Raw genomic sequence first — 72,089 nt, 5'->3', positions numbered from 1 at the left:
CATGTGATTGTTTTTCTCTTATTGATGTGTCAGAGTTTGAGTTTCTCATAAAGTTAAACCCACTCTATGACCCAACTCTTTTCCTTCTAGAAATTAACTCAAAAGAAATAAAAACATGTTTATAAAATGAGTCCACAAATTTCATAGCAGCATTACTCATAATAATCGAACATTGGAAAAAACCTAACTGTTTAATAATAGGAGAATGGATAAACAAGGTATATTCATAAAGCACAATACTATTTAGTAATAAAAAGGAATGGACTACTGATAACATACAACAATATAAATGAATTTCTAAAACATGCTAGCATGATTCCATTTATATGAACTTCTAGAACAGATAAAGCCAATTCACTATGACAGACATCATAAAAGTTGTTTCTGGTCCTGGATGGCAGGGCTCAATGAGTTGAATGCCAGCTTGCAAACCAATTCAATCCCCAGTCAGGGCACATCCTGGGTTGCAGGCCAGATCCCCAGTACGGAGCATGTGAGAGGCAACCACACATTGATGTTTTTCTCCCTCTCTTTCTCCCTCCCTGCCCCTCTCTCTAAAAATAAATAAATAAAATAAAATCTTTAAAAAGATTTTTTTAAAAAGAAGTTTCTGGGGAGGAAAGGATTGATTAAAAGGTGGCTTTATGGGGTTTCTGGGTGTGGTTTGTGTTTGTCAAAACTAATCAAAATATATACTTCATATTTGTGAATTTTATTGTGTGATAATTATATCTCAGAAAGTAGTATAAAACATTTCTTATGTATTTTATGAACCTTATTTACATAACCCCAAAAGTTAAAATATGAATTAAATCAACTAGGATACAAAAGTGGATTTTTTAAAGATTTTATTTATTTTTATAGAGGGGGGCAAGGAGGGAGATAAACATCAATGTGTGGTTGCCTCTCATATGCCCCTTATGGGAACCTGGCCTGCAACCCAGGCATGTGCCCTGACTGGGAATTGAACCAGCAACTCTTTGGTTTACAGGCCCACATTGTGCTCAATCCACTGAGCTACACCAGCCAGGGCCAAAAGTGGGTTTTTAGAGAGAAGAAATTCTAACATTTTAACAGCATGTAGCTAGCTCAGAAGCCTAAGGATGAGCTGTTAAAATAAGTCATTTGGTTAGTGGTTTAACTTCTTCCCCAAATTCATGCTTTTATTTCTAAAGAAAAGATACATTTTATAAAATTGGGACAATATTCATTTTATAAATTATTCTATCCTTCATGCTGCCTTTATACTGTCAGTGATTATTTTTTTCTAGTAAGGTGTTCAAAGGAAAAAGGAAAATTTATAATTAATACATTTTGAAGTTACTTTTTAACTCTTTAGGTAAATGAGATTCCTGTTGATTGTTACTGTTATATTCTGCTTTTCAGGGTTGATGTTTAGATATATAAATATGCACTGTGTTTTTAAAGGAGTTTAGATATTCTGAAATAGGCTGGGAATTGTTACCTAATTTATGTCACATCAGGGATGTGCATGATGATACAGCCCTTTTGTGAACAGTAAGACTATGTTAGCAGAAATAGAAGCTCATACTATTATGTTGTTATTTCACTTCTAAAAGTTTATCCCAAGAAAATATTTAAACAAAGCAAAAACAAACATTAATACAGCTTTTGCTAGTAGCACTCACTGTGATATATTTAAAAAGTAAAAATAGCCTAAGTGTCCAATATCAGACTAACTTAATAAATTATGGTACATGAACAGAGTAAAATATAAGGTATTAAAATGAGAATTAAGAAGACTTAGAAACATGAAAAAGCAGAACATAAAATAGAAAATATTATGATAAATTTTTTGAGAATTTTTATGAGTTTGTTTGAGCCAATCTGATGACAGTGTCAGGAAGCAAGATCTGAAATTCTCCTATGATAATTCTTTAGAAATTATCTATGTAAGTAAAAAGCAATACACAAAATTATAAAGTGATTGTATTAGAATGGTACTTTGTATATATTTTAAAATTATACCTTTCAAATTCTTATAAATAAAAAGTTTTAAGTTCTTCTTATTGCACATCACACACATAATCAGAGTTTTCACATTTTAAATTTTCTACTAATAATCTCATTAACCTGAAATACCTTGCCTGAATACATTGGGATTTTCAGGGAAAATAAGCAATGTTTATTTGTTTATTTTTATTTTAAAGATTTTTTTTTATTTTTAGAGAGTGGGAAGGGAGGAAGAAAGAGGGAGAGAAACACCAATGTGTGGTTGCCTCTCACACGCCCCCACTGAGGACCTGGCCTGCAACCCAGGCATGTGCCCTAACTGGGAATGGAACCAGCAACTCTTTGGTTCACAGGCTGGCACTCAATCCACTGAGCCATACCAGCCAGGGCTATTTTTTAAATGTATTGAGGTAACATTGGTTAATTATATTATGTAAATTTCAGGTGTGCAAGATTTATAATTTGATATCTTTATACTCTGTTGTATGCCCTCTACCAAAAGTCCACTTTTCTTCTGTTACCATATATTTAACCCTTTTACCCCATTTACCCTGCCCCCACCCTTTCCCTTCTGGCAACCAGCACATTGTTATCTGTATCTATGTTTGTTTTTGTTCTGTTAGTTTGTTTGTTGCTTTTTGGTTTCATATTCCACGTGGGAGTGAAATAACATGGTTTTTGTCTTTTTCTGTCTGACTTATTTCACTTGCATTTTCTCTATCCATTCATCCATCAATGGACACACAGGTTGCTTCCATAATTTGGCTACTGCAAATAATGCTGTAATGAGTATAGGGGTACATATGTGTATATCTTTATAAATTAATGTTTTCACATTCTTTGGATAAAAATCCAAAAGAGGAATTGCTGGATCATTTGGCCATTTAATTCTTAATTTTTAAAGAAAACTGCATACTATTTTCCATAGTGGGTAAAGCACTGCTTATTAAAAGCAATGCTTTGGGTTTCTTTAACTTTTTATTTCTTGATTTGAGAGAGAGGAAGGGACAGGGAGAAGAAGAAGGAAGTGTGGGGGTAGGGAGAGAAACCTCAACCTTGTTGTTCCACTTATTTATGCATTCATTTGTTGATTCTTGTATATGCCCTGCCTGGGGATTGAACCCACCACAACCTTGGTGTATCAGGATGATGCTCTAACCAATTGAGCTACCAGGCCAGAGAAAAAAACAATACTTTGTTTTTAAATTGGATAGACCTTATCAATAATCATAATGTTAGCTTTAATAAGCTTGTCCTCAGTGCCATAAACTTGTCCTGCAATTAAGAATTTAATAAAACTGGTACAACCCTGACTTTTCAATACATATTTGTCCATAAGACCATTGAGTCATTGTGGTAGTGAATGTGGTGATGTCTCCCACAACCCTGTGCCCCTATGTCCCACTCCCTGTCTCCCCCAGGCCCCCTCAGCCCCAGGGAACCCTGGGAGAATCCTGAGAAGCCCAGTTCTGAAGAGCACATTCTGTACACCACCTTCTGAATCACTAGAGTGGATACAGAACCAAAAAGTAGAAATATAAGGCAACTGCTCTACTAACCCCAAGTGATAAAATAGTACCGTCACCCGTTCCTGCTTTGTTTCAAACACATATATCTTAAAATTTTTTCTAAACATATTCTCAATATCTTTGTCATGGCTGACATCCAACACAGACCCAATCTGGCTCCACATGTGCCCAGTCCAAGAGTTGCAGATAAAACCCACAGCTGCTCAGCAGGCTAATTGGCAAGCTACAGCTTTTGGGCAGAAGTGCTTGTCCCTGCTTTTCTCCAAAAAAAGTAAGAGTATGTTTGCTTCGGGCACCTTCCTGCTAAGCACTCATCTTCGGTCTTTGTAATCACACCATCGGCAGGGACTGATGTGGCAGAAAAAGAGAGAGAACACCCAAACATTGCCTAGCATGGATTCAGGTAGTGTGGTCCTCTACCCAGCTTGGACCTATTCCTAAATGTGTCAACCTCCCCCATCTCTTATCCCTTGTTTCTAGCTGTACATGAGGTGATTCGACAAACTGTGGGATTTGAGCTTCTTTGTTTGATCTGTGAGCCTTTCTGCACCATGACCTCCTCTAGGATAGCTTGCGTGGTGGGATGTTTGAAAGCCACCATTGCATCAGGTTAATGTCCCACTTTATAGATTTAAATCCAAGCAATCTGATTCCAAAGGCTGTCCCTTTAAGAACTGTGCCAGGTAGGCTCCTTGAACAAGACATACACGCTCAAAATCTATTGATTTTCAGCAATTAAAACATTTTCTTCAAAGGAGAAAAGGGTACATTTTTAAAAACCAGGTTGGAAGGTGGTGAGTGTTCAAGTCCACAAAAGGCGTCACAGGAAACTTGGGGAAACAAGACCTCCTAAAGTGAGGTAACAGGATGAGATAGAATGTGCGTTAAATGGATCAATTAGAATTTTTGGTAAAAATAGCTTTCTGAAGAAACCTATAAATAATGACTAACTCAATAACAAGGGATATCTTTAGGAATTAGATTATAGTTTCCAAATAGTTTTCTACTGAAAAGAACCAAGTCCCACGAAGAAATGGCTAAGGCCAGGTCTGAAGGAGAAAATATGCACAAGGAGCACTGGACCGCCTTATCCCACTGGAAAGCAAAGGCGTTATCAATGATCAATGGAGTCACATCAAAATGAGGAGCAAACTCCAAGATGTTCCTGCTGACCAAAGATGGGACAACTTAGTAATCAATATGAATAACAGCTCTAATGAATTAAAACACCTTAAGTATTTCTAAATTGTAAGTTTAAAATTATACATTAAGAAAATCTCATTGACCAGCTTTGGAAAATGCTAGAGAAACCAACTCATTATTTTGAAAACTTGTAAATAAAAGGAAAGAATCAAACATCTCTAAAAATGCACTATAGATGTAAGCGAACTTACTGAAGCTAATTAATATATAGTTTTTACACTAAAACTCAATGGCTAGACCTCACTACTTTGGATTTTGAACACTAAGATGGAGATGGTCTGTTCTATATTGTTAATGGTTTACTGAATTCTATGAAAACAACAGAATAGGGAAGGATGTTTTAACTGTACTTTTAACAAATTGCTACTGCAGATCCACAACTTCAGGTAACCATGTAATAAATGTTAATGAGTGATGACAAAGATAGAGAAAAAGGCGGCATCATACATAGTTACACAGAAGTACTTTAGTCTGTTCTAACAAGTTACAACTCATTGGTCATTTGTGTTCTTTTTTCCAAGAAACCCTCCATTAAATTTGCACTCATGTTTTACAAGTGTCATTATAAGCCATTCTTTCTATATGTTTGTAGTAATAACTTCAGGAAACAAATATATTACAGCATAACATGTTTTTAAAAGGGCCAAGCAAATTAAATAAAAGGTCATCACCTTTACTTATCTCTTGTAGGGTTATTTTAAATGATCACTTTATCCTGCCTAAAGAGATTTTTCAAGTGGTGTGCAATCTTTCCATCCTAATAAACGTCTTTAGAAAACATCCTAAAAAGAACTGACTTGCTTACTTTGCATCCCACTCTGTAATTATCTATTCTGTCCTATGGGGGTGGAGATTAACCCATCAACTTAATGCCCTATTAAGTCAGTTTACAGTAACTGCCATGGCAATATTATATAACCCATTCCAGAATAAAGGAGGGGGCTGAAAATACAAGTTATGTTAATTATATTCTTTCAAAGAAGGGCAGGAAAAGGAACTCTAAAATGAGAGAACTAGTAGAGAACAGGTACCTGGAAGTCTGCTCCTAACTATCAGGTCTTAAAGGGTAAGCACACGGGAATGGTCACACCAAGGGGATGTATTACACCTTTTCCCCAACCTTTAAAGTCACCAGAATTCCCAGAAAAAGATAAGTTCAAGAAAACAGAACGCCAAGGTCAGGTCGAACATTTGTGTTACATGTTATTGGGAGAGACATTGTGCTCATTGTTAGTAATGGAGGAGTATGAAATATAATCCTTATTCTCAAGGGACTTCCACAAATAACAACTGATTTGGATTGAGTGCTCCTCATTTCCCATGTTCATCACTGTGTGTGTATCAGTGTGTATCACCTGTGAAGATATATCATACTAAAGTTTTGTGAATATGTGAAGGAACAGAAGCTCCGGGAAATTCAGTAACTTGCTCAAGGTCACACAGTGAGTTAAGTATTGGATGTGGACTTGGAAACTTGACAGTCTGTCCATAGAGCCTGAGCATTTAACTACTAGCCAAACATTTAAAAAAGAAGCAAAGAAAAGAGAGACCAAACATTTCCATATACTAGTTAAGATGCACAGATGGGTAGGTTAGAAATTTTGGCTTTTGTCCTCACTCTGACAGTTTAGTCGACTCTCTTTGTGCCTCTTTCTCTTTTATCAAGTGGGAATTATAACACGTATCTATCTTATGTAATCTATTTTATGCAATTATTATAATAATGGATATGAAAATGCTGTGAAAGGACAAATATAAAGTGCTATTTTTTTCTAAAGCAACAGAGGACCCATACCTTTCCCCGTCTTTGAGGGGTCAAGGTTTAGACCGATATTCTAATTCAACAAATACTTATTGAGTCCCTGGCTGGGTAGCTCATACATAAAGGAACCAATCAATGCCTAAGTAAGTGGAACAACAAATCAATGTTTCTCTCTCTAAAAATCAATAAACAAATTCTAAAACACTTACTGAGCACCTACTGTGGCCCCAGCAAGTCCTTGGCACTGCTTGTACAAAGGATGAGCAAACCAGAATGGTTGCTGCTTCTGGGGAGAGCATAGTCTCAAGTCCAAGACAAACATTAAAGAAGCAAATACACAAATATGGGTATAATTTTAAACTATGTCTTGAAGTAAGTAAACACCTTGCAGGAGAGAGAACAGGAGTGGACTTGGAGGAAATGCCTTTCGTGTTGGTGGGGGGAAGAGCTGAAAGTGTGTGGGGGGGGTGGGCGTGTAATGTGTGAGCCCAGGTAGGAGAAGAGCCAGACCAGGGCCGGGTCCTGCAGGGCTGTGGGGGCCCTCTGGTAGGTTAGTACTCTGTGCCAAGTGTGATGGGAAATCATTAATGGGGTAAAAGCTGGGTCTGGCATGGTCGAAGAGTAGAAGGTGTTTGCCAAACTGATGACACTGTTGACCCACGATGACAGGGGTTAGTGAAGAGAGAAGGGGACTGCAGGATGGAGAGGAGCATCATCAGGTCACAGGACTGCAGAGCTTGATGAGGTGGAGGGAGTGTTTGTGGGGGTCACCTGAGAAGGTGGAAGGACACGGGAGTGTGTTTGAGTGGGAGAGGAAGGCAGGGAAGTGTCTGGTTCATGATATGAACGTGGCTTTGGGTGACGGTGACAGGAGAAAATGACTAAGGCCAGGACAACTTGACCAAACCGGGAAGAGAGTGCCAACTCCCGGAGGCTCAGGCTGTGGGTTTTGTACAGGGCTGACCCCTGCTGGTAGATGCTGGAAGCTGAGCTGCTGGCTAAGTGAAAGGAACCCTGAGAAACTCAGGAAAAACTGTCACCACCGGCAGTAGAGAAGAGGGCAGTTTTCACTTACAGCTACGATTTTCACTTAGAGTTACCTTTTGTAAATGACTCTAAGCCAAAGAATATGAGGATATTCTTTGGTTTAGAATATCCTCATAACTAGAGCACCCTTTGTAAGTAATCCTGGGCTCATGTTATTAAATGATGAAAATGCAATGAATGAATAGTTGAGAGAACACTAATTCCTCCATAAATTTTGTTTTTACTTTCTTAGTGAAGTATAAAATACAGGGGTGGGCAAAAGTAGGTTTACAGTTGTGAGTACACGAAACACAGTTTACTCTTGTATTACTTATTTATTTAGTATTATATAATTTATTTGTATTATTTGTCTTATTGTTATTATTCTGTATCTTTACTTATGATTTATCTTTTAGGTAATGATGGCTGGTAATTTAACCTACTTTTGCCCACCCTGTATGTGTTAAAAAAAGCATAAATCTTAACTGGACATTTAGATGAAATTTTAGAAATGTATAGACCCATCACCTTACAAAATTTAACAATCACCCAGATTAATATATACAATATTTCATAACCCAGAAACCTCCCTCTTGCCCACTTCCCAGTCACTACTTACTCTACTCTCCTGCCTTCTGACCGTTATTCTGACTTGTAACAGCTGATCAGTTTTGTCTGTTCTGGAACATCACACAAATGGAGTCAAACAGTACCTACTCTTTTGCATTTTGCTTCTTTGATTTAACATGTCTGTGAAATTTACCCTTACTGCATGTAGCAATAGTTCATCCCCTTTTTTTAATTCCATTTTAAAATATATAACCATTATTTATCTATTCCCCTGCTAATGGGCACTTGGGTTGTTTTCAGTTTATGAGTTTTATACTGTTACTACCACCTTCTGCATGTCCTCTGTTGTATGTATGTATGTATGTATATTTGTATGAAGTTGGTATCTAACTAGATATGGCGTTGCCAGGTTTCTTTAAGTACATAGTGTCAGAGGTTTTCCCAGGAGGTACTCCCACCAGCAATATGTGATAATTCCAGTTGTTCTACATTTTTTGCTAACACTTGGTATTTTAGGTTTTTATTTTGTGTTCTGATGTATATGTCTTCTCATGTTAGTCAAATAATAGAGGGGACTCCAAGAGAACCCCTTGGAGGGTTTGACCTGTGCCCCTTGGAGTTTGTGGGGCACGGAGGCGGGTGCCAAGCCCAGTCCTGGAAACCCTCTCCAGACCACCGTGGCAGGTGGCAGCAGAGTGGAGCAGGCTGCGCTGAATGGGGACTGTGCTCCTTCTGAGGGCAGGGCAAAGCATGCTGGCTCTTACCCACCAAATTCTAGCCCTGAGAGGCCATACAATCCCCACAGAGAAGGGGCTGGAAAGACGAAAGGGAGCAGTTAGAGTGGCAGCCAGAGGAGTGGTATTTCCAGGGTCCAGGGAGCTGTCATCAGAGCCCAGCACAAGAATCTCTGAGGAACTCAAGAAGGGCAGTGACAGGAAAGACTTGTCCTCCACCAGAGGGCACCTCCAGGAGGTGCCTGTCAGCAAGATCTTTCTGTCCTTTCCTGTCCCGGAAGAAGAGTGGAGAAGAGGAGAACCGAAGCGGGAAAAGAGATCCAGAAACTGACCATGCCCTTTCCCACACCGCTGCCTTCCCAGTCTGAAGAAGGCCAGAGCTGCGAAAAGGGGAGAAGGCTCAAATTAGGTAAGAGTGCGGAGTGGTGATGAAGACACTAGCCTGAACATTTTAATTACTAATATAATCCTGGTAAGCCTTCCCTACCCCAAAACTTGCTTCCCCTGCAGATCTGCCCACTTCATGTCCTGACAGCTCCACCCTTCCAGCTGCTCAGACCCAAAGTCTCCAAGGCAGCCTTCCGTCTTCTCTCACACGCCCGACCTACCTGTCCTGTCCGTGCAGCCCGCCGTCTGCACTCCCGTGTGCTCTCTGTTCTCGACAGGGGGATGGTCGAGTGTGTTTTGGCATTTTCTGTATTTAATGTCCTGAATTAGTGTTGGGAAACTGTCACAAAAATAAGAATTAGTACAGTTTGTATGTGGATTTTCTAACTTTACAAAGAAATGCCCTGTCCCTTGTTCCTATGCTTTGTCAAAATAAAGACAAATACCTAAGAAAAGAACTAATAATTCTTTAAAGTGAAATGAATATGTTTATGCCTAATTCATATTTTTAAGTTGCCCAGTTTTTAAAGTTTTATTTTATTTTAATTGTTCAAGTACAGTTTTCTGTCTTTTACCCCCACCCCAGCCCACACCACCCCCCACTAATTCATATTTTAAAATATTCTCACCTGAGGATATGCTTATTGATTTTAGAGAGAGAGGAAAGGAAAGACTCAGAGACAGAGAAACATCAATGTGAAAAATATTGATTGGTAGCCTCTGCAACCGGGTGTCAAACCCACAACCAAGGTATGTGCCCTGACTGGGAACCAAACCTGCAACCTTTTGGTGTATGGGACAATGCTCCAACCAACTGAGCCACTTGGCCATGGCCTGTGGTGGACTCCAGCCAGCAGAGTCTGCCTGTTGTGACTGAAGACAGGAATAAATGTACAGAGACAGCAATCCTGTGGAGAAAAAGGGGACGGCACAGCTACTGCTCTCCTTGAGAGAGTAGCTGTGCCGTGAGTGCCTATGAATGCCTTGGCCACTCTCAAGAGGAGAGCGCCTCCACCCTTGCCTAGACAGGCTTTTATTGTTTTTCTGGGGTCTTACATCAAAGAAAGATTTATTATCTATTACATAGAATATTATTGTCTACATTTTAGGTACAACCGAGGAAATGAAAATAACATGCAGAGGGGAATGGCGGTGAGCTGATTAGCTCTGTCCTTGGAGAATTCACGCAGGCTTTGGAAATTACCTTGAAGATAGACAAAACACATTTGTTATTTTAGACCAGGGTGATGGAATTTTAACAAGAGCAAGCCATAACAGTCTGTATGCATTTTCTAGGCCTGATTCCCATGGGAAAACTGGATTTGAAGGTCTGGCTCCTGCCCACCACTTTGCTTCTGTAGGTTTTCTATACAGAGCTGAGTCACATTTGCCAAACTAAAACAAACCGGTCCCCTACAATGGCCTAATTCATATTTGATACAATCTAATATTGAAGGAATTGTTAGTACAGGATAAATAATACATATCCTGGGGAGATAAACTCAACCTAAAGACCAAAGTTTGATTTGGACACAATTACCTATGAATATGGGTATTTCATAGGTAATATGAAGCCTTAACTTAGAGTTTCTTCGCGTTTTATATTCATCACTGCCTTTATGTTTAAATATCTGTTCAAGTCCACCTAATAAAGAAGGAATATGTGTTTGTGTATGGGGTTTGTAAATATAAATGCAGTAAACTATGGTTTTTAGATTTTATTTATTGTTAGAGAGGGGAAGGGAGAGAGAGAAGCATCAATGTGTGGGAGAAACACTGATCAGCCACTACCCAGGCATGTGCCCTGACCAGGGATCGAACCATTGACCTTTTGGTTCACAGGCCAGGACTCAGTCCACTGAGCCACACAAGCCAGGGCTAAAAGCAGTAAATTATGGCTTTTAAAAGGACAGTGCTTGTTAATCTAGCCAATAGAATTATTTGCAGAATAGTTGAAAGTATAATATAGAGTGATTTATTGACAAAAGAACTGTTTTCCTGCAGAACTTCAGTTACTTTAATTTTTTTTTTTTAAATTGAAGGGGTTCTGTTTCCAGAATGGCAATACAAGGTGATTCATGGATCTGTTCCGTAGCACAATAACCGTTAAGTGGTGAAAATTACAAAAAAACACCCATTTAAAGTCTCTACACACTGTCCAAAGATCAAAAAGAAATATTAATTCAGGAAATCTACTAAATTTCAGTATGAACAGCAAGAATCTGAGGCAATTGAGCCACAACCTGCTCCCTCTCTTCTCTCTTCCAGCTCAGACTGATCGAAGCTCCACTCCAGGCAGATCTGGCCAAAAAGAGGCCTTTCTTTCCCCTTAATTCATAGCCGGGGGGTACAGTGGGTCACCAGGAAGTGCCACCAGCATTTTCACCTCCCCCGTCTCTTAGTTGCAGAGGCTAAATTCTTGGTGAGTGTGGCCAGGAAGTTGAAGACTCTTCCTCTACCCAGAAGAAATCAAAGAAAATTTAATAAATGAAAAGACAGCTCATAGCTATGGATCAGAAGACTTTAACAGGCCAATCCTCTTCAAATTGATGTACAGATTTAACACAATTCCTATCAAAAGCCTGGCTTGATTCTTAGCAGAAATTGACTGACTGATCCTAATATTCATATGAAAGTTCAAAGGACCCAGAATAGCCAAAACAATCTTGAAAAAGAATGACAAAGTTGGAGGACCTACACTTTACAATTTCAAAATTAACTACAAAGCTACTATGTGGTACTAGAATAAAGACAGACATATGGATCACTGGAATATAATTAAGAATTCAGAAATAAACCCTCACATTTATGGACAATTCATTTTCAACACTGGTTCAAAGACAATTCAATGGGGAAAATGGTCTTTTTAGCAAATGGTGCTAGGACAAGTGGATATCCACAGACAAAAGAACAAAGTTCATTTCCTACTACATACCATGTACAAAAACTAACTCAGATTGGATCAGAGACCTAAGCATAAGAGCTGTAATTACAAAACTCATAGAAGAAAACAGACAAAATTTTGAGACCTTGCATTAGGCAATGGTTTCTTAGATATGACATCAAAAGCAAAAAAAAACCCCAAAAGACAGAATAAAGTGACTAGAATATACAAAGAATTATCACAAATTCCAAAAGAAAATAATTATTACAACCAAATGGCAAGGAACCCAATTAAAAGTGAGCAAAGTCTCTGAAGTGAGACAGTTTTCCAAAGGAAATACACAAATGGCTAATAAACTCATGAAAAGATGCTCAACATCATTAGCCATCAGGTAAAAGCAAATGAAAACCACAATGAGATACCACTTCACAATCATAGAATGGCTGTAATTGAAAAGACAGATGATAGCAAGTGTTGACAAGGGTGTGGAGAACCTGGAACCCTCATGTAATGCTTGTGGGCACATTAAAGGGTGCAGCCACTTTGAAAAACAGTCTGGCAGTTCCGTATACACAGAGGTGCTCTGTGCTCTAGCAGGTCTACTAGCAGGTATTTATTTAAGAGAAATGAGAAATAATTGAGCACGGGCTGGGAACCAAAGTGTCCCAGGTTTGATTCCCAGCCAGGGTACATGCCTGGGTTGCAGGCCATGACCCCCAGCAACTGCACATTGATGTTTCTCTCTCTCTCTCTATCTCCCTCCCTTCCCTCTCTAAAAATAAATAAATAAAATCTAAAAAAAAAAGAGAAATGAGAAATAAAAACACATGTTTGCACAGCTTGTACATATGTATAAAAACTTGTACATTAATGTTCATAGCAACATTATTTATGATAGTTTAAAATTCTAAATAATCCAAATGTCCATCAACTGATAGATGGATAGAGTTATACCCATAAATAACAATATTATTCAGTGATACAAATAAATGAATTAGTTATACATACTACAGCATGGGTGAACTTTGAAAATATCTAAGTGAAAAAAGTCACAAAAGGCTGTCAAATGTATAATTCCATTTATTTATTTATTATTATTATTTTTTATCCTCACCTGAGAACATTTTTTTTTCATTGCTTTGGAGAGAGAGGAAGGGGAAGAGGAAGGGGGAGAAAGAAACATCACTATGAGAGAGAAGCATTGATTGGTTACCTCCTGAATGCGCGCAGCCTGGGGACCAGAGCCCAGACCAGGGATCAAAGCCACAAACTAAGTATGTGCCCTGACCAGAAACCAAACCCACAACCTTTCAGCTACAGATAATGCTCTAACCAACTGAGCCGCGCCTGCCAGGACATGTGATTCCATTCATACAACATGTCCAGAGAAGGCAAACTGTAGAAGAGAAAGTGCACTAGTGGTCACCTAGGTCTGGGGGGCGTCGGGGATGATAGCTAAGAGGTAGATCGTTTCTTTGGGAGGGGGCAATAAAATATCCTAAACCTAATTGTGATGGTGGTTGCACAATTCTATGACTATACTAAAAAACCATTGAACTGTACATTTTATTTTATTTTATTAAATATTTTATTTATTTATTTTTTAGAGAGAAGAGAAGGGAAGGAGAGAAACATTGATGTGTGAAAGAAACACTGATAGGCTGACTCTTGTATTCCTCCAACTGGGGGACCGAATTGTACACTGGAGCCCTGGCTGGTGTGGCTGAGTGGACTGAGTGCCAGCCTGCAAACCAAAAGGTTTCCAGTTTGATTCCCAGTCAGGGCACATGCCTAGGTTGCAGCCAGGTCCCAGTCAGGGGCATGTGAGAGGCAACTGATCAATAAAATGTACAAAAGACTTGTACATTTTAAATGAGTAAATTGTACATATGAAATTATATATCAATAAAGTTTTTAAAAAATAATTGAAGCCCTGGCTGGTGTAGCTCAGTGGATTGAGTGCGGGCTGTGAACCCATGTCGCAGGTTCGATTCCCAGTCAGGGTACATGCCTGGGTTGCAGGCCATGACACCCAGCAACTGCACATTGATGTTTCTCTCTCTCTCTCTCTTTCTCCCTCTCTTCCCTCTCTAAAAATAAATAAATAAAATTTAAAAAATAATAGAGTTGCAAATTTCTAAAAATATATTGATGAAATTGTAATTAAAAATGAAGAAAAATATAGTGATTGCAGCTAAACTTACCTAATAGACTATGAGATTTGAAAAATAATTTAATCCTTTCAGATTAAATGAGAATGTTAAAAACATTGATTATGGCCCTGACTGGTGTGGCTCAGTGGGTTGAGCATCATTCTGCAGAGCGAAGGTTAGGGGATCAATACTCAGCTGGGGCACATGCCTGGGTGTGGGTCAGGTCTCTGGTTAGGGGGGTGTGCAAGAGGCAATGGATGGATGTTTCTCTCCCTTTCTTTCTCCCTCCCTTCCCCTCTCTCTAACAATAAATAAATAAAATCTTTAGAAATATATATTGGGCCCTGGCTGGCGTAGCTCCGTGGATTGAGCGCGGACTTCAAACTAAAGTATTGCAGGTTCGATTCCCAGCCAGGGTACATGCCAGGGTTGTAGGCCATGGCCCCCAGCAACCGCACATTCATGTTTCTCTCTCTCTATATATATCTCCCTCCCTTCCCTCTGTAAAAATAAATAAATAAATCTTTAAAAATATATATTGGTTATAATATTTTTCTACTTGATTATTTTTCTCTCTTCCCTTTTTCTTTCTCTCACCAAATCATGTTTTTGTCTTTCTTATATTCAATACTTATATTATTTTACATTGATTTCAAAATCCTTTTTTAATACTTCAAATAGAACTCCATGAACAAAGAACATAGAAACAAGTGAAAAGAGAATTATTTTGACAGTGTCCAGATGGGAGAGGTGAGAGAATTTCAGGGGAAAAGGGGGAGGGTTTACAGGAACAAGTATAAAGGACACATGGATCAAAACTAGGGGTGGGTGGAAATGGGAGGAGATGGGGAGGGCTGGGTGGGTGGGTTGGGATGGGAGTAAAAGATAGAAAATTATACTTGAATAACAATTAAAATAAAATTTAAAAAAATAAAAGCTCTGGTTCCAAATCATATAAAGTTTAATAGAAAAAAAAGAACTATTTTATTATGTATAGAAACTTAAATTATTAAAATTGACATAATATAAAAACTGGTTCTAGTTAAAAGAAACATAATAGATTTTCATGATATGAATTTATCCTCAAAAACTTATCGCATGTTTAAAAAGTCTAATTCTTCTCATTTGCTTCATCTTTAAATTGGTTTCTTAATAGAAATAAGGACCCAAGATAGTGAATTGAATTCCAAACTGTTTTCAAAAACCCATTTTTCTGCTGTGCCTGAGAATTTTGTTTTTGTCTCCTTTAATTAGACCTGAAGTCTCTAATCAAATTATATCTTTTATTTCTAAATTCTCCCTTTAACATTAGCAATTGTCACAATTCCAGACTTGGTAACAATTTGGCTGTGCCCTATGTAAGCTTTTTTATTTTAACTTTATTTATATCAGTTCCCCATGGATCTAAAAATAATTTGGGTATGCTTTCTTTTCATGTGTTTTAGAAACCAAAACCAAGACCGAAAAAAACTTTATGAAACAAATAATGTTTTTCTCCCTTGAGACCTTTTGTTTTTATTATGTGTTATCTTCTCAAATCACCCCACTGGATAACTCTCTGAGGTAGATAGAGGTCTTTGTTATTTTGAGGCCAGGGCATTGGAGCATCAGGAACAGCTGTAGAATCTATAAGGAAGGAATAGAAAGGAAGGAAAGCAATGATGAAAGAGCCCAGAAGGATGGAAAAGCATGTGTTTCTTGATGGGCTCTGAAAAAACAATGTTTGAAAATGTCAGATAGGCAGGCTCTCAGTCCTGTGAAGTCCTCTTGTCTCTTCACACAAGAACTATGAGGCATTGACCTGAGAGACAGGAAATATAAAAAAGGAAGAAAAGCAGGCCAAAAAAAAAGGGGGGCGGTGAGGGGTGGGTAGAATGGTAGACAGCAGAAACAGGTTAGAAACAGCCAGCAGAAAAAAAGTAGAACCCAGGAGGCTACAGATGGAGAACAGAGGAGCAGTGAACATGGTGGAGACGGAAATGAAGGAGTGAGGGGGCAGTTTTGATGAGCCCAGCCACTGACTGGAGAGAGGAAGAGGCAGGAACATCAGGCAGCAGACGGACCAGCCCCCAGCTCTGGGGAGGCTGAGAGGATGGATGGAAAGAGAGGGAAGGTCAGTGCGCACACTTGGACGGTTTTAGCACCAAGGCAGGACAACTTCACAGTTGGGGCGGGCGGAGTGGAGAAAAATGGGTGAGGGGGGGAGTTTATAGAGGATTGTGTCAAACTAAATTGCTTATCCCTCATTCTACCATTTTCTTTATTATGCAATTCCCACCTCATTTGAAGATAAGGAATTACAAGGCACAATAGGGAATAGGGCATAGACGAATTTGGTTAAAATGGAAGATTCATACAGGGAACCAGTGCAGAAAAGACTAGACATCTGGGGCAGTCAGATTGCGAAAGTCCTCAGCTGTCAGGGTAAGGAACTGGGCCCCAGCAAGGGGAAAGGAAGAGTTTTCAGCCGGGAACTGAAATGATGAGCACAGTGTTTTAGGGAGATAAATTTACCAAACAAAAGATGGAAAGGAAGGAAATGGAAACCAGAGGTAAGAGGTATAGTTAGAAAGCTAAGGTGCTTGTAGTCCAGGGCAAAGACCTTAGAGACGTCCATGTAAGGCAATTCTGCTTCTGGAAATTCATATGCTAAGGAACTAATTATGTATACAAAGATTTAACTACTAAAGATGCTTATTGCAACAATGTTTCCAAAACACTTTGAAGAGGATCTTTAGCAGCTAAATCTTTGCACACAATGTTCATTATTTCCTGAAGTTGTATCTGTAGAGTAAAATCTCTAACCTTGCTAATAAAAAAAACATCATTATGATCTTTCTTAGATCCACAATACCAAAATGACTAGTAAGCTATAGGTACACACACACTCACACACACACACACACACACACACACACACACACATGCACTGCTGTATGAACTCCTGAAGACAGGAATATCAGTGCACAGCTCAAATATACTGGTATTAGAATTCAGAAGAAGTTATAGTGCCCCATAGATATCAGAGGCATTCTCCACGATCATCACCTAAATTGACATGGGAACAGGGTGGATAGCTCAATCAAAGGAGAGTAAGAAACCTTCAGAGGGAATGTTAGGGGCAATTACTTAATTTTTCATATTTATACCTTGTCTCTAAACCACCCTGTAAATTCAATGAAAGTAGAGTTGTAATACCACCCAAATAAAAAAATAGGATTTTTAAACTCTTCCAACAAATACATGTTTCCTCATTGGGCCATTTCTGACCCAATTCCAATGGTCAGTCAAGCCCATGCCGCTGGCCTGTATGCAGGTTACCTAAACTAATGACTGCTGCGAGGGGTCTGGAATCACCCTGGCTGGATTAAACCCACCAGAGGCTTGGCTGCTGAGGATGGGGCTCCACAGGTATGCCCCTCGAGTCTTGTAACCACTACGTTATTTGCAAGGAGTGGATGGATGTTGGTAGAATGAATATCTTAAAGATGAAATTGAAGCCTATGAGAGCAGAATTTAAATGTCAAGAGAAATTGTATTGTATTGTAGTAAAAAAATGTTTGCAGGGAGGAAGGTGGGGAGGGCTGGGGGGTTGGCTGGGATGGGAGTAAAAGACAGAAAACTGTACTTGAACAACAATTAAATTAAAAGAAATCTTTGCAGACATGATCCCAAAACTGCTGACAATGATTTGAAAATCTTGAAGAACAGATGAAATATCAAAAGATAAGACACATGTAGACAGCACTATAAGATGGGGGGTGGGGGTGAGGGGGAAGTAGATCACCTCTGTCAACGAATATATTAACTATAGGACAGTGGTCTTCAACTTTTGAGTATTAGTGAGACATCTTTAATTTATTTTTAATTTTTTAGTTACAGTCCACATTCAATATTATTCTGTATTGGTTTCAGATAAACAGCAAAGTAGTTAGAGAATAATATACTTAACAGAGTGGTCCTCCTGATGCTTCAAGCACCTATCTGGCCCTATACATTTTTTTTAAGATTTTATTTTTTTTTAGAGAGAGGGGAAGGGAGGGAGAAAGAAAGGGAGAGAAACATCAATGTGTGGTTGCCTCTAGTACATCCCCAAATGGGGACCTGGCTCACAACCCAAGTATGTGCTCTGACTGGGAATCGAACCAGCGACCTTTTGCCCACAGCCCGCACTCATCCACTGAGCTACACCAGCCAGGTTAATTTACATTTTCATAATGGCTAATGATGTTGGATAGCTTTCTCTGTGAATCTAATGGATATTTTTTAAATGATCTCTAAAAATCCACCAAAACTTAAAACAATATTACTTTGGGGGAAGGTGGGAGGGAACTAATATTAATGGTGAGTGTAAAATGGGACTTAAAATGTATCTACAATATATGACATTTTAGAAAAATTATTCATGTATTATTAACGTAATTAACTGTTAACAAAAAAAAAAACAACACCCACACACAGAATGATAAATAGTTTTTGTCATGGAAAGAACTCAGACTTCAAATCAGACAGACTTGGGTTTAAGTTACTTTAGGTAATTGATTTTAACTTCTCTTAGTTTCACTTCTTTTACCTGTAAAATGGTGATCATAGTACCCACCTCACATGATTGTTGTGAGGATTTAATTAAATTAGATAATATATTACAAGGGCTTAGTCTAGTGGCAGAAGAGAGTTACTTAATAAATAGTAAGCTATTGTTCCTACTAAAAATTAGACCTCATTATTTTCTTTACTGCTTAGTTTATTTAGACCTTCGGCCCCTCTTCACCTCTAGTAAATAGACTAGTGTTCATTTTACAGGAATAGTTTCATGCTATAACATGCTTAGTGATCCTATTCCATGTTTCCTACATGAGTAATAGATTATTACACTCTCAAGTTGCACAAAGGCAACACTAGTAAGTCCCTAATAAACTCTTGTTCTTTGAGGTCCCAGAAATGTATGAAAATAACTATAATGCTTAACAAAGCCTTTTTCTATATCACTGTCACTGTCCAGTCAAATCACCAATGGAAAGTATTCCTGGCCTGTAATCTTCACCAAAGAGTAAAGAGCAATCATTTAACCTTAAGAACAACCAAACAGGTTTGAGCAGGACTATCTGCTTCTCTGAGGCAACTTTACATTCCAAGATAAAATCTCATTCAGATGTTCAAAAGGAAATTTGAGTTCTCTGTGCTATGTGATAAATGAAGATATCACGTTACCCAAATTATGTCTCCATGTGAGTTAGGTATCCGACATGAGTTAGTCCACTCTAGCACATTTAGATTTCTTTGCTATTGGAGATAAACCAGACTGTCATCAATGACATTTTTTTATGTGCCAACACATTACATTTACAATGCACAGTGGGAATTTAATTAAACTGTAATTATCAATTATCTATGTTTATCTGAACAAATATAAGTGATCACATTTCTAGAAATGTTAATGCAGATCATGAGGATGAATGTGGGGAATCTTATTCTGATAATTAAGGAGAAAAGAGGAAACAAGGGAAGGAAAATAAGAAAGAAATAAGAGGTAAGACTATTGGATCATCTTAATGCTCACCCTAGTTAGAACATCACCAATGAGAAAACAAAAGGGAACATGAGTTTCAATGTTATAACTGTGATATGTAAAATAATAATTTTAATTTTTTATTTTATTGAATATGCTGTTACAGTTGTCACAATTTTTTCCCTTTGTCCCCCTCCACCCAGTACCCGCCCCCACCTCAGGCAATCCCCACACCATTGTTCAGGTCCATGGGTCATGCATAGGTTCTTTGGCTACTCCATCTCCTATGCTGTACTGTACATCCCCATGGCTATTCTGTAACTACAAATTTGTACTTCTTAATCCCCTCACCTCTTCAGCTATTCCCATACAACCTCCCCCAATCTGACAACCATCAAAATGCTCCCTATATCCATGCTTCTGTCTCTGTTCTTCTTGTTTGCTTAGTTTGTTTTTTAGATTCAATTGTGGATAGATATGTATAAGCCATTTTATTCATAGTTTTTCTCTTCTTTTTCTTAAATAAGAAAACATTTACATTTCGTACAATAATGATTTGGTGATGATGAACTTCTTTAGTTTTTTTCTTGTCTGGGAAGCTCTCTATCTGCCCTTCAATTCTAAATGGTAGCCTTGCTGGGTAGAGCAATCTTGGCTGTAGGGTCCTGCTCTTCATGACTTTGAATATTTCTTGCCAATCTCTTCTAGCCTGCAAAGTTTCTTTTGAGAAATCAGCTAACAGTCTCATGGGAACTCCCCTGTAGGTAACTAACTGCTTTTCTCTTGCTGCTTTTAAGATTCTCTCTCTCTCTTTAACCTTTGGCATTTTAATCATGGTGTATCTTGTAGTGGACCTCTTTGCATCCTCCTTCTTTAGGACTCTTTGCTCCCTGGACTTGTGTATCTATTTCTTTCCAGGATAGGTCTTTCATTTTCATTTTTTTTTTTCAAATAGGTTTCCGATTTCTTGCTCTTTCTCTTCTCTTTCTGGCACCCCTATAATGTGAATGTTGGATCACTTGAAATTGTCCCAGAAGCTGCTTATGCTTTCCTAATTTTTTTGGATTCTTTTTTTCTTCTTGTTGCTCTGATTGGTTGTTTTTTGCTTCCTTATGTTCCATATCATTGATTTGATTCTCAGCTTCATCCACTCTACTGCTGTTTCCCTGTAAATTTTTCTTTATTTTAATTAGTGTATCTTTCATTTCTGACTGGATCTTTTTTATGATGTTGAGGTCCTCACTGAGTTCCTTGAGCATCCTTATAACCAGTGTTTGAACTCTGCATCCGATAGATTGCTTGTCTCATTTTGTTTAGCTCTTTTTCTGGAGTTTTGACCTGTTCTTCCACTTGGGCCATGTTTTTGTCTCCTGGTTTTGGCAGCCTCCCTGTGTTTGTTTCTATGTATAAGGTAGATTCCTATGACCCTCTGTTGTGGTAGTGTGGCCTAATTGAGTAGGTATCTTATAGGGTCCAGTGGCACAGCCTTCCCTATCACCAAAGCTGGGTACTTGAGGTATGCCCCTCATGTGGGCTGAGTATACCCTCCCCTTGTAATTGAGACTTGATTGCTGTTGACAGGTCAATGGAGGGCATTTACCCAGGCCAGTCAGCTACAAGGACTGGCTGTGACCACTTACCTTCAACCTCTGCCCTCTGTGGAGGATCAACTGCGCAGGGGCAGGGTCGTGGTGCTCCGACATGGTCTGTAGCTTCCCACTGGGTGCAGAGGCTCTGGGGTTTCTTGGGTAGTGTAGGCCATGGTCAGCCCCAACCTGTGTTTTTTCTGGGGCCATGCTACCTGAGTTATAAAGCAGTCTCTGATGGCTGCTACTTGTGTTGAGCTTAGAGATTCCCAGGCAGAGTCAAGCTGTGAATCTGGGATGGCTGCTGCTAGTGATGGGCCTGGGACCCCTTAGCAAGAAGTTTAAAGGCTGGGGGCTCTCTGAGGTAGCTGTTGCTTGTGAGAGGATTTAGGAAGTTGTAAAGCACAAGCCAAGACCAGCCATTCATATGGAAAGCAGCTTGGGTGGGCCAGTAAGTTGGACAGGATGAGTTCTGTGTTCTCTAGGGATCTCCAGGATAGGGCCAACAGTGTTAGCCGGGTTGATAGATTCTAGACATGGCACCAGCCTGCTGGCTCTGTGGCTCTGTGGAGGGAGGGTTCAGAAAAGGGATAGTGGCCTCTTCCCACCTGTCTTTCTGGGAAAAAGCTGTCTCCCAGCTTTTGCCTCGATGCCAGACATTTCAGTTTCTCCCTGTTTGCCACCGGTGCCTTTCAAGTTGCTCCCCTGGTGCTGGAGCTCAGAGGGAGTGACTCTGAGCAGGGGAGTCCATGTGTGGATTTTTTAACAGGAAGCTCTTGGGACTCCAGAAGTTTCTTCCACTGACTGAGTCACCCCTGCCTTTTGCACCTAGAAGTTTTGGCACTTATCTTCCTGCCACTGGAACCATGGACTGGGGGGCCTGGTATGGGCCTGGGACTCCTCACTCCTGAGATATCCCTTCTGTAATTTTATCCACCACACATGTATGTGGGACCAGCCTGTTCTGTGTCTCTGCCCCGCCTACCAGTCTGGATGGGTGTGGTTTCTTTAATTCCATAGATGTCAGACTTCCATTCAGTTTGATTTCTGATGGTTCTGAGTGATGATTGTTTTATATTTTAGTTGTAATTTTGATGTGGTTTTGCAAGGAGGCAAGCTGTTTTTACCATCTTGACCAGAAGTCTGAGGAGTAGCTGTTAAATAATAAGTATAATAATACAATAATATCTTTTACAAATCAAAAGAATAATGTATTTGTTGGTGTCAAAACAAACAAATAAAATTGTATAAAGTGAGAAAAGTTTTAAAAGGTGGCCAAGATCACAAAGCTAATTCTTCTTAAAGTGAAACCTGAACCCAGGTCCTCTAATTAATAGTTCAGTATGCTTTCCATTATATTCATTATTCCATGATATAAGTATATTACTTATCATTTAACTTCTCTGTACCTACTCTATTCATCTTTAAAATAGATTGTTGTAACAAATCAGGAGGTGGTCATGGGCATCTGAGGGCTATTTTTAATATTCGATAAAAGAACAGTGAGACTGCTATTTCATAATAGTGATACTGATTATTACAGGGCGTGCCCCAAATGTTATTGCAGCACCTGTGAGACACATAGAGTATGTACTCTGCCTGGCAACAGTTCAGAGCAGCAAAGTGTACTCAATGGGATCCTGTGCTGAAAAGATTGGAAACCTTTTCAAAAGACTAGACTAGGTGGCTATGTTGCTTTAGCAGTGGTAGAGTTAACTCTCTGTTCACTTCTCTTGCTATCTACACCTTATCTGAAAAGCCAGATCTAGGAGATGAGTCTGAGTGTGACGAGGGTTCACAGCTTCATCCAGGAATTGTAGGTGAAGATAGCTGGACTAATAAAGATCATAATACAGATGACAAGTTGTCTGGAAAGCAGAAGAAACAAACTCTTAGGCCTCCAGGCCAAAAGACTAAGGGCCTGTGCTTAGTCTTATTAAGTGTTATTTCTTTTACCACAAACTCACATATTTTTTATTTAGACTTGTTTTTTTGGCTTTGAGGCCTGACACAGCTTGAGACAAAAGCTCATTCTGTTCTATACTTTGCTATTGGGGGATTTGGCCATGAACATATCCCTTTTTAATTTTTCCTTAGAGATGTAAATTTATCACTGCCCCCACAAGCCTTGTGTTCTTTTTTCTTTTTAAAAAAGATTTTCATTTATTTATTTTCACAGAGAGGGGAAGGGAGGGAGAGAAGGAGAGAAATATCAATCGGTTGCCTCTTGCCCACCCCCAACTGGGGTCCTGGCCCACAACCCAGGCAGATACACTGACGGAATCAAACCAGTGATCCTTTGGTTCACAGGTCAGTGCTAAATCCATAGAACAACAGCAGCCAGGGCTCTTCTCTTTTCAATAGCAAATTATTAACATGATATTTTAACCACAATATTATCTTAGGTTAAATATATAGAAATTCTTAATTTAATAAAATTTTAGGCATTTTATCTGGATAATTTTAATGATTCTTTTATCTTCTTTTTTTTAACTTTTTAAAAGATTTGCCCTGGCTGGTGTAGCTCAGTGGATTGAGCGCGGGCTGCAAACCAAAGCATCGCAGGTTCTATTCCCAGTCAGGGCACATGCCTGGGTTGCAGGCCAAGGCCCCCAGCAACCACACATTGATGTTTCTCTCTCTCTTTCTCCCTCCCTTCTCCTCTCTCTAAAAATAAATAAATAAAAATATTATTTATTTTTAGAGAGAGGAAAAAGGGAGGGAGAAAGAGAGGGAAAGAAACATGAATGCGTGGTTGCCTCTTGCCTGCCCCATACTGGAGACCTGGCCCGCATTCCTGGCCTGTGCCCTGACCAGGGATCCAACAGATGACCTTCCCCTTTGTGGGACAATGCCCAACCAATGAGCCACACTGGTTGGTGATCCAGTTTCTTTGACAACAGCAACAACGGTATAAGAAAAGGCAGAGGAAACTGTTATAAACTAAAATAGTCGTAAGAGACATATTAACCAAATGCAATGTGTGGACCTTGCTCAGATCTTGAACAAAGAAACATTGTAAGAGGACATTTTTTAGACAATTGAGGAAAACTGAACATGGATTGAGTATTAGAAAAAATAAGACTTTATTAACTTTGTTGGCTATAATAATGGCATTGGGATTATGTTTTTTAAAGTCCGGTAGAAACACATACAGAAGTATTTAAAGGAGAAACGGTATGCTGCCAGAGTTTGCTTTGCAATAGTACTGCAAACGAGAATAACAACAAAATGTGTGAAGGGAAACAGACAAAAGAGAAATAGCAGAAAGCCGATGGCTGCTGAAGTTAGGTGAGGCGCTCCCGGGCTATATTTTTATGTATGTTTGAAAATTTCTACAATAAAAGTAAAAAGTAGTAAATTGATTATTACATTAAAAAGCAATTTAAAGCTATTAAAGTATAAGACATACATAAAGTCTTCAGAATTATTTTCCTTCAGTGTTGAGATGCTCTATATATACAAGGAATCTAAAAGCAAGCAAGAGGTTAGATGAAGTCAGGACATTGGATAGTAAAACATTTCATTTAATTTATTAACTTTTATAATATAGACTGCCTTTCCCAAGCAAAGACACCAAATCACACAATACAGATACCTACTTTTGGGGGGTTTCGTTTTTTTGTGGGGGGGGGGCATTATAATTGTACTCTTCCTAGGCTAGATTTAAATCAGGACAATAGCAATATTTACAGTATAGCAAGATCTTACTTGGTTCTGATGTTAATAACAATGTTAATTTTGTATTCCCAAAAGGAAGGAATATCCATGTAACACAGCCTGTTTATAGTACCATCAAATGCCATAACGTTACTTATCAAATTTTAATTGCCATGAGGAAGCAATCACAAAAATCCAGAACATGGAATATTTCTATAGCTAAATGACCTGAACTCTTCAAAAAGTCAGTCATTAAAAAAAAAAAAAGATGAGAAGTCTATTTTAGATTAAGAGACTAAAGAGACATAACAACAAAAACACTACCTGAACCCTGACTGAATCTCAGTTCAGGAGGAGAAACAGCTATAAATACTTTAGGAACAACTGGGGAAATATAAATATGGACTGGATATTAGGTGATATGGAATTATTGCTAATTTTCTTAGATATGATAATGACATTATGGTTTTGTAAGAAGTTGCACTTCATCTTAGGATGACCATGCTGAAGGATTTAGGAGCAAAGTGACGTGATGCCAAGACACTTTCAAATAGATGAACCTGCTTCTGACTAACTTAACACTCCTAACGTGAACTTTCTCTTAGCGACAGAAATGAGAATGACTTGGAAAATTTTAGATAGTTGACAAGATAGAGAAATGCTTTTCCAGCATAAGTACAAATCTTTTGACTTAGTGACATGTTAAAGCAAGTAATTAAATAAATGATCTGGCTGTCCTCTTCCTGAGTTCTTCAAGTACAGGATGAGGTATAATATGTGTGATAACACTATCAATATTTTAAATGAATGACCTTTGAAGTAAATTAAAGTTCTACTCAAAATATTCCTAAGGTGCCATTGTGCTCATTAACTTAGAGACTGCAGATACGAATAATTGCATTTTAAGGGAATTCAAGGAAATCATTCTTAACTATAAATTCTGGACAGAAAAGAGTTCATTATTTTTATTATTTTATTTCAATTACTAGTAGACACTGTTTTCTCTCTCAACTCAAGTATGATGCATAGCTATGAACAGGGGTGTATTTAAAAAACCATTGTATTACTCCATAACTATTTTCCATCCCTTTCCATCTAAGCACAGAAGCTTAATCAGGAACAAATGAAGTGCCATTATTCCTCCAGGAGTCATCCCAACCGGATACCAACTGGGGGTTCAGTTTTTCTGAAGTTTTCAAAAATCCTAAGTAAACAGAGCTTGGGCTTTAAAATTAGGTACACGTATGCCTAACCCTAGTTCTAAGACATGATAGGTAAATTTGGACAAATAATTTAATTTTTAAAACAACTTTAGAGAAATTACAAGATGTAATATATCTCAAATGTACAGTTTGATGATTTTTAGCAAATTTACATAGCTGTGCAACCATTACCAAAATCTAGTCACCCCATAAAGTTCTCTCATGCCTGTTTGCAGCCAGTCATGGCTTCCAGCCCCAGCAATCACTGATCTGCTTTCTGTATCTACAAATTTGCCTTTTATAGAAATTTCATATAAATGGAATTGTACAATATGTAGTGTTTTGTATCTAGTAGAATGTTTGTTAGCTTCATCCATGTTATATCATGTATTGTTTCATTTTATTGCCAAGTACTATTTCATTACATGGATATACTACACAGTTTGCTCACTCACAGATTGCTGGACATTTGGATTGTTTCCACTTTTTGCCTATTACAAGTAAAACTGCTATGAATATTTGTATACAAGTCTGTGGATCTGTCTTTTCACTTTCCTTGGGTATATACCTAAGATTGGAATGCTGAATATGATCATTTTATGTTTAACTTTTTGAAAGATGACCACACTATTTTCTAAAGTGGCTGTCTCACTCCACATTTCCAGCAGCAATGTATATGGGTTACAGTTTCTCCACATCTCCACCAACATGTTATTTTCTGTCTTTTTAATTATAGCCATTCTAATGAATATCAAGCAGTATCTCGTTATGACTTTAATTTGAATTTTCCTAATGATTAGTGATGTTGAGCACCTTTTCTTGTGCTTATTTGCCATTCATAAATCTTCTTTGGTAAAATATACATTCAAATATTTTTTTAAAGATTTTAATTATTTATTTTTTAGAGAGAGGGAAAGGAGGAGAAAAAGTGGGAAATAGGATGGATGAGAGAAACAACCGGTTGCCTCTTGCACATTCCCAAGTGGAGACCTGGCCTGCAACCCAGGCATGTGCCTTAACTGGGAATCGAACTGGGGACCTTTTGGTCCATAGGCTAGTACTCAATCCACTGAGCCACCAGCTTGGTGGCTGGGCAAATAATCTTCAAATATTTTGCCCACTTTTAAATTAGACAGTTTGTCTTATTATTATGTGTTCTTAGTGTATTCTGGATATAAGTCCTTTGTTGGATCTGTGATTTGAAAATATTTTTCTCTTACTCTGTGACTTGTCTTTTTCTTTTATTTCAATTTTTGAAGATTTTATTTATTCATTTATAGAGAGAGGAGAATAGAGGAAGAGAGAAAGAAGGGGAGAGAAACTTCAATTTGGGCCTTGCCAGGTAGCTCAGTTGGTTAGAGTGTCATCTCAATATGCCAAAGTTGCAGGTTCAACCCCTGGTCAGGACACATATAGGAGTCAACCAATGAATGTATCAACAAGTGGAACAAAAAATCAATGTTTCTCTCCCTCTCCCTCCTCTCTCAAATCGATAAATAAATTTTTAAAAAGTAGAAACATCAATGTAAGAGAGAAACATTGATCGATTGCCTCTCACCCATCCCCAACTGGGTGCCTGGTTTGCAACCCAAGCATGTGCCCTGACCCAGAATTCAACCAGCGACCCCTCAGTTAGTGGAATGATGCTCAATCCACTGAGCCATACCAGTCAGGGCTATTCAGATTTTCTGATGCTCTTGTGAATGAAATTGTTTTCTTAATTTCATTTTCAAATCGTTCACTAATGACATATATAACTATATTAATTTCTGTATGTAGATCTCATATCTTATAATGTTGCTAGACTTACTTTAAAACTCCCATTTCCTCATGTGTAAAATGGAGATACCCAACTGGTAAGATTTTGTGTGGAATAATATACATAAATCTCCCCTGAAGTCTGGAAATGAAGCTCTCCCCCTCACCCCAAATTCAACCACCTAAAATGTGAGAAAATTTTCACTATTTAGAGAAAAGTGAAATGACTACAATGTACCTGGTATAGAGGCAGGAAAACAGTCATCAATAATATTATCTCTGAATTTGCATAACCAAGGGATTTTGCTGCATTTTCATTAGTGTAGTGAATAGATGATTGTTGATATTTTCTACCATCTGTATGTATTGTTTTTATAAGCAGTAAAAACCAACAGGTATTATTTCTTAAAAATTAAAAATTAAGCCCTGGTTGGTGGGGCACAGTGGGTTGAGCATCATCCAGGAAGTTCACCTGTTTGATACCCCGTTGGAGCACATGAATGGGTTGCAGGCCAGGACAGGGCAGGTCCCCAGTCCAGGACACGTGATGGGCAACTGGTCAATGCTTCTCTCACATACATTGATGTTTCTTTCCCTCTCTTTCTTCCTCCCTTCCCCTCTCTCTACAAAGAAGTGAAATCTTTATTTAAAAAGTCAAAACTAGTACTTCAAAAGAAAAAAGGTAGGGCATTAGAGGTAGAGAGCATGTTTAAAAGTAAGGAACTAAAAAGTAGTGAGGAATAGAATACAGAAATAAAATGGAGTCACTATGGTCAAGCTGCTAAATTACTAAAAAGTAGGCTGAGGCATGAAGAAATGATTCTATTCTTGCCTTAACTAGCCTGGGGACTTAAACTTTTAAACTTTTCGGCTGTGTTTTAATATCTGGATGTATATTAATTCCATAGATAACCATCTCAACAATTTAAGAAAGAATGTCCCATTATTCAGACCACTAGACACTTGGAAGATTACCATCTTGGACCAACCCAGAAGCTAAGAATGCAGGACTGATTCTTCTCAAGAATGTCCTTTCTTACTTTCTTTAAGAAGTCTCAGCTTTTCTTTCTCCTTTGAAACACCCTGTATATTAACTAGCTTTTTTTTCAGTTTGCAAACCCTAAGACCCTTGAGTATATCTTTGTCCTTTATTTCTAGCCATAGCCTCCTGATTCTTTGTGAATTTGGTTGACAATTGCTACCACTGAATGGATGCTTTTTCCATGCAGGTAGTTTTCTTCTTAAAACACACAGAAATAGATTATCCTCATACAAGGAGAAGGATATGCCCGAATCAGAGAACTCGAGTGGCAGGACCAGATTTGAAACCTAGGTTGTCTGATTTCAAAGCTGAGGCTCTGGATTAAAATACGTGCATATACTGAACAGTGTGACAAAAAGTGCTCCTGCTGGAAGAAGTGGTGTGCGCTGAGGCTGGAAATGGAGGCACCCACTCTCACTCGACTAAGTGCAAGTTAGGCAAAGAAGGATTTGGTTGGAATTGGAGATATCTGTATAAAGGCATGATTTCAAATATATGTGCGTGTCCACTCCAGCTGTTCATTGAAAAGGCCTACAAGCAAGAAGAGCACACGAGGCCTTGTTCAATAGTGTGACCCACAAAGACCTCCAAGTTTGCTCCCCATCCCGGCTGTCTTTGCCACATTCCACTACTATCCCGCGACAAGCCCAGTGTCCTGCCTGAGCTTTGGAGCGCGGTAGGGAACGCTCTACACCCGACGACACTTTAGGGAAGAGGCGGCAGCGCCCACGGGTCAGCTCGCAGCAACGCCCAGTGAAGCGCCGGAAACCGGAAGCAGAAGGCATCACCCAGATGGTCGGTGACAGTGAGAACGAAATCGGAGCTGGAGTTGAGGGCGGGGCCCCGGCACTCCTCCGTTTCTTATTGGAACTGACCGCTGTCAGTCTCCGCCTCCTCTTTCCGTCCCCACCTTTTCCGCGTGCAGTCTGATAAATGACGGGCGGGGCGGGCGGGGCCGAGTGGTGACTTCCGGGAGGGGGAACAAAGTTGAACCCTAGGAGGTTCTACGGAGAGGGAGGAGGAGGAAGAGGAAAGAGCCGGGTGGCGGCTGCTGTAGGCGGCAGCTGTAGGTTGTGTGGCGGCATCGGCTATTCTTTTCCCGGCGGACGATGGACAGCCAGGGCAGGAAGGTGGTGGTGTGCGACAACGGCACCGGGGTATGATCCTCACGGGGAGGCCGCGGTGGCGACGGGTGCAGGCGGGAAGGTGCGGGGGACGCGCGGGCTCTCCTAGCCCGGGGATGCACCTGGGGCCCTCGAGCATTGGAGCCCTCGAGCTTTGGAGCCAAGGGGCATGGGCAGCCCTTTCCGCCTCCGTGGGCAAGGAGAGCAAGGGCTCTGGTCTCCCCGAGCCTGCCACTCCCTCAGCCCTCCGGGTCGAGGCGGCCAGCGAGGCCGGCATTGCTCCGGGATCTCTCCTGCTGCCCGACACGGACTGGTTCCTCTCTCCAACCGCGGCAGTTCGGCTGAAGGGTCGGAGGCGTAAAAGACTGGCTTTGTGTGTTTGAGAAGGGCTTCTCTCCCCAGGGTCGCCGATTGTAAAAAGGGAAGACTTAGAGGCCTTCCTCTTCCTGTGTAGATACCGAACGGGAGGCAGGAAACGGGTATAAAGAAAAAAAGGGAAGTGTCAGTGCAAGCTTCAGCCCTTACACAGTTTTGAGGGTTCCCCCCCCCCCTTTTGAGGGAAGTGGAGGCCCGATCGGCTGTGCATAATTTACTTTTTGTTCTGCATGCTGGGGATTTGGGCTCACGGGCAGCCCCGCAGGGACCAGCCTGTTCCATTGAATGATCTTGGACTACTTGCAACCCTCAAGGGGTCCAAGTGTTCATTTTACTGACCTTGGGGGAGATAATCAGTTTTGCCGTTTTTCCGCTCCCCCGTTATTTTCCCCTTAGGTACAGATTACAGATAATGTTAGTCTTTAAGATTCTAAAATGAAGATAATTGTAAAAATCAGAGTAAAACATTGATCTAGAAAGTTATTTTTTCAAACTTCCTCCCCCTTTTTTAAAAATGTATTTTGGATAGCCAAGTCAGCAAATTAGAAGACAAAAATGTTACTTATTATGGATGTGACCATAGTGATCATTTTCTCCTACATTACAGTGATGTCTAACTATTTTGGAGTTGCATATTTTGTGACCTCTCTCCCCCTCCTTCCATAAATGTGACGTGAATTTTAAAAGATTTTACTTGAACTTTAAAACACTTTACAAGCTGGATTGTTGAGGGGGGAAAGACCTAATATTAACTGCCATAATACTTCCCTTGATGGAATGTTAGACTTTAACAAGCAGTAATTATATTGGCTTTATCTGAACTTAGTTAAAAATGAGCTCGAGTAGTAAATGTTATCATATAATGGGATATCCATACAAAATTGAATACTTAGAAAAAAGAGTCAAACCAATGCTATGGAAAGATATCTAAGATTTACTGTTAAGTTAAAAAATAATCCCATTTATGTGTGTTCTTTATTAAAGATATTTGTGTTCACAAACTAGTATGTGTATATGCAAGTTTTGGAGGGGTACATGAAATGTTCATAGTGGATACCTGTGAACTAGAGATTGTAGAGTGATGGTAGTAGATAAGGACTTCGTGACTCTTTATTACTGGGGAAATGTTCTTTGTTTTTTAACAAGACATGTATTATCTTTAAACCATAAGCATTTAGTACTTTTACAGTTAGTACCCAGTTAAAGGTGCTTTTTAAAAAGATTAGTCTCAAATTGACCTCTAATTAAATTTAAAGCTTTTAAAAATTGAATTTAAAACATTTTTTAAAAGATTTTATTTATTTTTAGAGAGAGGGAAAGAAAGATCGGTCAGTTGCCTTTGCAAGCCCCCAGCCAGTGACCTAGCCCTGCAACCCAGGCATGTGCCCTACCTGGGAATTGAATCAGTGACCTTTCGGTTTGCAGTACTACAGAGTTATACCAGTCAGGGCTAAAATATTTTGTTTTAATATGCTAGATACTGTTTTTAGAAATCTGAGCCAGTTGTATTTTAATGTATTCCTCCTTTTTGAAGGGTGATGATGCCTATATTTTTCATGAGTTTCGTGATATTCAATTAGTATAGGAATGTTAACCAGGAACTCGTTTTTATGTCATTGTTTCATTAGTTTAACTATAGTATTAGGAAGCTGATTGTATATTATTGATTAGTCTTATTCTAATTCATAATTTAAGAATCTTTTTAAGACAGAAGATAGTTACTATGACATACATAGGAAAAGTGTACAGTTCAAACAAAAATGTATGTATTTGGTGTTACATTTCTAATTTTTAAATTTTATTCAGATTTTTTTATAGACATGATCAACTTCAAATGAAGAAACAATTATAATATGTAGTCAGGAATGCTGTGATATTTCTGAAAATTCAAAGGATTAGGAACCACTTAGATGCTATATTCTGTTTCATAGTCATCTTGATTTTATTAAGTTACCTGAAGGTATAAATGATTCCTTTACAATGAAATATTAAACAAGATATTCAAATTTAGTTTCTAAAAACTTGTGGGAATAGTTGTTAACCTAAAGCAACTTGCCTCTTACATATTTTGGGTTTTTAAATTTTAATTATAGGCAATTTGAGAAGTTGATTTTTTTCTTAAAACTCCCCTGTCAGGCCCCAAGTCAAATGCTGTAAGGGTAGGTTAGTTCTTACGATCATGTGCCAGATGTCTGTCCTTGCTCCTCTTCCTTACTAGTCTCCAACCAGTTTCTCTCAGTAGGGCAGCATAGAGGAGGAAAACTCATCCAATTCCAAAAGTTTATTTGCTTCATTCTCATAACTGTTCGAACCTACCACCTAAAATTGAGCCACTGAAAGTGGCCAGGTAGGTGCAAATCTTGGTATCTGCTTAGGTTTAGGTGTCTTTCAAGAGTTCTGCCCAGGTACCTGGTGTTACATAGTCTGCTATCAAACTTGGGTGTTTTCACCAACAACAATGAAGACAACTGCCTACTGTGTGACTGGTAGTTTTTAGGGTCTGGTGATACAAAGTAGCTTATAATGCTAGGATAATTATTTTCATTTGTAATTCACTTGTAGTTGTGTATGACCTGCTTTATTCAGCTTATGCTAATTTATATGTCAAATTCAGAAATGTTTGCAATAGAAATAAATCAAAAACAAATTTGGTCTTACCCTGCAAAATGCTGTGAAATAAATAGGATAAATATTTTTGTTGTGTTAAGATCAGAATAATCACTATGCAATTTAATTAATGCATCAGTGCCATCAACTACAAATACAGTAAGCCCAAGTAAAGCTTTATAAATCTGGTTGTTTTTTTGTTTTTTTTTTTGAGAGAAGGAAGCTATTTTTAAAGCAAATATAGATGACTTTCTTCATTTTTGCTTGAAAGAACATTATACTGTTAGTGTTCTCACCATTTGATGACTCAGTAGGAAGTAAGAGAGCCAGTTTAAACCACAGTGCTATGAAGAGGAAACTATATATGGTAAAAACCTATTTCTTAAACACAGCCTTACTGCACACAATGAGAGAACTAAGTCTTCAAGTCTTAAAATGATGAGTGGGGGAGGAATTTCAAAGATTAAAATGATACCAAATGAGTAGTTCCGAAAAGAATGTTTTCTTTACATTTTATCACATAATGGTTTAGATTTAGGTTTTTAAAATACAGACTTTGTTTTTGTTGCAAGAAAGGAAATGCCAGATTGTCTTTCAGTTTGTGATATTGAGAAATAGGTCATTTTAATTATATCCCTGTTGTAGCTGTCAGTGCTTTAACATTTAGAATAATGTGAAATAGTGTGCTTATTCCCATTTTGACTGAATGAACATCCAGTACCCTGTAGGAATGCCAGCATTAGATTGCTTTGGCAGCAGATGCTTCTAATAAACTACTATTAAGCAGAATAGTTTCATTAACAAATGAGTGATATCTTTCATTTGAATTCAAGGCCAAATTTCCCTTTTTTGTAAAGCATAGGAATGATAGGTTTTGGTTTTTGTTTTGGGGAGATCTCAATTTTTTTTTAAAGATTTTATTTATTTTTCGAGAGGGAAGGGAGAGAGAAGGGGCGGGGGGAGAGAGAGAGAGAGACATCAATGTGCAATTGCTGGGGGCCATGGCCTGCAACCCAGGCATGTGCCCTGACTGGGAATCGAACCTGCGATGCCTGGTTCACAGCCCACGCTCAGTCCACTGAGCTACGCCAGCCAGGGCGAGATCTCAATTTTTGTCTACTTCAGGCACTTGGCAAATATTTTGTCCCTTAAGATATGCTCAAACAAGAATTTTAAGATACAAACTACCTATCTGAACAATTATAATCAGAAAACATTGAGTGATGTGATGATTTCCAGATTTGCCATGTTGCATATTTTTGAATGTGTGGCTCAGAATAAGAAGAGAGGCATGCCAACCTTCCCAGTCTGTTCCCTGCACCAGGATTTGACTTATGCCCCTTCCCAAGCTCTTCCTTCCACCTTCAACTCCTATTATGATTCCTTTTTTAGTCATTTGTTTACATTTAATATGCCAAAAATGGCTTTTACAAACTTACTGATTTTTTTCAGTCATTCATTTTACAGTTTTCTTTAATGATATCTATATGAGTATAAGTGGGCACTTTCAACCTGGAGTATGGACACTTTCAACCCACCTGGTGTCCGTATCTGTTCATTACTTTGAGGTAAACATAGAACTTAATATCCACGTAGTATTTGCTTTCTATGTCTGGAATATATGTGTAAATTACGATGAGTGCTTATATTAGGCTGGTGATCATGACAAATTTTATGTAGAAATTTAGTGTGTCAGGATAATGAGATTCTCTACCCTTCCATATCATTTCATTTCATGTCAAGTGAGCCAGATTTTGACGTAAGAACAAAAGAGAATTTATGATTTAGAAGAGAAGACTATGAGGGGTTTCTTTTTCTTTTCGTTTGAATATACTAGAAAATACTAGGTATTACTCTTTTCCTCTGATAATTGTCTCTCCAACTTTTTCTGGATCACATTGATAAGGTTTTTGAGAAGACATTGTGGAAACATTGGTTAGAGCTTCTGAGTTCTGTTATTTTAACACTTTTGGGGTGCTTCGCTATTAACTGTTCAAATGAGGGGTAGGTATGAGCAAGCAGGTTATTATTGTATGTGCCATCATATCACACTAACTTCTGCCTTGAAAGGTAACTCGGTAAGAATTATATTAGAGTTTTGGAAATGGGTGACTATACCTGAAAAATGACCTGGCATTGGTGGCTCAATGGTAAACTGACCAGGGCTAGGTTTGGTGGATTTGAAGAAAACGTATCTGAATAGCATGCTGTATGTAGCTTCTAATTACTGTGAACTGAGAAGACAGGAATTCAGGTGGTATTGAGAATATGAAATTTACTAATTTCAGACAGATTTTTTTATAATAGTAGCTTTGATCTCCATAAGTCATGATTATATATTTTAAAAGCCCTGTTTATAAAAGACTTGCAATTCACTTGACGTTCTGGATAGCAGAATGTTCTAGGCTATTTATAATTAACTGGTTCACAAACAAAATAAAAATTTTATATTTTAGAAGGTTAGTCAAAAGTCCCAAAGTTTAAGATTGTTGCTGAGTTTTAACACCATCAAACGAAGCAGTTCCTCGTCCATAGGAGGTTTCTGTCAGAGGGTGCGTAAAAGTCTCTGCCCGCCTTTGTGTTAGTGCTGCCCCGGGCCACGTTCAGACACTAGACATTTTCAGTATTAAACACATTCTCTATATTAAAATAGTCATGATATCATACCCTGAAATCAGCAAAGTTTTTAATATTTATGTGTTAATTTATTTAATATGTATTTATTATGTACCAGACACTGTTCTAGTCACTTGGGATTTATCAGTAAAACTAAACAAAACAAAACGAAAAAATCCTTGCACAATAGCTTACATTGATTGAATAAAGACTTATTAAGGGGAGGGTATAGACTATGATTACTTGCCTTTTATGACCTTTTCCTCCCATCCTGAAGGATTTTTTTTTCCTATGTACAAATTTTATTTCTATTACAAGAATATTAGTAATTATCACAACAAAATTAAAAGAAGGAGATGGGGGCACTGATACTTGGTTTTCAGAGCAAGTCATGGAGCTTAGGGGCCAGTCCCAGTCGGGGCAGAGCCCAGCAGGACCCTCGCAAGGGCAGGGAATCCTTCACGCTCTCCATCAGAAGTCAGTGAAGACAGGGGCTGTGCTCCCCACCAGAATCAGAAGGCAGCCATGCTGAATGCCACAGATGCAGGCCTCTAGCTCTACTGGTCTCCAAAAGCCTGCCCCCAACCTGTACTGCAGCTGGCCTGAACACAGTCACAGAGCTCCTCCACACACACTGGAGGCCTCCACTCAGGAGTGGGGAGGGCCAGTACACAGGAGAGGTAACCTAAAAGCTCCCAAATTTAGGACCCTGCAGGGAAGAGAATCATTTCACTGATGGGTATCAGGTTTCCAGAACCCTCTCTTGCCACTAGGACCACACAGCACGGAAGTGGTGGTGACAGTGGGTCAAAAACTGGAGCCCTGATGGCTGAGAGGCCATAACTAGCATTTCTGTGCTGCCAAACACAGCAGCTGAAGCCAGAACATTTCTCAGCAGCCTCCCTGCCAACCCTTCCTCCCACCCTTAAGTTTTTAATTGCATTTTTCTTGAAATGTCTGCTCTTAAAAGTAAGACTAAACAGACCATATTATTAGTATAAGAATTTAAAAACCCTTGGTTCTATTTTCAGTTTTACTAGTTGTTAAATCTCCTAATATGTATATCAGTTTCTTATGCATAAAATGGGATTATCATCAGAATCACTGATGTGCCTTCGTTGGAGAAGTACACTGTCTGAACATAAATTATACTACCTGGTATTACGAAATAACATTTGTCTAAATATATAACTGCAAATAGCTCAAAATACCTAATAAACCTCAACATGATGTTAGTCTAGGTGCCGTTGGATTTCTCCCATTTTGGAAAATGAGGTTGCTTAAGTGAATTGCCAGAGATGAAGGAACGTGTGCTTTAGAATTAAAACTTTAACATTTCTTTCTCTCTTAAAAATCCTTAGCATTTGTTGAGTGAATTTGTCCATTCCCCAAATGCATCTTGTGTGACCACTGTGTGCCAGGACCTCTTTGAAGCATCAGGTGCTGGCCTGAACTGCTCTGCTGAGCCCCTGGTTTCGTGAGACTTTCTCCGTGGTGGGGCACTCAGGCACTGAACAAGCAGTCTGCTGGTGAATACACATGAGCCCCAGTAGCAGTCAGTGCCATGAAGGACATAAAATGAGATATGATAGATTGGATGACTGGTTTGGGTAATTTGAAACCACCAAAAGTTTAAAATGTTGTATAATTGCGAAGTGATTTTTTTCAGACACTGGTTTTCAGTGGATATAGCAGATACTTTGACTAACTCACTCTTACTGTTCTCTTCCAGTTTGTGAAGTGTGGATATGCAGGCTCGAACTTCCCAGAACACATCTTCCCAGCTTTGGTTGGAAGACCTATTATCAGATCAACCACCAAAGTGGGAAACATTGAAATCAAGGTAATATTTTATTTATTGACAAATGAGGATCAAAGCCTAGGAGATGTTCTTGAATTAAGTAGTTTAAAAATGTGATGCCATGAAAAGCAAAAGGGGGGGGGGCAGAATTTCTTATCTTTTTAGTTAAATACTTGAAAAGAGGCATAAAAACCAAAGTTAATTTCATCTGATTTTAAGTATGGCTTGATGCCATTACTCTCTGAATGGAGTAAAATACTTAAGATTTTTATATGAATGTGAATTATAATTTTTAAAAGAAATCAGCCTGGCATTTTTATGTTCTTCAATTCCATATATTTGTCATTATATATGTTAGTGTCCCTTTGGGACCTTAGACTTTTCCTTTCCATGTTCTCATGGCCTGATTCCCATACTTTTTTATAGAGCTAGTCAGGAAAACACAGGATGTAAATCTTACTGTTTCCTCTTTTCACTAATGTAATAACTGATTTCCATAATGTGCAGGAAGAAGCTGTGCAAGTCTTTATTTGGCCTGGCATTACTTGCATTACCTGGCATTACTTACCAGAAAGAGAGAGGAAGCAAGGTTAGCTTTGCCCACTCACTGTGCTTGACACAGGAGACTCAACATTAAGGATGAGGGATTTTTCTTCCATATTAAAGGGATTAGAAATCAAGTGGGAGTTATATTATAGAAGAAAAAACAAACAAATCAACTAACAGGACTGTGGTCACCAATTGATTTAAATTCTTTAGATGGCCTAGGGGTCAGGTTTTACAAAATAGAGTTGAATTTTGGGGCAGACTGAAGTATTTGTAAACAAGCTAGCATTGTTGGTCCTATCTGGACAGTCTTTGGCAAGACTTCGGTGGACTGTTAGATTGAGTCATTTGAAATACGAGTTAGGGTGAGCCTCTTTGGGACATTGTTTGCACTCTAGGAAGGTGGTAATAGGTGGTAGAGATTTGCTACTTGGTAGCTCTCTGCTCTTGGGATTAGAGAGTTAAATTACACAATGAATAAAAATACAAATCAAAAGTTAGGTTCTGTGTTAGCTTTTTAAAGACTTAAAATAGTGGATTATACTGGTCTCTTGTTATGTTACTGTTAATCAAATGGGATACTTAATATGAGTGTTTTTATTTTAGAGTCTGTTTTTAGAGGTGGTGGAATTTATGGGATTCCTTTTTTTTTTGTGAACTCCTTTCATTCTGACTGAACTCAGTCTTGAAAGAACTTTGACTTAAAATTTAGTTAATTATAGTGCTATGGATTAACTTTTTAAATGGAGTTGGAAGTGTTTTTATTCAGAATCAGACTTTTAAAGAACTGTTTTTTAAGGTACTTTATTGACAACATTTTTGAGGTATTAAGATATATCACATATAGCTATTTTTATTCTCCAACATAGGCACAAATAATTACATATCTTTTAACTCCCACTCTCTTACGTTTCAAGGCCAAGTGATAGAAATGAACTAGTCAGTATACTAATGAGACATTTTTCACTGAGGAATTCCCTATAGCATTACTTGTATGGTTTGCCATTCTGTGTTCTGTTGGCCCAGTTCTGTTCAGTCTGCTTAGTCTTTTAAGTCTTTCAAGTTAAATTGTTCTTCCAGTAGAAAACACAGAGACCTGTGTCAAATTTAACTTGATTGCTAGAGCTTGGAAAGACAACCCTAAACTTACCTCTGCTTACTCAGCTAGATCTTTCCTGTTATCTTTTATTTTCCTTAATTTAAGGTTCTTAAATTCAGTATTGAATTTAAAGAAACTTTTTGGAATTTCTCTGTCTAGTGGATTGACTCATGTTTTTTGTGTCTTGTTAGCTAAAACGTGGTGGTAAACTAAAAAAAATGGAAATTAAAATTGTTTAATAAGTTAATTATTTTTATTCAGGAGTAATAACTGTCCGTGTTAATATGGCCCTAATTATTAACTCCATAAAATAGAGTGGTACTGCATCTGACCTCAACCTAATTTTTCTCTATTGCTTGTATGTTTAAAAATTTCAGTGAGGATTTTATTTAGGCCTTTTCTGACTCTTACTTCTACCTTCTCTCTCTTCACCTTTCTTGACCTGTTGAAGTAGAATAACAAAAAGATGGTAAGTGAGGTTACACACGTGCTCTCTGTTTGTTTTCCACTTTTGCTCGGTGGGACAGTAGTTGTTGTTTTGTGTCCCTTTAGTATTGGGGAGGGGGGCGTTTCCATATTTTAATTTTAAGTCCCTTCATCCTATACTTTCCTGATTGCATACAGTGAACCAAACCAGAACTGATTACTAACATAGTTTTGAACTGTTTTCCTTGTGTTTCTTATAGATAAATGCTATAATTAAAACAGAATGTGGTGTGTGCACAACATTAGAAACCAAATGATTTTGTATAGGATATGTGTGATCCAGAAAATTGGGTGACCTTGTTACATTTGGATAAATTCACTATACTGACTAATATTAAATTGAACATTGAATATTTTCTAGTACAGTATCATGTATTTTTAATAAAATTATGTAAAATTTTAATATGCAAATAAAATATAGAGAGTAAAGTGGGGGTGGGGATTTCCTATACTATCCTTATTGATGAGCAGATTTTACAATATTATCTGAGGATAAGAAAAAATGAAAGTCTAATAAGACTTTATCATAAACAATAGCTTTCCCCCCTAAATAAATGTGGCACTTTTTTCTTTTGAACTAGAAGCTTACTGGGTATATCCCAGCCAGCTTACTCCTTCATTATATTTTTCTGTGTTAGTCTACATGCTGTATTTGTAAGCAGCTTTGAAAAAGATGAATATCAGGCATTTCGACTGATATGTATTTTAACTAGTAACTAACTTTGAGGAGTTTTCTTTCAAATAAGCAAAAACATGTAAAAGTGGAAATTCCTATATTTATCCTAAACAAAACATCATGCCTTTCTCGTAAAATCCTAAGGAGTTTTAAGAATCTGCTTCTAGAGAACAGTATAGATTTAATTTCACAAATGTTTTTTGAGGAGTTTCTTCTAGAAATTTAATTGTGGTTATAAGTGTGTTTGCTAAATTTTTTAATTTGAGGTGACATTGTTCATTTGATTCTTGGCAAATTTAATCTATATTGCTTGCTTTTCATAATATATAGGTGATTTTGAAACAGCATCTCAGAACAGTTACTATAATTTTTCATTCTTTCAGGTAATAGGTGGTGGTTTAGGCTTGAGGTCCATTGATGAGGTGGGTGGTAAAAATCTAAGGCCTGATCTGATCGCTTGTGACTTGATTTTGAGGTACGAGGGCAGGATTCATAAAATTCTTAAAATTTTTGGTTTTGGAAGTTGAAATGTACCAGGGAAAATTATATGTTTTAGGATTTTTTTAATTATAATTTTTAGATACAGATAAACTTAGGTAGCTTGAACTAGTCAATTGTGTACTAACCTAGTAAGTTAAAAATTGTTTTCTTCCATTTTAAATGTTGTCTTGTTCAAAGGAATGGTAAGATACTCAATGCCAGACATTTCTTTCAGCTAGGGCTTTAGAGCAGCGGTCCCCAACCTGTTGGCTCCAGGGACTGCTTTTGTGGGAGACAGTTTTTATCAGTCTGTGGACTGGGGACCCCTGCTTTAGAGTATGTATATCCTAGAAGTAGATACATGAACTTTTGTTTTTAGTTGGCATTGGGTCAGACATATGTAAGCACCTATTCTTGCATGGATTAAAAGTAAATATTCTGATGAAATCTGATGAAATGTAGTTGTGAATGTATATTGATTTATGTAAACCATCTGACTATCTGGTGTGTTTACCTTGTTCATCACAAAGATACAGTCTAAAGGAAAGTAACAAAATTTTGTGTTAAATTATATTTGTTAATGGCCAAAAGTAATGAACTGTATTTTGCTGTGTATAATGCACACCCATGTTTTTGACCCAAACTTTCAGGGGGGGAAAACGTGATTTTAATTTTTTAATTCAATTATTTATTTATTTATTCGTTTATTTATTTATTCATTTATATTTAGATACTTGTTTTTTGTATTATAAAGGAATTGTAGCATTTATTTTTTTCACATATGATGGTACAAGAGATTTTATGTAACAAATAATTACAGAACACAAGTACAGATACAAGGTATTTCAGGTACTACCCACATATAATGCATACCTTTATTTTTCCCTCAAAAATTCGGGGGGGGGCAGTATATGCATTATACACGATAAAATAGAGTATATACTTGCAGGTTTAGATAGCTCCCTTAACATTTTTTTAAGAAATGTTTAGAATATAGAGCGAGATTGAAAGAATAAACCCTATACCCATCACTTAGATTCTGACATTAATATTTGCTATATTGATATATCACATATTTATCTATCTAGCCACCCATCAGTCTGTCCTGTTTTTTGATGTATTTCAAAGTATCAGTATATTTCTCCCTAAGTAATTCAGCATACACGTCGTTAAGTAGATTTCACAAATATAGATTTTTAGTTTTGAATTTTCTGTCAGACAATTTCAAATAGTTAATATTTAAGTAATTTGAGTAATCCTGGCTGGTGTGGCTCAGTGATTGAGCCCCAGCCTTGGAACCAAAAGGTTGCTGGTTCAATACCCCATCAGGGCGCATGCCTGGGTTGCGGGCCAGGTCCCCAGTTGGGGGTGTACAAGAGGCAACCAAACGATATTTCTCTCACACATTGATGTTTCTCTCTCACACTTTCACCCGTTCTTCCCTTCTCTCTAAAAATAAATAAATAAAAATCTTTTTTTTAATTTTAAAGAAAAATTTCAGTATTAAGTTGTGGTAAATTAACTTTAAAAAAACTAGTTGCAACACAGAAGCTTTAGAGAACATTTCTAGCATCTGTTTTGTTTCCCCTTTTTGTTGTTGCTTCAGTGGATGTTGTAGAAATCTGTTTTAAAAAATAGAGTTTACTGTGTTTTTTACCTCTGATCTTTAAAAAAATTGTTACAAGTTTTAAACTCATATGTATTTAAACCTCTGTTTTAACACATCTTATATTAATTTTGCTCTTGTCATTTCCCCACGTTTTAAATTTTAAGTGTTGTAGCAAATAGTTCTATGTCTGATACCAGTTTTTAAAAATTCATCAGTACACATAGAAGTTAGAATTATTTAATGTCTTTATTAGCTGATTTCTAAAAGAAGTTTTAAGTTACAAGACATCGTTAGCCTTATCATACATACGGAATTTGACTTTGCAAATGTGGGCCATCTTAAGTATGCTCATTGGAGACAAGACTTGTGAGTATTCTGCTTTGTGTGTAATGGCACTGTTTTCTAGTCTTACACTTTAAGATAAAAAATGTTGCTCGTGAGTTCTAATTTGAAAGAATTGTTTCCCTGTGTTTTATTTTTTTTTGTATCTCTACAAATTTTCATTCCTTTTGGTGAGGCATATTAAACAAACTTAATTTCAATTCTCATTCAGACATGTAGGTAGAAGTGTGAAATTTACAAGTTATATAGTACATATATGCATTACTGTAGTGTACTAAAGAATTATCCTTTTTTGCTTTTTTCATTATGCTTTATAACACATTCACTTACCATTTTGGTGTTTAGTACAAAGGACTGTGCTGCATGCATTGAGCATTTTTCTATAAGTTGTTTTCCCTGATGTGCTATTTCACATATCACAGACCTTATTTTTTGAACATTTGAGCAAAAGAGACAGATGAAACCTCATACAAAACCCTCAAAATATGAAAATGTGGGGTTTCTTTTTGTGTCATTGCTCTTCTTTTGGAAACATATGTATTAAAGGTAAGGTCGATTTATTGATTTAAACCTCATCATACATAAAAATGTATTTAACTTTGCAAGGCATTACTCTTGAAAGAAAAGATTTTAAACTTGTGGAACGAAATACTTGATCTGGAAGTGCCAGAAAGATTAAAATTAATTATCCCCAAGTTTTTGGAGTATGGGAATATAATTTTCTGAAGGTATTTTATGCAAAATTCAACTGGTCTAAAGCTTTGGTATTATAATTTTCTAGGATCTTATGGTTGGTGATGAGGCAAGTGAATTACGCTCAATGTTAGAGGTTAACTACCCTATGGAAAATGGCATAGTACGGAATTGGGATGACATGAAACACCTGTGGGACTATACGTTTGGACCAGAGAAACTTAACATAGATACCAGAAACTGTAAAATCTTACTCACAGAACCCCCCATGAACCCAACCAAAAACAGAGAGAAGATTGTAGAGGTAAGTTTTAAATAGGATATATATGTGTTTTTTTCCTTTTTCCTGAAAATGTTCTTTCTTTTATTTTACTGTTGTTGTAAAAGATAAAGGGAATAAAAAGAATTGTTTTCTCCCAGACCCTGTTTACTGAGCACCTGTGTGCTGACCATTACTTCTGAGTAGGCTCTGTTGGTAACTGAGACAGAGTCCTGCTGCTGTGGAGCCTGTGTTCTGGTAGGGAAAACAGACCCCAAAAAAGTGACTTAATTGAGTGGTTTGTTAGAAGATGATAGGTGCTAAAGGGGGGGAAGAGCGGGTAAAAGGCGGTAGGGAGTTGGGGAAGGTTGTGTTTGTACATGGAGTGTGGTAGGGGCCCTGCATGAGATGATGTTTAAACACAGACGGGGAGGGAGTTAGCCAGGATATATGGGGGGAGAGCACTTCAGGCAGAGGGAGGAGTCGGAGTAAAGGTCTTAAAGTGAGCACGAGCCTGGAATGTTAAAGAGTCAGCAAGGAAGCCCGTGTGGGAGAGCAGCAGGAGATAGGGCAAAGTGACAGGCCCAGGTCATCTAGGTTCTTACAGGGAATTAGACTGTTACTTCAGATAAAATGAAGGGCTCTTACAGGAGAGGGACATGTTTAGATTTAGGTTTTTGTAGTTGCTGTGTTGAGAGTAGGTCATAGCAAGGCAAAGGTAGGAGAGAGACCAATTTGGAGACTTTTTCAACTATCTAGGCAAAAGATAATCACTGTTAGGATTAGGGGTAATAGCAGTGGAAATAACGAGAAGTGGCCGATTCTGGATCTGCTCTGAAGGTAGGGCCAAGAATTTTCAGAGGTATTAGTTGGGGGCAAGAGAGGGGATGGCGCCAAAGGTTCTGACTTGAGCAGCCGGAGAACAGGTTACCATCATAAGCTGGTTGGGAAAGACTGAGGTAAGTAGAATAGGATGGGGGTTGGGGGCAGAGATGGATCAGGAGTTCGGTTTTGGACATGTTAGGTCCTCATTAGACATCTATGCAAAAAGGTCAAGTGTGTATGTATGTATGTATGTATGTGTGAATGACTATATGATTAGGTTTAAGAGAACAGTATGAGGCCAAGGCTGTAAACTGGGGAGTCATCAGGCTACAGATGACAGGGCTCACCAAGGAAGTGACAGTGGACAGGGGTGGGAGGGCTGAGGACTGGGAGGCAGGAGGAGAGGTTGAAAAGGTTCCTGAGATGAGCAGTTAGAGAGAGGAAGTCTACATTCTCAGTAGTTTGGGTAAGTAACTTTTTAAGGTTGTCTTTCATTTTGTCCTATGAGGCAGAAACTTAGTAACTTTGTATTTCAGTAGCTTTTAGTTACTACTTAATATAAATATTTTGTATCATTCTATGTCTATGTTTAAATGTTGGTGGAAATTTTGGAAGGGGTTTAGGAGAGATTATTTTTAGACAGTATTTTAAAAGTCTGGATTAAAACTCAATTTTTATATTAAGTGTTTTAAAAATATGAGATCATGGTTTTAGGTACAGATTCCATATTATTCCTTATCATTCATGTTTTATTTTTTTCCTTTTAGCTACCCCTAAAAATGTGAAAGATGGGCTTTATTATATTAGTTTATATTTTAATTTTATACTGTCTGAATTATTGACAACCACTAATACTTTGTGATGGATAAGTGGTCATTTATAATTGCTATTTATTTTTAGCAACACATTACAAAATCAGAGTGTAGACACAGAAAGCTCTTTCGAAAAGCAACATGATATCTAAATGAAAACCAAAATGTCTTTCAGATAAAAAGTTAGGGAGATGACACTATACCTGGATCCCTTTTACTAACTATCTGACTACTGTATGTATGCGCAGAGTGACAAGAATTGGTTCTCACTGTGCTCAAAAGGGTGTCACCTTTTAACACCCCTTTGTTTTTCCTTGAGAGTGCAAATTTGGCTGTGACCAGTAATGCCCTACTTTAATCTCTTCCAGAATGTTGTTTTGGTACCACAAATACTTGTTAATGGTCTTATAAGTAAAAACAAATTCTTACTGACTTTCAAGTCAATAAGTGCAAGAAGCTGTTTTCATCCCTGTGGAGAGGGAATAAAGGATGATGGAATAGAGTACCAGTTAGAATATCAGTTGCTAACTAATGAGTGTGTGTTTCAGAGTTATAAAATTTAAGTTCTGTATAATTGTAATTGGTCCGTTTAAAATTTCTAAATGTGTAGATATTCAGAATGGTAGTCAGCCCTGCTAGTCAAGCAATGCTCAGTATGGAGAACAGGAAAAGTCCTGTGTGGTGTCCCCAGCCAACCTGCACCGCAGGGAGTGAGGCATGATTCCGACTAGAGCAGACGACTAGAGCAGACGCTAGCAGACTCCTCCCCCCTCCGGTGTAGAGCCGCGGAGAGTGGGCCTGCAGCCTGGGCTCCAGAGGGGAGGGCGGGCTCAGCAGCTAGGCAGTTCTGTGTCTGCCGGTGTCCAGGGACTTTCTGCATTTATTTTTGTCTTTCTGCCCTACTACTTTACTCCTTTTTTTTTTTTAACTGCTGGAGGTGGTTGGTCTTTGAATTAAAAGATAATTCCCTTAAGTGACATCAAATGCAGAAAACTTTCTTTCACTCTGATTAGCCATTAACTAAAAACACTCAGAAATCTTTGCTTTTGTAGCACTTAGGAAACGCTTGGGGGACCCAGGATGTATCTAAAAACTTGCCCCTAAAATGGGAGCTCTGTGACAGCGGAAGTTCATAGATGCGAAGAGAGCTGAAGAGAATGGAGGACTCTCTTAGGTCTCTTGTATTTTGGCTCAAAACACAGATAATTAGAATATGTAACTTATAAATACCAATATTTTTTTCCTTTTGTATTCTTAGGTAATGTTTGAAACGTACCAGTTTTCTGGTGTGTATGTAGCCATCCAAGCAGTTCTGACTTTATATGCTCAAGGTAGGTGAAGCTTAACTTGCAGAATAATCAATTCAGCAGACATTTTTATGTTTCGTGTCAAAGAAGTTTGGTTTTTTCAGTAAGTTGTGCATCCAGAAAAGCACAGTAATTATATATTTATTTAGATATTTTCAAATATTCAAATATTTTTACATTTTCTAAAATTTGTCAGATAAAATATATACATTTTAATTCCTAAGTGTAAAAGGATTTCTTAATTTTTAAAAAAAGTAGCAAGTTCCCTCTTTTAGGTTATTTTGAAGTAAAAATTTTGTGCGCAGTGAAAAATGGTCATTGAATTTGCCCTCAGAATTGGCAGTTTAAAAAAAAAAACGATCTAAAATGGTTCATAGAAAATCATGCTTGTGAGATACACAGTAAATACAAAGAAGAAGGCAGATGTTTGGGAGTGCCTTCCTCACTTTTGAGGTGCAGATCTAATGGAGGGGGTTACTATGTTTTCTTGGGACTGCTGTTAGTACTGACTGCCTGTCAGAAATAAAACGTTGGCCGTCCTGGCTCAGTGGCTCAGTTGGTTGGAGCATCGTCTCATACACCAGAAAGATGTTGTGGGTTTGGTTCCAGGTCAGGGCACATACAGGAGGCAGCGGCAACCTCTCTCTGTCTGTCTGTCTCTCTTCCCACCCTCTCCCCACCTCTCCTTCCCCCCCCCCCGCCCCCCCAACCCCTCAAACCAATTTTTAAAAACTTGTCTGTCGGCCCTGGCTGGCGTAGCTCAGTGGATTGAGCGCGGGCTGAGAACCAAAGTGTCCCAGGTTCCATTCCCAGCCAGGGTACATGCCTGGGTTGCAGGCCATAACCCCCAGCAACCGCACATTGATGTTTCTCTTTCTCTCTCTCTCTCCCTTCCCTCTCTAAAAATAAGTAAATAAAATTAAAAAAAAAAACAAACAACTTGTCTGTCTTTAGGAGGATTAAAATATTGGCCGTGTGGGGGTGAGCTCTTGTGATGGTCTATTGAGAACTGTGGGGTTCGGCTAGGTGCCATGAGTCTGTGAGGCACTTGACATGGAAAGGTAACCTCTAGTCTATTGGAAAAGAGACAGAGAAACAGACCGTTTTGATTCAGCAAATTAGAGAAGGCTTCTGAAGGAGGTGACACCTACATCTCAAGCTGTAGTGCTTCAGCAGCATGCATGACACACTTGGAAAACACACTTTAATGTTAAATCTGACTGTATACGTGGATTAGTAAAAATCACGCTGTAAGAATACATACATAGTGGGGTTTTTTAAGTTGTCCTTAGTACCACATATAGCTACTTAGAAAACACTTAGAGGGGACTAAGTTTGGCATGTGCCTTACACTGTATAGAGGATAGGGCGATGGGTGAGCTAGATGCAGCGGTCAAGGTGAAGGTGGAAAGAAAAATAAAGTATTGCATGAGCATTAAGAACTGGTGTTTTTTCAGTCCTAGGTCTCAGGATCTGTTTCTTGCCATTTCCTGGGGTAACACATGATTAGACTAAAAGTGTCGCAAGAGAATACTGGTTTTAGTGTCTGTAATATTAGTAACACTTCAAAATAACTAAATAAAGAAATGTTGGCTCCTAGACCATTGCAGTTGGGGAAGTTTCTAATTTGGCTTCTCTACTAGTACTGGAAATTTGCTGGCTTTGATTTTTCTGATTTGACTTTATGTAAAACATCACGATTCTTACACAGGCTTACTGACTGGAGTAGTAGTGGACTCTGGAGATGGCGTGACCCACATTTGTCCAGTTTATGAAGGCTTTTCTCTCCCTCACCTCACCAGAAGACTGGATATTGCTGGGAGGGATATTACCAGATATCTTATCAAGGTAAGTAAAAGAAAATGTTGCAGAAATTAGATTTTTGGCCCTACCTGGTGTGGCTCAGTGGATTGAGCGCTGGCCTGCAAACCAAAAGGCCTGGTTTGATTTCTGGTCAGGGCACATGCCTGGGTTGTGGGCCAGGTCCGCAATTGTGGGTATGCGAGAGGCAACCAATGGATGTTTCTCTCTCACTCAATGCTCCTCTCCCTCTCTTTATCTCTCCCTTCCCCTCCCTCTAAAAAATAAATAAATGCATTTTTTAAAAAGATTAGATTTTGTACTTTGTGTTTACTGACTTTGTGTTTACTGAGTTGCATGTATCATCTCAGGATTCTAGCATATCTGCATCACTAGAGAAATGGCCCAACTACTCCATTATTTATGTAACAATCCATATGCAATTTATACACATGATCTCTGGTATACTAATGAGAATATATTAGTTCACTACATAATTATATTGTTATTCCTAAGGAAGGGGTGGAGAGGTATTTCAAAGGTGGAAGGGACCCTAAAACTGCCTTGAACAACTTAGGCAGCCTTTTCTGCCATAAAATCTTTCTTTGAATAGATCCATTTTAATGTTATCTTGGCTGTAATCTTGCTTGGATTGACTGTTCTTATCCTTCCACACAAAGTATACCGATGGCAAATTAACGATATTTGACAAAAAATAGGGCCCAGATGTGCCTGACTGTAATATTTAGTAGTTTTCATGGAATGTATTCAATTTTCAGTGTTCACTATTTTAAAGTTTACTTCTGGTTGTAATTATACTTTTCTTTAAAATGGTGCTGGAGAAAGTATATGAGGCTGCTGTTTGGAGGCCTGTGTTTGTTTGTTTGTTTTTTAATGTTTAAAGAAGTTTGGAGTATTGTCTGTACCAGATTTCTATAGTTGTGTATCTTCTCTGGGTCAGTGGCTCTCAGCCAGCGACAATGCTCCCTTACAGGGACGTTTTGCAGTGTCTGGAGACATTTTTTGGATGTGACAACTGCAGGAATGCTACTAAACATCCTGCAACAGACAAGGCACCGTGCAGCGAGCAGCCCCACAGCAAAGAGCTACAGTGTCCATAGTGTCGCTGGGACTGCTGTGGAGAAACTGGTGTGTGGTGGCGATGTGTGTGCAACACCCCGGGTTGCACTGAGTCTTCACTCTGATACAGGCTCCTTTAGTCTCAGAACAAGTGGAGATTAAGTTAACGGGAGTTACAACACACTCGCTCTGGGCCAAAGCTCTGTCTTAGGGTCACCACCAAAGGAATTTCCAAGCGTGTTCTTCTGAATATAAACACTAAGAATAGAGGATTTGCAAATTCATAGTTTTTACATGAAAAGTTGTTGTCTTTATGTGCATGTTATGGTTTTTCTTTCTTTTGAATTTTTATAAGTTTATTTGAGCCAAACTGACAATCTGCGAGGAAATGCAGTCTCAATTTTCCCTATGGTTTTTTTTTTTTTCCCTGTCAGCAGGTTGAATTTTCTTATTCATTTGTTTAACATGCTATCGTTGATCTAATATGTGTCAGACATTGAAACTATTTCAGTAGAAGCTAGGGATAACACTTTCTAAGACCTAGGGATATGATGAATATGGTATTGACTGAGCAAATTGCAGGTAATAAGAATTTAGTACTAAAATAATATTTATTAATGGACTTGAATGTTTATCAAAACTATGTAACATAAGTACTCAAACAGTACCCTTTTTGAAAACTAGCTTGTTTTTCTAGCTTGTTTTACCTGTTTGTTATTTGTGACCTTTTGATTTTGTTACTCTGAAACTCCTCTGCAAAACTGAAATATAAATTCTTTTGTGGCAGAGTAATATCCCTGCTTCTGAAATATTCAGTAAGAACTAAAAATCTATTGCATTTGTTATTGATGTGCCATATTTAGTGATTAATAATAGCTTTTGCAGAGTTCAACTCATTCGGATTAATTGTGAATTTACTATTTTCTTGTGTCAGCTGCTTCTTCTGCGAGGATACGCCTTCAACCATTCTGCAGATTTTGAAACGGTTCGCATGATTAAAGAAAAATTGTGTTATGTGGGGTATAATATTGAGCAAGAGCAGAAGCTGGCCTTAGAAACCACAGTATTAGTTGAATCTTACACAGTAAGTATTTCCATATATGTGGTTTTTAAAATGAACAGTGATGATTAGTGTTTGCTAAAGGAGGTTTTCTTGGAATCCAGTATTTTTGTTTTGGGTTGTTCTAATATGTATGTGTGTGGCCTTTAATGTCTTTTTACATTAAGATTCTATGATTTAATTATTCTAGGATGTCATACAATATGAAATAAAACAAGAAACATAAATTGATTTTCTACCTTAGGATACATTTAGTTACAAGATGTTATTTTGAGATTCTGTTACCTAGAATAGCATTTTCAACATGTGTTTTACAGAATGTCATGTCACTGAAATGTTAATAGGTATTTTACGAAAAATTTAAGTGGGGGTTACATTGTCCAATAAGTTTGGGAGAGAGTCAGTTTTGCTTTACTTCAGGGCTTTTCAAGGCTTTTAATCTGTTAATGTGCGTGACTGTGGGAATGTAGTTTACCTGTTTCTCAGTCTTGTTAGACTTCAGAACTCTTCAGCATTTTATGGGGCTACAAACATTCTTTGGGAAGTGGTCCTACTAGAGTAGTATTGCTTTAATTATTCAGTAGGTGGCAGTCTTTTCCTGACTTAGTATTTTCTTAATCAGAGCTTGATGAAAACAAGTGTGAACTTGAAATTGTGACTAATGGGACTTAGACCCTTGTTACAGCTTGCACCAGGGGAGTCAATCCTACCTGAATAATGTATTGCTATCTTAAATCTGTGATATTCATCTGAGTACCAAGTACTTCCACATCTCATCTTTGACCTAGTTATTACTAAAATGAAATTGAGGAATAGGCAGTAAAAGCAAATGTTCTTAAACCATTTAATTCATGTCTGCTCTGTATATCACAAATAGGTATGAAATAGTAATTTTAAAATACTTCTAAACTTGTATATGTTATATTGTTTTATTTTTAAAAGATACTGATCCAAATAGTCAATAATCCAATACTTTGCAACTTAATGGTCTCCAGATTTGTTCTGGAGGTCCTTTCCTGAAGCTTTCTTGACAGTACCTCTAGATTTACAATTTTTTATCTATTTGACTGTTTTGGAAGAAAGTGGCATGAGGCAAAGGATGAGGGAACTAAAACTCTAAGACATGTTTTATTAATTTCCTCCTTTCTCAAAGAATTTGAGGTAGGTTATAAATATATGTGCAACAGAAAAGAAGCAGTAAACTGGTAACTGAAGAGGGGTATGGGTGAGCAAATAAATAAAGGATAGGGTAAGACTTGATGCAAAGACATGGGAACCATACAGCCTTACCAGTTCCTAGGAGTAGGTAGTTCCTAGGGTAGGTGGCCCCAGTAGGGCCAGTAGCCAGAATGTTCAGAGAAGTCACACCATAGGAGAGGCTGGAAGTACAAGGTAAAGAGATTTTGCTAAAAAACAGTCTTCTGTGTGAAATTTTCCCAGCCATCTTGGGTAATTTCATGTGGTTTTTAAACTCACCTGGTGGTTTTATTTTTTTAAGGGTAAATGTTTGGATCAGTTTCTTTCTTTCTTTTTTTTTTTAATTTTGTTTTAATCATTGTTCAAGTACAGTTTTCTCCCTTTTACTCCCATTCCAGCCCACCCACCCATCCCTCCCCACTTCCCTCCCATTACCACCCACCCCTAGTTTTTGTCCATGTGTTCTTTAAATTTATTCCTTTAAACCCTTCCCATTTTCCCCTGAAATTCCCTCTTCTCTCCCCTCTGGTCACTGTCAGCCTTTCCTTTATTTCAGTGTCTTTGACTGTATTTTGCTTGTTTCCTTGTTTTGTTGTTTAGGTTCCTGTTAAAAGTGAGATCGTATGGTATTTGTCTTTTACTGCCTGGCTTATTTCGCTTAGCATAATGCTTTCCAGCTCCATCCATGCTGTTGCAAAGGGTAGGAGCTCCTTCTTTCTTTCTGCTGCATAGAATTCCATTGTGTAAATGTACCATAGTTTTTTGATCCATTCAATTACTGATGGGCATCTTGGTTGCTTCCAGCACTTAGCTATTGTAAATTGTACTGCTATGAACATCGGGGTGCAAAGGTTCTTTTTGTATTGGTGTTTCAGGGTTCTTAGGATATAGACCCAGCAGTGGAATTGCTGGGTCAAAAGGCAGATCCATTTTTAGTTTTCTGAGGAAGTTCCATACTGCTTTCCATAGTCATTGTACCAGTCTGCAGTCCCACCTACAGTGCACTAGGGTCCCCTTTTCTCCACAACCTCTCCAACATTTGTTGTTTGTTGCTTTGTTTATGATGGCCATTCTGACTGGTGTGAAGTGGTATCTCATTGTGGTTTTAATTTGCATCTCTTTGATAGCTAGCGATATTGAACATTGTTTCATGTGTCTTTGGATCCTCTGTATGTCCTCCTTGGAGAAGTGTCTGTTCAAGTCCTTTGCCCATTTTTTAATTGGGTTGCTTGTCTTCTTAGAGTGGAGTTGTGTAAGTTCTTTATATATTTTGGAGATTAAACCCTTGCCTGAGGTATCATTGGCAAATATGTTTTCCCACACAGTTGGTTCTCTTTTTATTTTGATACTGTTTTCTTTAGCTGTGCTGAAGCTTTTTATTTTGATGAAATCCCATTTATTTATTCTTTCCTTTATGCTCCTTGCACAGAAAAAAAGTTTCTGTGTGAAATATCTGAGATTTTCCTACCTACGTTCTCCTCTAGGACTTTAATGGTGTCACAGTTTATATTTAAGTCTTTTATCCACCTTGAATTTATTTTTGTATGAGGTGTAAGTTGGTGCTCTAGTTTCATTTTTGTTGCATGTAGCTGTCCGGTTCTCCCAACACCATTTGTTGAAGAGGCTATTTTTACTCCATTTTATGTTACTGCCTCCTTTGTCAAATATTAATTGACCATAGAGATTTGGGTTTATTTCTGGGCTTTCTGTTCTGTTCCATTGGTCCATGTGCCTGTTTTTATGCCAGTACCAGGCTGTTTTGATTACAGTGGCCTTGTAGTATAGTTTCGTGTCAGGTATTGTGATCCCTCCTGCTTTACTCTTCTTTCTCAAAATTGCAGCAGCTATTTGGGGTCATTTATGGTTCCATATAAATTTTTGAAGTGTTTGTTCTATGTCTGTGAAATAAGCCATTGCTACTTTAATGGGTATTGCATTGAATGTGTAAATTGCTTTGGGTTGTATGGACATTTTGATGATATTAATTCTTCCAATCCATGAACACGGTATATGTTTCCATTTGTTTGTGTCTTCCTTGATTTCTTTCCTTGGTGTTATGTAGTTTTTTGAATATAGGTCTTTTATCTCTTTGGTTAGGTTTATTCCTAGGTATTTTATTTTTCTTTTTGCTATTTCAAATGGGATTTTTTTCTTGATTTCTGTTTCTGCTGTTTCATTGTTGGTGTACAGAAATGCCTTTGATTTCTGGATATTGACTTTGTATCCCGCTGTTTTGCCAAATTCATTTATTAGGTCAGTCAGCTTTTTGCCCGAGTCTATTGGATTTTCTGTGTACATTATCATGTCATCTGCAAACAGTGACAGTTTTGTTTCCTCCTTTCTGATTTAGATGCCTTTTATTTCTTTTTCTTGTCTGATCACTGTGGCTAAAACTTCCAAGACTATATTGAGTAGAATTGGTGAAAGTGGACAGCCTTGTCTTGTTCCTGATCTTAGTGGAAAAGATTTTAATTTTTGCCCATTGAGTATGATGTTGGCTGTAGGTCTCTCATATATGGCCTTTATTATGTTGAGGAATGCTTTCTCTATTCCCACTTTGCAGAGTGTTTTTATCATAAATGGGTGCTGTACCTTATCAAATGCTTTTTCTGCATCTATTGATACGATCACGTGGTTTTTGTCTTTGCTTTTGTTTATGTGATGTATTACATTTACTGACTTGCAAATATTGTACCATCCTTGCATCCCTGGGATGAATCCCACTTGGTCATGGTGTATGATCTTTTTAATGTATTATTGGATGAAGTTTGCCAGTATTTTGTTGAGGATTTTAGTGTCATTGTTCATCAGCGGTATTGGCCTGAAGTTTTCTTTCTTTGTTTTTTCTTTATCTGGTTTTGGAATTAGGATGATGTTGGCCTTATAAAAAGAATTTGGGAGTCTTCTATCTTTTTGGATTTTTTGCAATAGTCTATGAAGGATAGGGGTTAGCTCTTCCTTAAATGCTTTGTAGAATTCTCCTGCGAAACCATCTGGTCCGGGGCTTTTGTGTGTTGGGAGTTTTTTGATTACTGCTTTTTATATATATAAATTTGATAGAATTCATAAAAAGATAATTCTGGAATTTCTAAAAAATGATTACTTTGCACATATCTGTAAACAATTACAGCAAACATGGAGTAAATGTTTTAAAGAACTTGGCTTTGTATGAGTGTGTTGTATTGGAAAGTCAGTTTTGGAATCTAAATATAATCATTGTAATTTTATAAATAAATACACTGTTTGAAATACTAGTGTAAAACTAATTCTGTTATCTCAAAAGAAATGTGTCAAATGCAGCATATACAACCATGCTTGTTACTTAGGTCAGTCCAATGAATTGTGAGGTAGTTTAAGAGAAGGAGTTTTTACCATTTTTCCTTTAATTAAATATAAACAAAATGTAACTTAGAAGTTTTCTGCATAAGGTCATATAACAATTTCTGACCTTGTTTTAATCTTACTTAAATTAAAGTTCTATCTATCCATTATTATTTAAAATGTAATAGGACCTAGTAAATAGGATAACAAGTATTACTCAAAAAAAATAGTCTAGATCAGTCTCTTAGACATTTTTGATCATAAAATATTTTTCGGATTAAATGACTTGACAGAAGTTTCACATGTGGTATAAAGTGTTTTGCTGGCAAAAATAAAGTTTCACAGAGGAATTATCCAGTGAAAAATTACTTAAAATTTTTAATTGAATGCATTTAGGCTACATGGTAAAAATATTTATGAAATTACAAATGTGTTAAAATTATAAGAGAAGCAGAAGCAGCACTGACACCAGCTATAATCGAAATGCAGTAGTTGGTCGCTGCTGCCTGTTTGTGCTCAGTGGCACACCAGTGGAAGGAACCTTCTGCATGCAGGCGCTGGTGATTTCTCCAAGGAATTCCTGATGCCTTGGGGCAAGACATATCATTTTAAAAAGCAGAACAGAGTATGATAATAAAAATAATTACCTAAATTTATTTTATTTTACCTCTTTTTCAAAAATGTATTTTGGGAGAAGTATGTCGCTGATATGTGTTTAAAAGTACTAGTGCCCTGGAGAACACTAGAAAACTTTTCAATCTTTTGCTGACTAAAACCTGGTTAATCTTGATTTCTAGCTCCCAGATGGCCGCATTATCAAAGTCGGGGGAGAGAGATTTGAAGCACCGGAAGCTTTGTTTCAGCCTCACTTGATCAATGTTGAGGGAGTGGGTGTTGCTGAATTGCTTTTTAACACAATCCAGGCGGCTGACATTGACACCAGGTACGTGAGAAATGGTGGTTTCCAAGTTGTTTATCAGAAATAGATGGAATACAAATAGTTGGAATGATACAAGTTGAATGATACAAGTTGATACTATTCTTGTTTTTGAATAGATAAGGCAGATAATGTTTTGTTAGGGTGGCAGTCAGTGTTTGCCGCGTTATGTCATTGTGCCTCAGAAACCATTTTAAACTTTTTATTTTGAGATCATTTAAAACTTTAATAAAAGTTGCTAGAATAATAAAGAGAACTCACACATACTTCTTATCCATTTTCCCATTTTACTAATCTCCTACATGTTTTAGTATCCCCTCTCTTTTTTTCTTGGGCTATTTGAGAGTAGGATGAATGTGTAAATCCTCTTTACTCCTTAATTCTCTTTGTAGCTTCTAAGAATGAAAATACTCCCTTATATTGCCACAGTATACTTATCCAGTACAGGAGATTGATTACTGGTGACACTTTTATCTACCTTCCATATTTCAGTTTTGTCCGCTGTCCTAATAATGTCCTTTATACAGCTTTTTTCTTTTCTCCAGGAAAGGATCAAATCGAGCATCACACATTGTAGTAGTTGGCTCTTAGTCACCTTTTACCCGCTACCAGGCCTCAGTTGTTCATAACATTGATGTCTTTGCACAGTGCAGACCAATTATTTTAGAGAATTTCTCTCAATTTGGGTTTAAATGATTTCTCATGGTTAGATTCAGGTTAATGCATTTCAGGCAAAAATAGTGCTTATGTGATGTGTCCCTCCCAGGGTGTCACATCCAGGTGTGGTGTCTGTTCCTTATTGGAGATGTTAGTGCTAAGCTCTTAGTGAAGTTTCCTCTTTGCTCCACTGTATAGTTGTCTCTTCGTCCTTTCCTGATTTGTAAGTAATTTGTGGGAAAAGACTTTGAGATTTTGTAAATCCTCTCCAAACTCTGCCCTCCACCTCTTTTAGCCTTTATTGGTGACTCTTGCCTAATTCTTTTTTTATTGTGATTTTTGCAAGAAGGTGATTTTCTAACTCCATCATTCCTCCTATATTTATTAGTTGGCCATTCTAGCAAAAGGAAGTGCTTTTCCTTCTCCCTTGTTTTGTTTATTATCAATATGGATTCATGACTTTTTCCAGTGGATTATAATTTATTATACTGTCTTTACTTTGCTGCTCAGATTGTTCCTTATTTCACCAATCAGAGCCCCTTCAGGGAGGCATTGTGTCCTTTGATATGTGTGCCTCCATCTTTTGTTGAGCACATTCTGTTTGGGGCACAGGATATTCCTGGCTCGTGTTTAATTTTGTTTTTTGAATAGGTAGACATTAACAGTATAGTCAAAACTACATTAAAAAGTCTCTGTGGAAGTAGCACTCTCCCCACCCTCTCCCTGTCTTCTCCTTCACATAAGTGGATGGTCTCAGTAGTTTCAGATTTATCCTTTCCGTGGTTCTTATTTTCTCTTACACGAGAGGTAGTATACTATAAATACCCTTGCCCTTTGCCTTTTTGCTTACTATATCCTAAACAATCCTATACCATTTCCTAGAGATTGTCCTCATTCTTTTTTCCAGTTGTATTCATTCTTTTCCTTTTCCAGTGTATATGTACCATGGTTTAGTCGATGAATCTTAGTTGTGTAGGTAGATTCCAGTATTTGTGTTGACATATAAGGCTGCAAATAATAATCTTGTGCACACTGTATTTTTGTAGTATTGGGCATGTATAGTCTGAAAATATTCCTAGGGGGGAATTTTGGAGTTGAGGGGTAAGTGCAGGTAGTTGCGTTATTGTTCCTCATTCCCACCAGTCACATCACGGGCACCCGTGTCCCCACAGCTTGTTCAGTTTGTCATCCTCTTTACTTGCACGCTGGTCCGGTGGGTGAGAAATGACAGCTCAGTGTCGTTTTCATTTGCATCTCTCTTGAGAGTGAAGTGGAACTAATTTTTCTGTTTAGGGCCATTTTTATATCTTTGTCTAATAAATATCCTGTTCATGGTTTTTGCCTATTCTTCTATAGAATTTTTGTAATTATTTTCCCTCAGTTTTTAAAAGTTATTTTTTATATTAGCTCTGTGTTAACTGTCACAGATATATTATCCTAATTTACTGTTTGTCTCTTGCTTGTGCTGTTTTTAGCCCTACAGAAATTTGTTTTTATTCAGTTGTATAAAAAGATATATATTCAAGCACTGGCTGGTGTAGCTCAGTGGATTGAGCGCGGACTGGGAACCAAAGTGTCCCAGGTTCGATTCCCAGCCAGGGTACATGCCTGGGTTGCAGGCCATAACCCCCAGCAACCGCACATTGATGTTTCTCTCTCTCTCTCTCTCTCTCTCTCTCTCTCTCTCTCTCTCTCTCTCTCTCTCTCTCTCTCTCTCTCTCTCCCTTCTCTCTCTAAAATTAAATAAATAAAATCTTAAAAAAAAAGATATATATTCTTTTATCGCATCTAGAGTTTGACTCATAGTTAGAAAGCCTCCTCTACACACAGGTTATTGAGGAATTTGCTCAGAAGCATTTTGTAAAGCAACTTTTTGCTTACCCGTTTGTTTAACCCTGAATTAAACACCCACCTAATTTTTGCGGGATGGCTGGGGAGCAGGATAACAATGAAAATTAATAAAAATAGCAATTGGCCCATGAGGTAAATCTATAAATCTAATGGAAAGTAAAACATCTAATCTAGACATTATAATTATGGTAAATTTTCATAAGAGGAATTAGATGCTTTTGTCCTTTGATTTAATGATTATTAATAGCAAAATTGCATTTAAAAGTGGATTCCTGTTTAGGAATTAGGCATTCCTAAAACCCTGGAGTCGAGCCCAGTACCCTCCTCTTAGACCCGGCATCGGCAAGGAGCACAGCTCAAAATCGTGTCTGTGTGTTCTCCATATTGAGAGTGGACATGCAGGTGCTAGTGGGCACATATCACAGGTGGCCATATTTCACCTGCTTGGCTTATGCTACACTCAAATGCCTACTCCTGCAATTAAAAACAAAAACACTGTTCTTCTAGAAGCTAGAATTACAGCATCCTGAGCCACTGAAAACCTGGGAGTAAGTTAAAACATGGAAGCCAGTGTGAATGAAGCCAAAATAGATGTGACTCGGCTCCTGAACTTTACTGGGAGAAGAGGTCCTCAGACCCTCACTCAGATGATACTATTTCTACATATGTAATTATTTTAGATTTGATTTTTGATGTTATAACCAACGTATATTTAAGGAAAGAAGAGAGGATTTGCTATAGGAAGCTAACACACCAATCTAATGAAAAATAACAACAATAGCCTCAAGGCAAAGGGGCAAAGGGGGAAACTGCAAAAGGCAGATGGAGAAATTGAAAGCAAGAAATGGAAATAGTAGAGTACGGTTATTAAACAGCCACATCTCAGGCTCCAGGGAAGTACTGTGATAATACTGTTCCAGTGCTGAAAGTTTGTAATATAAACCGTGGTCATTCTTAAAAGACTCAACTGAAAATGACAGCAAACTCACAATTACTAACAACCACACCTAAAACAAAACAAAAGCAAACTAAGCAAACAACTAGAACAGGAAAAGAACCACAGAAATGGAGATCACATGGAGGGTTATCAACAGGGGAGTGGGAGGAGGAGAGTGGGGGGAAAGGTACAGAGAATAAGCAGCATAGATGGTAGGTAGAAAATAGACAGGGGGAGGGCAAGAATAGTATGGGAAATGTAGAAGCTAAAGAACTTATAAGGCACATGGACATGAACTAAAGGAGGGGAATGTGAGTGGGAGAGGGTGTACAGGGTGGAGGGGAGTAAAGGGGGGAATGGGACAACTGTAATAGCATAATCAATAAAATACATTTAAAAAGACTCAACTACATTTGCAAGAAAATGTGTCATGCTTTATATGTATTTTCATCAAAATTATAACCTATATTTTATGTGAAAAGAGTATCTGTTATCAAATAACAATAGTAATTACAAACATTAAGCTCTGTAATTTACATGTTGTATTTTATTTAATTCTGCCGGCAACCCCCTGAGGCTGCCATAAGTAACAAGAATTTGGAGATACTGTTTTCCTAATCTGAATCTCCAAATGAGTACCTATTGTGTCTTTCTAGATCTGAGTTCTATAAGCACATTGTGCTTTCTGGAGGGTCTACTATGTACCCTGGGCTGCCATCACGGTTGGAACGAGAACTAAAGCAGCTTTACTTAGAACGAGTTTTGAAGGGCGATGTGGAAAAACTTTCTGTAAGTATCTGTCAGTAATCCAACTGTTAACACACTTTAAAACCCTGTAAAGTGGCTTTTGCATCTTGACAGCCACCAGAGGGCGCGGAAAGTCTTTCCAAACAAATTTCTAATGCAGCCGAGTTCAGCCTTGAAGAGAGAGGAAGAACTAAATGGTTCAGGGTCACAAGCTGTGTCCCAGAATGGTCATACTCTGGTCACCTCTGTATTCAGTAGGAAACCACTAGATCCAAGTTCGAACATTCTAGATTGTTTGACCAGTAGCCTAGAATTGAGAAGTCTCTAAACATGTGGGAAGAACTTGCTGTGCTGTGGAGGGGTAAATATACTCCATTTGGTGGGGGTTTCTTTTTTTGTTTTTGTTTTTAAATTTAATCGGCCTTCAGTGCTACTCTTGGACTATCATATTTTTGATTCTCCGTTATTTTCTAGCTATTACTTGCATATGTCTTATCTCCCCAGGTTATAAAATGTTATGTCTCTAATTTTTTGCATCCCCATCAACTATCACAGCTCCTAAAACAAATTTTTCTTGGTAGTTGTTGACATGTAGAGTAAAAAAGAAAATTTTAAATAGTATATAATCATCAGTGGTTGTTTGACATTGATTTTTTTCTTATAAACTGAACTGTGAAGTACATGCTATACTGTGCTCTCAACCAACAGTCATTTAGTTCTGAACTAATCTCTGAGGTTTGTCTCACTGAGTTTGATCAATTGTGTTAGATAACGAGATTACACAGTGGAGGAATATACATTGGAGACGCTAAGTTACATTTCTCATATGCAACTCAGAATTGACGGAGTGAAATTGAATATGAGCACGCACACATTGAACGCATTAAAAGACCGTAAAGGAGCCATATTGTCTAAGTACTTCACTCGTTTGATTTTATTGAGCTATAAATATAATTTAAAATCAGTTTCAGGTGATCATTTATTTATTCAGCATATGAAGGGAAGGGCAAAAGTAGGTTTACAGTTGTGAATATGTGAAACATAGAGTTTATGAGTTTATCCTCACATTATTATTAATTATTTTCCACATGAACAACTAAACAATCCTACTCTTCCCTTCAGCCCCACCCTGTATTTGTTGAACTCCTGGGAGCCAAACACTGGCCTAGATGCTGAGATAAACAAAACAGTGGTAAACAAAAACTAAATCTCTGCTTATGAAGAATAATATATCAGTAGTAATGAGCACTGAGAATTAAAGTGAGGTTGGGGTTAGAAAGTGGTAGGAGTTGGGGAGATGGTGTGTTCCTTTATCTAGAGTAAAGCAGGGAAGTCATCTCTGATGAGGAAACTTCTGAGTGGTGACCTGAATGGGGTAAGGAAGCGAGCCACGTGGCTGTCCAGGGGAAGAACCTTCTAAGCAGGAACCGCAATTGCAAAAGCCCGAAGTTGGTGGAAGTTGGTGGGAGTGGGGAGTAGGGCTGGAGCCCAGTGAGCAGTGAGAGGGCCAGGATGTGGAGTCAGAAAGGCAGTTTTCTTTCAGCCACAGTAGGCTCTGGCTTTGCTGAAATAGAAGGTCTTGGATTTTGAGCAAAGAAATGATAGGGTGGGATTGTTTTTAAAGATTTGTTAAGTCTGGTTTGAATAGGCTGTTGAGGAGGGGGAGAAAGGTTAAGAGGCTCTGAAAGGAGGAAGGAGGTGGTAGAATAGGGGAGAAGGAGTAAAATGAGATATTGTAGAAAGTGGAAGAGAGAAATACAGGGTCTGGCGGGAGTATGGTTGGTAGGGTAATAAGATGGGTATAATAATTTATAGTTTTAATTTGAACATTTCACCTAAAATGTTATATGATGTGCTTGAGTGTGATACTATGTTACAGAATTACATGCCTATTATTTTGTTTAAAAAAAAAAGTAGGGGGCGTTATTTGTTCCAGACCCTGTATAATGGGATTGCTGAGCAGACTAAGGGGCTCAATTTAAGCGATACATTTGAAGTAAGACGATGAGTTTCCCTCCTGCAGTGTTCAGTTACTTTAGGGCAGGTGCGAGGAGAGAGCTGACCACCTGAACTGCAGTTTTGTCAAGCGAGTGTGAGAGGGAGAGGACAAAGTCAGCAAGGGTAACGGCAGGAAATGATGGAGAGGGCACACACACTCAAGCAGTAAGAGCAGGTGTGAGGGGGAAACCCCCTGGGTGAGGTGGGCCAGGAGCAGCGGGTGGAGTAGCCTGAGAGGAGCCAGAGGGGCGGTGGAACTGTAAGGTGGGGGAGAGGGAAGCACCGATGAAGAGTAAGAACTCCCGTTACCAAATTTCCAGGTCAGGAAGGTATTGTGAGAGAAACAGCAGCCAGCTGAGAAAGCTTCAAGGGTGACAGACAGTGTCTTCCGGGCAGCCCGAGCATCCCTTAAGCAGGAGTGGCCAAACCACAGCCCTGTGCCACACTGGCTGTCTTGTAGTAGTTTTTTGGGAACACAGCCAGGACCGTTCTTTTGTATGGTGTTACCTATCGTCACATACTGTCAATAGCTGTCAGAGAGACCCTCAGAGCTTGAAGTATTTACTCTCTGGCCCTTTACAGAAAGAATTTGCTGACCCCTGCCTAAAAGCAGAATAGTAACTCAGAACAATCAAAACAGTAGTTGAGCCTTAGAGGTGATAACCACTGTTTTTCTATGTCATATGTTATCAGATCCTACAGTTCATTTGTGTGACATAGAGACAGTTTAGAATGGCATAGTTATTTTGAGTCCTTTAAGTTTTCTCTTTTAAGTGTTAACTGACCACGCTGATTGAGGTGTGTCCTTGTAATACCATTGATACTGGCCATAAGTATAAAACTTTTCCAACTTGTGTTTCATTTTGGATACTGTGTTTATTTCTTTCAGTATTCCCATGATTTCTTTTGACTGTATTTGGTCTTTTTTTATTTTGAGAATATTTTATTTGAATTTGGGACAGTAGAAAGTGGGTTTTGCTCATAAGAGCTTCAGTCCTCTGTTGCATGGGACCACATTCATAGCAGCGTTAGACCTCGAAGGACCGTAGCTGTCCTCTTACCTGAGTTCTTCATTGAACAGCTAGCTGCTCAGTGATGGACCTGTCTGCTCGCCCACCGTTTGATGAGGGAAGCTGCCACAGTCAGAACTGGAATTGGGGCCCACAGTAGGGCACTCGGGTAGGTGCTGTTGATGATGACTGGGTAACAGGTGTAAATTGGGACTGTTTGGAACCACACTGGCTATGAGTTTTGAGCAAAGTACAGAATGTCTCAGATACCAAATCCTGCTGTCCTACTTACATCACAGGACTTTGTGAGAATTCCACAAGAGAATACATGGAAGAGTCATCTTTATAAAGCAGAAAACGCTGTGCACACGTCACATTTATCATCTCTTTCTTCTTTAGAAATTTAAGATCCGCATTGAAGACCCGCCCCGCAGAAAGCACATGGTGTTCCTGGGCGGCGCTGTCCTGGCAGACATCATGAAGGACAAAGACAACTTCTGGATGACCCGGCAGGAGTACCAAGAAAAGGGTGTGCGTGTGCTGGAGAAACTTGGTGTGACTGTTCGATAAACTCCAAAGCTTGTCCCCATCACACCCCTAATGCTTTCTTTTTCCCTTTATTGCCAATCTTTGAACTCACTAAACTCCAGGACATGGAAGAGGCCTCTCTTTGCCCTTTGACTGGAAAGGTCAGATTTTATTCTGGTGTCTTGGGGAATCTGTTAAATTTCTGTTCGTTGGGTAAATCTGACTGTTTAATCCAACCACTTCCTTACAAACACAAGGAGAGGGCAAAGGGTTACGTCTGCTGCTTGGTTTCTTCCTGTAGGCATTTAGATCATTCCTGTAGGCTTCCTATTTTCACGCTACTGCTCTAATGCTGCTAGTTTTAGCACACTAGGTGGTATGCCTTTATTAGCATAAGAAAAAAAACTTTTACATGTTATTGGGGTGGGGCGGTGCGGGATGGGTGGGCAGCTGCTGAACCCTTTATGGCATTTCCTCTGTAGTGTGGCTCTTTCAACAGTTACCGGTACAAATTTAAGTACCTTAAAGCTCTAGTATTAACATTTTGGGGAAATATTAGGCTCAGAACTAAAGTGTTTTGTGTGAGTTTTTGTGTAGGGGTGAGGGGAGGTTGTCTTTTGATTTTGATATTTTTATATTTGAGCTTTGATGCTCAAATGATGAACTTTATTTACCATACTTTGATTTGGCAGGTTTTCTTCTGTTTTGGGTCTGCCTGAACTGTGTCCATATGATACAGAAAACAAGAATAGTATCTCATTACCTTGTGGCTTAAGGATTTGGGTTTTTAACATCAACCATGTTATTTGGAACTAGACTCCCTAAAATCTATCAATGAAAAAGTAACATGTGAAAAATACTATTGGACATTTAAATTACAGATTTAAAAAAGTGCTTAAGAGCTGGTGTTTTCTAAGTGCTTCTGCGTATCCCAGAAGCATTAAAGGTAATGCACCAAGTGCCATTCTTGGAAATAAATCATTCTTTTAGTAGGTAACTGACCAGTGCTTATTTAATAAAAAAAAAAAGGAAGTAGATACAGATAAATAATTACTGGCAGTAGGTTATAATTGTGGGATTAAAAATAACATTGAAATACGGGACTTGTTGCCAGTTGGGTAATTTTCATTAGTTTCCTTTTTGTTTGATCTGAAACTTGGAAGTGGAATAGAATTTGAATATTTAAAATGTTGGCCAGAAAAAAAAAAATCAAGATTTAAATTTGTATCTGTATTGAAAATTTAATCATAATGACTAAATCTCAGCCATCTCTCTTATGCTTGAATATGAGTTGTTGATAATTTTTAAATGTTCACAGACTTTCCTGCCTATTTCAGAAAATCATATTTATGAATCCTATCAGAATTCCTTGGTATCTGAAAAAATATGAAATGGTACTCAGGCGTGAATTGTTTCTAAATTTGAAAAATAAAGTAATAAATTGTATTGCATTAAGTACAAAATGCAGATTTGGGAAAATGTTTTTGTTGGGTTTTTTTTTTTTTAACTTCAAAAATTTTATTTTAAAAAAGCTTTGCTTTGAAAGGAGATTTTTTATTATTTTGGACAACTGAAATTGGAGAAATTATTGGTTTTAGAAAATCTCTTGTGAGAAAACTTAAAAAGTCAGTTTATTTTAGTTTTCATTATGCAGCTTCTGTTAATATTAAGTATTTCTTCTCTGTTTTACCTCAATTTGAACAAATAAAAGAAGTTTGCCTGCATGCTGGACATGCTTCAGTACATGTGAATAGCCTGTGAAAAACATCTGCTAGATTTTAGGGACCTGGATGTCAGAGTACTTTGGAATTCTAAAGTGGTCCTAAATCATGTTTGTATAAATCCCCAGTCTTTTGCATACTGGACTTTCTAAAGGACACAAACGTAGGACCAGTACCTATTGAGCTGTTCATTTCAGGTAAATGGATTGACTCTGGGCCTCCGGTCGTGATTTTATTTTTTAACACGGGGGCAGAAAACAGCAGAGAATGAATGGGGTGGGCTCTTCAGTACACAGCGGAAGAGCATTCAGCATCTGTCCCTTGAATGTAGAATTTGGTTTTAATTTCATAGTCGGCTAACAAACATGACATTAAAATGGTGTATTAATAATATATAGTATAATTTTAAATTTTCATTGTATAATTTTCCTGTTCCAAGATTAAAGAATTCGTTTAGTAGTTGTAGGGGTGGAAGAGATAGTGTGTTTAATTGGAGTTGTCTGGTATGAGTTTCTCAAATTAAGATTTTTATGTTTTAAAAGAGATCCGATTTTTAACTCTTAAACCATTGTCATCTAAATTTCCAAAAATGATTAAAATTCTTTCCTTTTACAGTTAGAATTGCCAATACCTTGACCCTATGTGTAAGTCTTTTTCTTTAACGTGTGGTATTGGGTGTACCTTTCACAGTTCTGAGCGCTGTTGACAACGCCAGGAAAGCATTTTGTGAGCCCAGTGGCAAGTGAAATATTCTAAGTTCAACATGAATACACTTTTTGATTCAGAAAATAAAATCAAATTTTTCAAAGTAAATTTGAATTTTGTCTTTGTTTTTTCTCTTTAGTTTCGTTTTCTTATTTATATTTTCCTTTTTATAAGTGCAGATAGAGCAACAACTGTATGCTAGTTGTCAGGCCAGGTTCAGTGTTCCATTATTTGACAAAAAAAAAAACAAACTCTTTATTTCTAGTATGACTTTAAGCACATAAGGGGTGGGGGGACAAATGAAATAAGAGCAAATTGGAGCTACAGCTTTTATTAGAGAATTTTTTTTCTCAAGCACAGACTGTTTTTGTTTCCCGGAAGATACACTGGCTTTTGCAATACTAGGAATGGTAGCTAGACCTACGTGTAATATGCCTCTTCTCAAGGATATTTCCGCTCATCTGCAGACTTTTAGGCATATTATTTTTAATAAAATAACTAAAGAAGGATGAAAATTTTATTAAACTGACTCTTTCTTGCTTCTATACTTGCCTTTGAGGTTGGGGCCTGGGAAGTAGACTCAAGCGTTTTTCTTTTTCCTTCAGGAACTTGCATGCTTGAACCTCATTGTCCCCTTCATGCCCAGAGTCCCCGGGACCTCCTGAGGTTTGCCTCTGGTGTCTTATCCAGTCTCTCCTTAGTTGCCTGAAGTCTAGTGTCACAACTTTCTTCACGTGTTACAGGGGACAAAAATACTGGGCACTGCATGAAGTGTCCTTGCAGGCAGAATGGAAGTCGTGGTGTTTTTCTTTACTTGCTGTACAATTGAATGCATTTATTAACTATACTGATTTTAGAACCATCAAAGATATCCAATTACAGTGAACTGGAAGCTCAAGGATTGACTTTAGTTCAGTATTTAACATGCTATTTAACCTGAGACTAATTGGCCAGCTGCCCACAGTACCTGGAGTATCATTGTAGGGTCATTTTTTAACATCAACTCAAATTTTGGGACCTATTAAAAGATTAAAAATGCTACATACATCAGAGTTAAGTTTGGGAAGTGAGGATTACCTGGGAGAGCATATTTGTATCATAAATATTCCAATTTGTGCCATGAACAGATGGGAGAAATCTTACTGGGTGGGGGGAATCCAAATGATTTCCTCTTCGTCTGTGGCAGAACAGTTCCTGTCCTGCCTCATTTCTACACTCAGTTTCTTTCACCACAAGAGAAAAAAAGACTGGAAAGGACTACGAGTAATCTTCCTTGAGATGGAAGGAGTACTTGAAGTATGTTTGCGTTGACCAGTTGACAGGTTTGATTTGGGAAGTGCAGAAACCAATCACAAGGTGAGTACAGTACAGTTTTCAAATCCAGGGTGGGCGCCTGAGAACCCTGCCTTTTGCTGTTACTATCAAGCTGAGCTTTTGCCTAGTGAATGTTAGTTATTTATTTTTCAAAATTAATAACTAGTGAGCTGCTTTGCCCTTCCTTGAATGGGGGCTTGAAAAAGTGGACCCTGATGCTGAAGAATAATAATTCTATTCATAAAAAGATGATAAATATAAGAATTTTTATATTTTGATATATATTTAATACTGTAAATATTTGAACTATCACTATCAAGGAAAGATTGACATTTTAAGCAATTAGTTCAGGAAATTCTGAAGTTAAGACCTGCCACAATATTAATTTGGTCTTTTTGCTAAAGGAGAACCTTGATACTGTACAGGGGTGGGATTTTTTTTTTTTTTAGATCTATCAAGAAATACACATAATTGCAAGGCCCGTCTAACACTAGGAAACTAAGGGTTTCCTGAGTGAGAATTCTGTTAACAGCCCATATTTACATATTTCATGCCAACTTCGTGTTTGAAGAGTAAGAAATTTGGGCTTTAACTGAGGCTCAAATGTCAAAAGTAAGTTGATAATACACATTTGATGTGATTTGAAACTAATATACCTACAAATGTGTGTGTGTTTTCTTAGATTTACATATGCAGGCTGCTGGCCTGAATTTAAGACCTGTTGAAAAGGAATGTAGGTTTGAAACCAAAAACTGATGATTAAGTACAAAGGACCTTGATGATCAATTAGGAGGCCATTTTGCTTATTTTGTTTTTATTTAGCAATTTAGGTGGGATTTAGTATGTTAAGTATCCTATAGGGAATGATACAGCTAGAGTATAATTACCTAAATTTAAAAAATAGTAAAGTTATTTGCTCCTTAGCGTCTTTCTCAGTATGAAGTCCAAATCCCACTGTTTAAAAAGTGTGGTTCCTGAGCCCCACTGTGGACCTACTCCATTTGAGTCTGGGGCGGAGGGTTTGCCTGGTGGGGTTTGGACCTAACCCCACCAAACCTTTCACTCCCCTGTGGTAGGGTGTTAACAAGGCAAACAGGCCAAACAGGCTCCGAGGTAAAATCTACTCCCCCCAGGCCCACATCTGTGTGCCCTTGCCTCGCTGTGCTGAAAACTCGTGGAGCTTTCAGCAGATAGACTCAGCAGTGCATTGGGAGCCAGCGCTGGAAACCAACTCGAGCAGCGTTGTCAGCTGGCCTGCTCACCTGCGCTGCGCCTCCGCAAACAAATCTTATGCCTCTGGGAAGGTTAAAGCATCATCAGTCATTTACATATTTGTGTCAACTGCGAGGAAGTTCAGTGACTCAAACCGGACACCTAGTGAAGATTAGCAACTCTGGTTCAAGTGAAGGGAAGGTCGGCAAGTTTGGCCTAAGGAGTGCCTTGGAGACAACTGGCAGACTTCAGAGGAAAAAGCAGAGAACTCACTGGGGCAAGGTCACTGTGTAGGGACTCATGTAGATGGGTGCTGGGTGCTGGAATGGTGAAATAGCTAGAGCAAACTGCTGATTTCAAAATCATTCTTAGAGATGTTTTCTCACTTCTGACTTGCATGGTTCCCAGCACCCTGAGTTTGAGTTAGTTCAGCTCATGCTGCAGCTCAGCCACCTGATGGATTAAAATGAGTTGTAGTCTGGCCAAGGAACCCACCTACCAGATGTAGCTTTACTTCTGAGGAGGAAATATCTGTGTTTCAATTTCCATGCAACTGACACACAAATGAACTTTTGGATGCAACTTGGAGACTGCCTATCCCGATATATACAGTTCTTCAAGTTCTGACATTTTTAAAGAATAAGCCCGGTTGGTTCCAAAATTTGAAAGTTAGTGAATAGGTAACTAGCTGCAGGTGAGTACCTGCAGGAGCAAACTGAAGTGAGCAGATGCAGGTGGAGCTGGCTGGATCCTCTGGGTGAGTAGGAAATAACTCTTACCTTCTGAACTTAATTCTACAACCCATTCAAGCTTCTCTCTAAGTGAAGAGTGTATAGATGATGCTGGATGCATTTTTTTGCTCTTTGCCTGCATATCCCATTCCTTTTCGCTGTGAAAGCTGCTCTTAAATTTTGTTTCACTTGAGAGCATGCAGCAAACAGCCTCCAGCCCTTTGGGCACCAGGTCTTACAGTCCAGTACAGTTAGCTGAAAACATGTATTGGAGTGGTTGTTTTTTAGAAGCCTTGATTTTCATGAAATCTGCCCAAAAGTGGAAGTATTTAATTGTGCATAATGACCAATAGTCATTTTAATGACTGCTATCAATAAATTTCTTGTGACTTAAACACCAACCAAAAACTCGCAAGGTCCCTTAAAGTAGAATGTTCTTCGCAAGGCGGATTCCTGGGGTATCAGCGTCTGCTCTTCGCTTTTCTCAAACACAGGTGGAGGTGGTGCCAGGAACACTATCTGATGACTTCAAGCTACCACTCTTTTAAAATGGTGTGACAATTTTACATCTCTTTACTTTTGGTTAATTCTACCAATCTCAGAAGAGAGTGGGCCGAAAATTATCTTTCTCCTTTCCATTGCATATATGTAGCGCTCTTTTATGTCTTCAACTTTTTTTTTATCATACTATTGAAAAGCTAGAATTTGTGGCATGGACCAACAAAAACCCTCTCCTAAGTGCTTTAAAAACCATAAGAAAGGCTTCCTTGAGCTTTCTAAATGAACGCTTTCTTTGTTTTGTTGCATTTATGGGTCTCTTGAACAAATATGTGAAGGGAAAGATTTATATAATGAAACTCCATGTTTTAAGAGTCTAAAGAGGTTTGGATTTATGGAGCCAGCTCCTACCCACACCCCACCACGGAATCATTGAGACTGAAGAACTTTTGAATATGACCCAGATCACAAAAACCTCTGCTATTCCCAAGTTCCCTACAATGACAATGTAAAGTGAAATCCTGAAGAGCACCTTACACTCCTGGAAAGCGAGATCTGCAAGGTTTGCTAACTGGCAAACTAAGCCGAGTGGTAGCTTGGTCCACTAGCTGATTTTATTCAGAAGTTGGAACCGAAGGAGGGACTTTTTCCATTAAATTTCAATACAGTTAGTACTTTCAAGAATATATCCTGTTTTCTTCAGGCTCAGGGCTTGTCTGCTAAAATAATTAACTGCGAGGCAGACAGGGGAAGAATTGCATCTGCAAAGGCGGGACAGAGTTAGGAAGAGGGGGGAGATAAAGCTCTTGCTTGACTTACAGCTGCCCACCCTGCAAGGAGCAGAGCTTGCCAAGAATATCCACACTGATTTATGGAGGAGAAATGAGGAAACCATTTACCCCAGATATCTTGGATTTGTGACAGTGTCGGTGTAAACTATTTCCACTTCAACCATGAGTGAGTTCTGAGTCTCTGAGGTGTTCCCTCTCACCCACCCGTGCTCCCCCAGCATTTCCAGCAGCCTCAGGCCAGGGCTGGTCAGAGAGCAGGGTGCCTGAGAATCTCGTAGGGAACTAAGTAGGACGCAGATGCCAGGCCCCATGTCCAGAAGTTGAGGTGACACTCTTCTGAGGACTCCTTCACACTTGGAGAGACATGAATCAAACCAGAGAGTTTTGTAGAGACTTAAGCTGCAGCCTAAATAAAAAACAGGGTATATTTTTCCAAAGATTTCTCTTAACTGGCATTTCCTATGAGAATGAAGACGAAGGCTTCTCACCTATAACTAGCCACCAGGGACCCTTGGACTCCAGGTTCCCTGGTCTGATCACTCTGCTTGCTGTAGTGTGCGGTAAGAACACCAGCTTCCTTTATTATTGTGCCTTAATTTTACTCATAAAGGAAAATGTTACCGGTCTCATCTGTTTCAAGGGGCCTTTGTTTCAAATCCCTTTTGGAAGAGGAGTGCACTTTCCTGCATTGGTTTACTGCCTTTCAGAGAACAAGAAGGCATCTTGAGTGTTCATTGAACTTTTACAGTTCCCTGGCTTTTGGTGAGCTGAGACAACAGGGGTCATCGGGCCCTACATTAATTAAAGGAGTCAAATAGGAAACAGCAATAATGATGAGGCAACAGAAAGCTGTGATGGTCATTATCTCCTGAGCACCTGCTACAGTACCAGCCGCTGCACTTGAAGCGCTCTACCAGCATGCTCATGTCAGTTCAAGCGGGAGTCACCATCATCCACTGATAGATGAGAAAACAGACTGCAAAGGTAAAGCAACCAGAACAAGAAATCAGTGCCAGGTGAAGGCAGAGGTGAACTCAACACCCTACAATGTCTCTGTGTGACGGTCATCCAAGTCAAGTCTTCCTGTCTGTCTGTGTCTCTCAAAGCCTTCATCCGGACTCCACCTCTCATTCAGAGGCCGTGGGAAAAGCACTTGTCTTTTGCACGTCCTAATTTCACTCAGATGAGCAGAGTGCTCCCAGCCTGGAGGGGCTGACATTCCAAGTGCCATTAGAGAAGCGCTTTGATATGAAGTGCCCACAAGAGCTTGCTTTTCTGTTTATAGCAAACCATCCCCATGAAGAAAATTAAGTGGAAGCTCTGGGAGTGTACCACTGAACGGCCCTCTGGCCACACAC

At 38.4% G+C, this 72,089-nt stretch overlaps 1 protein-coding gene across 1 annotated transcript; it reads left to right on the top strand.

Annotated features, from left to right (window-relative positions):
* The first annotated feature begins 29,944 nt into the window (after window positions 1-29,944).
* Window positions 29,945-66,293, top strand: ACTR2 (actin related protein 2). Its single transcript, XM_045828167.1, has 9 exons — window positions 29,945-30,136; window positions 37,434-37,544; window positions 43,522-43,737; window positions 46,588-46,660; window positions 48,348-48,484; window positions 50,451-50,600; window positions 55,892-56,037; window positions 60,133-60,265; window positions 63,631-66,293. Exons 1-9 carry the CDS (start codon window positions 30,089-30,091, stop codon window positions 63,799-63,801), a joined length of 1,185 nt encoding a protein of 394 aa, XP_045684123.1. The 5' UTR covers window positions 29,945-30,088; the 3' UTR covers window positions 63,802-66,293.
* Window positions 66,294-72,089: the final 5,796 nt, after the last annotated feature.

Source organism: Phyllostomus hastatus, unplaced genomic scaffold (genome assembly GCF_019186645.2).
Source record: "Phyllostomus hastatus isolate PE091 unplaced genomic scaffold, TTU_PhHast_1.1 phas_scaffold_78, whole genome shotgun sequence".
Taxonomy (NCBI): Eukaryota; Metazoa; Chordata; class Mammalia; order Chiroptera; family Phyllostomidae; genus Phyllostomus; species Phyllostomus hastatus.
Note: the sequence above shows the minus strand (reverse complement) of the source record. Positions and strands in the feature narration are given on the sequence as shown.

Excerpts from the sequence above, each read along its gene's own strand:
- ACTR2 (XM_045828167.1), top strand. The coding sequence starts at position 30,089 with ATGGACAGCCAGGGCAGGAAGGTGGTGGTGTGCGACAACGGCACCGGG. Across the intron at positions 46,661-48,347 it reads TCTGACTTTATATGCTCAAG|GCTTACTGACTGGAGTAGTA; the intron begins GTAGGTGAAGCT and ends ATTCTTACACAG. Across the intron at positions 50,601-55,891 it reads TATTAGTTGAATCTTACACA|CTCCCAGATGGCCGCATTAT; the intron begins GTAAGTATTTCC and ends CTTGATTTCTAG.